This window comes from Lygodium microphyllum, chromosome 3 (genome assembly GCF_053477565.2).
Source record: "Lygodium microphyllum isolate KBCC chromosome 3, Lygodium_microphyllum_v1.1.10, whole genome shotgun sequence".
Lineage (NCBI taxonomy): Eukaryota > Viridiplantae > Streptophyta > Polypodiopsida > Schizaeales > Lygodiaceae > Lygodium > Lygodium microphyllum.
In genome coordinates, this window is record NC_141137.1 from 31,665,454 (window position 1) to 31,737,542 (window position 72,089).

The following is a 72,089-nucleotide window of genomic DNA, read 5'->3' on the forward strand; positions in this document are numbered from 1 at the left end:
GTCAGGGGGTAGGGTGAGCATTGTACTGAATTTTATTGCATATTTGTTTTGTATTAGCTTGATGCTTCCTTTGGTTGTTTATGTGCATATATGTTCGTGGGATTCGACGGGCTAAGTCACCCTATTCCGTGGTCGCCAATGAGAGCGGAATTTAGGTGCCGAGAAGTGCTTAAAAATAGCTACAAATTATGAATATCAAGGGAAAAATATTCAACGTCGAAGGCGGTGGCTCGATTAAGCGTCAAAGTGCTTTAAAGGCGCCCGAGCAACACTTCTTGATTTTTCATAATTTTTCAAACAGTCGTGCGGGTTGACACGAGTTACTCGCCAATGCGGGATGCCAAGCCGGACGCCCAGGATTTTTCAGAGCTCAATTCCGAGTCCGGACGGGGAAATGGCCAAGAAACCGGTCAAGATGCGAAGAGGTGGACAAAATTTGGCCAAAATGGGCAAGTGACCCTTGGGAGCCCAAAATTTAAATGTAGCATGAAACTTTTCATGCATATGAGTGAAAAAACGTGGAGAAAACGTGGAGGAAGATGACGCTCGAATTTTGCGCTTCTTGGATGGAGGAGGCATCATGGCTGTTGCAAACAACCCCCCCAATTGATCATGGGGCTTGAATCCCCCCTGCCTGCTGGTCTTATCGCCGTGCTTCACTCCTCCAATGGCGGTCTCTGTGAAGAATTCTGATTTTAGTCTTTCTCTCTCCTCACTCTCTCTCCCCTAAGGGCAGATTCATGTGGTGAAGAAGAAGAAGAAGAATGGATGATGGATGCTTGTCCAATGAAGATCGGATTGCTCCGTGGTGTAAGAAGATGGAAGATTGCTGATTGTGGACTGTCATTAGCATTAATGGAGGTTGGAAATCAGTCCCAAGATATAGCAAATAAAAACCCGCAACCCGCAAAGAATAGTAATCTCATTTTTACAAAGGAAATTGATGTTTTATGCAATTTGCTTCATGAATACTTGTTCCCATGAGATGATTATGCATTATAATGTTGTTTGCAATGTCTTCCAACTATTTGAAATCAGAAAATCAGAAAATCATAAGTGTTGTGGATGAAATGAATAGTGTAAAACCCATAAAACACGTAAAATATGGGGAAATTTGGTGTTTTTGAGATATAAATGGAAAATATAATAAGACACACCAACTAAATTTGTGTTTTTGCTGCAAATGAACCTAAGGGCCACAGCCCACAACTCACTTTGTATTTTCAGTCATTTAATATTGCCAAAAAAAAAAAAAAGGAAAAATGGAAAAAAATAAGAAAAAATAGATTTTGAGTGTCGAAATTTAAGGAAAAATAAGATTCATGTTTGTGGATGTATGGGGGGTTTAAAGTATGAGGTTTAGCCTCAGTTGAGCCCTACCTTTATGTTTTAGTGAGTTTTTGTTGCTTTTCATACAATAAAACCATGGAAATGAACCCTAAACCAATCAATAATGCACAATCGGGTGAGGGGGTAGAGTGTATAAAAGGTGTTTAAATGCTGAATGAAATGATGAAAAGCTTGCTAGTTTTTTTATGCATACCATTTAGGTTGGTCGATAATTAAAAATTAAGGACCTAGTAGCACGAGGGTTTCTCGGTGCTAGGTTCATGCAACGCTGCATACGAGCGATAGTTAAAATCATTGAAAGAAATGTTTTCCATATGTGCACCAATTCTGATTTTCTTAATTGTTTGAGCACATGGACATTCACAATTTGTATAAATCATAAAGAAATTTAAAAGGTGTCAGACAATACCTCCTGGATGCATGGCAATTGCTTTTTAGAGACATGACCAACGTTGAGTGAGTAAGGTTGTCCAAGCTGTAGGCTAGGCGTTAGGTCTAAGGGAAAAGAAAGTGAGGAAGCATGGTATATCTCCTAGAAATATGCGAATCATAAAAGAGAGAAGTTTGTGTGCGATATTGTGTTATATATGTTTAGCGACGCATCGAGGGGCCAATCCCCAAGGTGTAGGAGAGTCGTAGTGAGGTAGCGGCAGTCAACCTTGGGAGGACCTCCTATGTTTGTGCTTCGTGCTATTTGGCATTGTGCTGGGACTCCCTCTGAGGAGTGTTAATTGGGATAGAGTTGGACTACGAGACGTGATACAAACGCAAGATGTTTAGGAAGATGATGTATGTGTCATCCACGCTCCTGGCCGCGAGGCCGTGGGGTTGTTGAGCACATGATAGAGGTCCGACTAGTGCATGAGCCAGTGCCGGCCCGTTTTAGGTCCCATCATATGTCAACCATCCTGCCCATAAGAAAAAATCCCATTTCGGTCCCCCTAAAAAAAATGCAAGTTGGTTCTACCTAACAACTAGTTGGTCAATTTATCATCTTCTTATTTCTATTGTCGATTTAGAAAAGCTCGCATCTAATCGGGACCACCCTACCATTGGAGGGGCCTGTCAGGGGTCACGTCCACCCGCTTTTCTTTGATGATGGTATTATCTTTAGTTTTCTAATTACCTACAGCACATTCATTGGAACATATATGACCAGCTTCCTTAATTAGTCTATTAAATCACACGTTCCTTCACATAATTTATCTCACAGACACGCATACAATTCAAACAATCCTTGAATAAAACAAACTTCTTTATTATATTAGAAGCTTATTACAATTTCCATCATTTCGACCACCTTGTGAAAGATACACAGAATTCCACGAGGATATTCTACCCACCAAGATTCCACCCTTGTAACTAGTGTTTAGGGTTCGAGGATCTCATCCTAGGTCACAAAGGGGCTCAATCAGACTCTAGGAACAATGCAGGATTTACAGCCAAAGCCCCCTTGGCACCCACATTTCCTATTGTCTGAGACTATCCCTGTGGACCCTTTTGCTAACGAAGCTGGTCTAAGCCTCACGAAGCGATAACCATGACCACCTTGGAGTAGGGTCTCACAGCTAGCTTGGGGGTAGCCTAGTGCGATCCTTCCTTTTATCCTGTTTGTTAATATTTTCAATCAAATATCTACATTCTAGCAAACACAAACAGTCCTTTCAAACGTATATCAAATGATGCAATGACAATCACACCATCGTGCAATTCAGAGCAAGGCATGAATTTCCTATTTGGGCTATCTTACCCAACATAAGCAAAATTCCTTAAAGAATTATATTGTGCCAATAACTTAATGAGATGACTTGCATATCCTTTAAATAGTTTCAACTTTTTAAGCGTTAGTCATCACTTAACCTTGTCGCGTTTGACAATAATTATATCAAGATATTTTACTAATCTCGAGTGTGCATAAAGTTATATGTGCAATAACCTCTTGCAACTATTTGCATCATGATTCCATGATTTAGAATTTCAATTAATCTAACTACAAATCATAGCGATTAATTGTTTATGCGTGTACTAGTATGCTTTCTAGATGAAACTATCAATTCGTGTAAGTGTAAACTAAAAGCTAATATTTTATGTAATTATTTTATATGGAAAAATAATAACCTAGTAATGAATAACCTGGTTTGGCACAACGACATTGGAAATTTCATCTTTGCTCGCACTTGCGTTCGCCACACCCGATGTTCCGTTTTGGTACTGGCAACTTCAGCAACCTTGGGCACTCCCTTATCTCTGGCAATACCCATTTCTTGATCGGTTGAGGTGGTTCATGTGGACTTTCCACCTCGTCGCTTTGGAGCCATCCTTCGCAAAAGTGGATTCGAGAGATAAAGGAGGAATGAATTTGAGATAGGAGAGTGTAAGAGAAGATGGCTTAGTAGAAGACCGAGATAGAGGGAAATTGAGCTAACTCTCTCCCTCGTGGCCTCTCAGGATAATTTCTCTCTCTCTCTCTCTCTCTCTCTCTCTCTCTCTCTCTCTCTCTCTCTCTCTCTCTCTCTCTCTCTCTCTCTCTCTCTCTTGCTCTCTCTCTCTCAAGTTCCTTCTCGTAGCCTCTTGGAGGGGTATCCTTCTACCTCCCTCTCTCTACCTCTCTCTCACAGCCTCTCAAGGTCTCCTTGTGCTTCTCTAACTGCCCGCCATGCCTCATATTTATAGCTAAACAAGAGAAGAAGGGTTGTGGCTGAGAAGAAGAGATCTTTGTGGAGGGGATCTTGGAAAAATCACCAATATGATGCTCAAATCACAAATCTGATAGTTTCGTCGGCTCAGAAAGGGGGGTAAAACCCCAAGACACTTGATTAGAAATCTTCCAGATCACTCCTTCTCCATGTTCGAAGTGATGTTTGATACTATAGACTGCGATTGCCAGGCACATGATTTCGCCAATCATTCTTTTTTTTTCATTAAATCTTCAAAACTAGCTGAAAATAATCACTTGCTTTTCTTAGATGATATCCTATTCTAGAAATTTTCATATCTTTTTTGGATATTTATAATAAATAATATCCAAAATATGCTAGTTTTATCCAAAAATCTAATATTTTTGGACCATCCATACTATACACTTTAACACTAATGACTAATATGGCTCATAACTCTCATTCACATGGTAACTTTCGTGGAGTGGCTCTACAGTCCTTGTTTTTATATTTTAAATTAAATAAAAATTGTTAGTTATTAACGTTAGTTGGTTTTTACTTTAGTTAGTAACCTTACGAACTTATTAATTGACTAACTAACTTTTGAACTAACCAACTAACTTTTAATTGCGTGAAAGTATTACAATGTGCATGCTTAGGATTCATTGTGCATGGTCTTTATGGGAATATTATGAGTCACAATACTCGGATCTATTTCTTTTAGCTCATCTAAACGCATCACAGAATTCCCTTAAGAGATTTTATGAGATTAGTCTCTTCCTCCTTAGTTAGTTTGTCCACTATTTACATGGATCGAGGCTTGTCCCCTTCCCTTGCCAAGTTGACTTCCTTAACTTTGGTTGGTCCTTCAATGGGTTCACTCACTACCCTTTCCACTTGGCTCCTACTAATACCATCATCCAATCACTCTTCTTAAACTTTGTGAAATTCTTAGGCAAATCGTGGGGTTTCTTTTGTCAATTAGCTTATGAAGACTTCAATTGTTTCCTTCTCTCTTCATTTAGCCTCTTGTGCCTTAGGTGGACTAGGAGGTTCCCCCTTGGTGTTTTTGGTCCTGGGTGGTTGAGGAATTTTGGGGTCGCTATCAGAGCTTACCTATGACTCAAACTTATACTCACAATCCTCACTTTGAAGGAGGCTATCTCCCCTAGTGGTCATAGCTCTCAACCTAACTCCACTCCAAATAATGATATGGTGCTAGGCTGTTGGACTAATCCCACTTGCTCATAATCTATTAGCTCCAGGTATTCTGGCCAAGTTTGATTGCAATCTACCTTGGCAACTGCCTTTTTTACTCTAAAAGCATTGACCTCTCTAGGTTTAGAGTCTTCTCTAATTTACTCAATTACTCTTCCATCTATGTTATATTCTATGGTCTCCACTTCCTCTTTGCTTTCCTCACTAATAAAATAGTAGTCATTGTATGCATCATCAGAATCCTCACACTTAGACTGTGTGTTGGTTTCAAGGTTCATGTCCTCAAGTTTTTTCTCACTTGTAATGAGAGCCTAATTGTATAACAGGTTTAAGTAATGCATCTTAGTCCGTCGCCAATCCTCACTCTCCATGAGATTCTTGAGGGGCTTTAGGTTTGTAGCAGCAACAACTCACTTGACGGGTACTCAAGGATTCTATGGAGTTCCAATTTGTTAATTAGGAAATGGTAGGTAATTGGTATTAATAGGCTGATGGAAATCCTAGTCATCATGTATAGGGGCACTGTGGATAGATTAGAAGTTGTGGCTTTGTTGGGCTTGCTAGTAGCTGAGTCTATTGCTTCCCTATATTCATCCTCATCATCCGAGATGGTAGATCAATGGTTACCAATACCTGCATCCACTCATGCTTATCCTCAAGACAACTAATAAACTTAGTTAGAGGTCCATAATTGCTTTTGGCCTTTGAGTCACCCTTCAGTATGGCAAAGATGGCTTCTAGGCTCACTCATGAGGTTTTCCAAGTGTCCATCTCTACTCAGACTACTTCTAACCTATTGCCTAAGAATATCAAGCTATTACTCCAATCCTCTATTGCTCAGGAATTCCTCATCCAAGGTCTTCCTACTAGCAAGATATCATAATCCACTCCCTTTATAACTAAGAAGTTTACGAAGAATTGAATTCTCTCTATCTTTAAAGGCCAATCCTTCAAGACTCTGAAGGGTCTAAGCTTCATCCCATTCACTAGAGTGACATTGAATCGTGCAATTTCTACCTATGGATTTTCCCAAGCTTGTAGGACTACATGGCTAAGTGCACCAACTCTTGCTCCTATATCTACTATCACCTTTTGCACTATATCTCCTAGGGCAATGACAAGTAAGACTGCATGCATCTCAATGCCTTTCCAAAAGGCATTCACTTGTGGGGACTTAAACATTGGGTTCAGTGTTATGTTCGGTATGTGTGTCACAATATCATGGTCAACCAAGTCTTGTAGTTCATGTCTATTGGTTTGTTCTACCCATTGCTTCGACACTTTCCATAATGCAAGGTTTTTCCTTAGCGATTCTCCCAGTGGTAATGTTACAAGAGTTGATATAAGTGTGGGAGAAAATTGCCAACTATCTTTTCCTCCTCTGCTTGATGACCTTCCTACCAATGCTCTTGGGTAGTTCATCTATTCATGGCATCCATGTTCTGCCTATGCAGTTGTGCATGTGGTGATGTTGCCTCTCCTACTCTCAAGTACATGGGAGAGATTGGTGAGCTCATGGTTGAGAGTTCATTGATCTCATCCTCAATGATAGACTCAACATCTTGCAATTGATCTTGTTCTTCTTTTATCTGTTCTTTGATCTTATTTATAGCCTTTAGTTTGCTAGTGGGGTGAGGTTACTCTCCAACCTTAGCACTTCCCTTCTCCCTAGTCTTAGAAGTCGATGTTTCTGCTTCTACATCAGTAACCTACTTTCCCTTTGTTAAAGTGATCACACTCTCCTTTTTAGTGTTATTTTTGCATCAATCCTCTTTCTTCTCCTTTTCCGGCTCTTCTTCCCAATAGAGGTTGCATCTAGTTTGCTAGGTCTAGGTAATGAAATACTGGCTTGCTTCGTTTGGGCTTGTGTCATGAAATTTATGGGGATGGGTGTGGCATTGTTGTCAGGTGACTCGATTACAAAAGAGTCTAATTGGCACAGATAGCATGATTTCCGAACTACTGGAGGATTTTTGCCTAGGGCCATTGGCAAATAGATGTATGCCTCCACATTTGAGACACCTCAACTCAGTCTTCTCTCTATTTGCTTGCTCCTTTTCACGGCAATGGGATAAGATATGTCATGGATGGCCACATGTCCAACATGTCCAACATGTCTTGGATGGCCACATGTCCCTAACATGCTATGGGCTCATGGTTTTGACCTCTTCCTAGGCCTCTACCTCTCCCTCTACCTAAAGCCATGATTGGTGCATGCCTAAATTCCATTAGTATGGGATTACCCTCCTCGTCCTAAGAGATGTAAGGATTCATGTATGACTCTTCCTCTAGTGGTTCCTCTATAAAGTTCATCGACAGAGCATCGCTTGGTGGATGGGTCACTATAGGTCCTGGTGGTCTAGGGATTCCTATTGGGTTGATGTTGATCCTTAGAGTGGTTGGCTTTGAATCTCTAGGTGTGGGTAGAGCCAAAGGGGCTCCTCTTCCAAAGTTAGACTACTGCCTAAATCTTGGATAGTATGGCTAAGCATAGGATTGCTGGTATGGCAATCGTATTGGCAATCGGCAATGCATAGCATCATGCTTGAATCTTCTGTAGTTAGCATAAGGCTAGGACCTAGGATCAGGATACTCAGATGGTAGGTGGTTCCCTCCATAATGCACACACTGCACGTAAGGTTGCATTGGCCTTCACAATGACTCATGTAGTCTGGTCAATTCTAACTTTAGATTGCTATCACTTGGGTTTGGTTGACATTATTTTCTTTATCTTACTCACCAAGGGCTCATTGTTTGCTAAGTGTTGTGATTCTCTCTATATTTCTAAAAATGTTGTTCCCTTATTGTGTAGCCCTAGAGCTTCTCTCTCTAAGTAAGTCATCCACTTATATAGCCTCCTTAGTGACTCTTGCTAGCACATCCCTTTATAGGTTCAAGTTGCTTGCTAAGGCCTTATAGAGTTCTTCATTGTAGATCTCATTGATGAATATGATGAAGAACACTCTCTCATTAGGTTGCTCAGCTATGTAGGTATCCTCTTCTTGAGACTCCTTATATATGTGACATAGTCTCTATGTCCTCTTTGTCTTTTTCGCTGATATTCATCACCTTAACAATGAGGTTGTCAGAGTATCCTACCTTCGAGAATCTCTTGATGAAGAAATCATTTAGATCATTGAAATTATTACGTTTGGCATTATCTAGAACACTAAACTAAGTCCATCCCTTGTCTCCTAACCAAAGATTGAATGCTTGTGCCCGTTGAGCAAGGTCCATGAGGTTAGCCTTGCACACCTGTCAAACTACTTTATGAAGTTGTAGGGGTCATTGCCTAATTGATATTTGTTGAGTTTCTTGGCAACTATGAGTATCTTTGTTTGGCTAATGGGACCTAAAATGGGCCGGCACTGGCTATAGCACTAGCCGAACCTCTGACATGCACAAGACAACCCCACGGCCTGGCGGTCAGGAGTACCTACATGACACATTGCCCTGCCATCATACATACATTTTGCATTTGTATTGTGTTTATAGTCCAACCCTTAACCTTCTCAGACTCCTCAGAGGGAGACCCTACACATTTTGGTGTAATTCACTACGTAGAACAACATAGGAGGCACCCCTCACCTGATTGCCGCATCCCCACTGCGACCCTCCTACACCTTGGGGATTGGCCCCTTGATGCGACGCTAACACATATAACACATACAAAATAGACTCTACTCTTGGTACCAATATTATATCATTCCAGGAATGTACCAGTCCTCACTTACTTGTCCCCTTGGACCCACCATCTAAACCTACAGCTTGGGTGCCTTACTCTCTCCAACGCGTGGGTCATTTATAACTCAACCAATTGCTATGCATACTAGGAATAGATACCATGTGTATATGATTCATGTAATGGTGGATGCTTTATTTTGTGCACAAACAATTATGGTATGAAATCACCCTATGTGTCATGCAATAACAGCCCTTTTAATGAATTTCTGCTACTACGTAATACTGCATTGCAGGAATCTAGCACCAAGGCAAACCTCGTGCTGCTAGATCCATTATTTTCAAATAAACCGTATCCTAAATGTTATGCATAAAGAGAACAATCAGACTTTTTATTATTTCAACATTTAAACTATTGTATAACATCATCCTCCCCCTCACCGTTTAAATTTTGTTGTGATGCATCGGTATAAAGGATTTTGTATGTCATTTTTTGTATGTAAAAGCAATAAATACGCACTTTAACACAAAGGACAAGGGCCAAACTAAGGCTTAACCTCATGCTTCAGCCCCGTCAGACATTCACGTACATAGATCTTATTTTTCCATTTTTTTCCACACAAGAAACCCATTTTTCTCTAATTTTTCCTATTTATTTTTAATAAAAAATAGGTATTTTCTAGTTTTTTTCTGATGACTAATCATTGAAACTAAAACTCAACATTTTTCCTTATTTTATCCCATGTCCACTCATTTTTTCCCACTCAAAATCAAAGAAACTAGCAATTTCCATCAAAATTAGTGTTTTTTTGGGTTTTAAAAATTTATAATTGCTGTAAATCAATACTACGGGTTCTGTATAATAGTGATTACAGACCTCAAACATAATGCAAGAAATATTCAAATAAAATTTCAGCCCATATGCACACCATTTAGACAATGAACGACCAAAAACAAGTAAAATTCTTTCATAAAATAGAGCATACCGCCTTTTTACGTGTTTTGGATTTTTTGAATATTTAATTGGGACTATATATCAACCAACCAACCATGGATTTCAGCATAGATCTTCAGTCTTCAGCCTCCTTAGCCTCTTGGAACAATCCGGTGCCTCTCGGACAAGCATCCATCTCCCGATTATTTTCTTAATTCTTGCCACATTAAGTGCCTCTTAAGGGGAGAGAGAGGGAGGAGAGAGAAATACTGAATTTTGATCTCCACAACCAGGTAGCCATTCCACACACGGTCTAGAGTGATGAGGAGCAAAGATACAATGTAGATCAAGTACCGAGGCAATTGAGGGGGTTGCTTTTAGCCCCCATAACCCATCTCCATCAAGTGTTGAAAAATGGCGCATTCTCCATGCTCACAGTGAAAAAAATAGCCCCCCCCCCCTTTTTTTTTAAGGAGCCCCCAAAAGTCATGTCTTTTGGCCCCCCTAAAGTCTATTCCCACTTGACCTTGGATCTTGGCCTTTCGAGCATCCCCATTTCATCGTCCGGTACCCGAATTGAAGTCCACAAAATCCTGGCCATCCGTCTTGAAGTCCCACAGTGCCAGGCATCTCCCAAGGTCTCATTTGATACGCCAAAAAAATTATGAAAATTCACCAACTGTCGTCTAGTGGGTTTTTAAAGCACTTTTGGGCATTGCCGCTTAAAATCCTACTGATGGCAACCGCCGCCTTCGATGAAGTCTATTTTTTCCCTGAAATTTGGAAATTTTGGCTATTTTTAAGCACTTCTCGGCATCAAAAATCATCTGTCATTGGTGACCATGGAATAGGGCGACTCAGCTCTCGAATCCCACGAACAGATCTGCACATAAACACAACCACAAAGAGCATGAAGCTGATACAAAATTGATACACAACAAAACACATCACAGCTCTCACCCTACCCCTTGACAAAACCAAGGCATGATTCCACGAGGAGTAGGTCTAGCATAATCTAACAGAAAGTCTAAAGCTAGCCACTAACCAACTGCTCCAATATAGGCAAGCTAAAAAGAACTATCAAAGAGGTCATCCTAAGTGGTGGTCTGAACTACCTACCTAACTAAGGACAACTCAACTAGGAGCTGCTACTAGGCGAGAACTCCTATAGCCTAATCAAGAAATAGTTTCTTTTAGTACATTGCTCTTTTAGTCTCTTATTTTCTATACTCGAGCGTGTAAAAAGGAGGGAGCAGAGCGTAGTGACCTAAGGAGAATAGGGCATCGGCCTTAGGTCCTGTCTCAGTATCCAAGAACCTACCAAGCCCTCGCAAGGCGACACTGAATCCTTTTCTAATGCTCACTTTTATTTTTGCTCCAACCTTCTTGTATTCTTTGTTGTTTAGCTAGATGCCACCCCTCGGAAGACAAGGCATCGGCCCCGAGTCTTGTCTCATCCCCAGAAACCTACCAGGCGTTCGCAAGGCGATAAACAACAGCTTAAGGATTTTTCTTTCTTTCCTTTTCTATTTTTATGGGGGTTAGAACCCCTTTTTACACACTCCGTATATTCATATATTGTCATTTTAGATATTGAGGGTTTTGCCTCTTTTCATCATTATTTTAGTAGGCTTCGATAACTGCCTCACAACTAACAGGAACTCCTAGAACGGCCGCCTAGCAGGTCAGCAGAATAGGGTCACTAGAATTGCATTCTAAAACAGGTCTTTCAATGCCTGACAATGCCTTTGCAGGAGGCAATAACTACTCAGACCTCCCCTAGACATATAGAGCCTAAGCCTGGGACTTCATGCCTCGAGTGCTGATCCCCAACAAACAAAAGAAAGTAACCCTTACACTCACATATATCATGAATTGCTTAAGGGAAAAGACTCAGAAAGGGGATGAAACCACTTGGAATGGCCACAAGAAGCTCCTTCACGGCAAAGGCTCCCTCCAGTGACTTCGTCAACCTGTATGATGCAATCACTACAATAAGAAACCATTAATTGTACTTGTACCAAACAGACATAGGGCCCTCTTGGCCTAAAGAAATCAAGCAAACCAGCTCATATAGATCCCTCCTTGGAAGAAGACAGAGATACAAAAATACGCTCCATTCCAAGGGGAAAAATAGGTCTCTCAGCCCTAAACTAAATGCATCAAGTTGTGACCCATACCTCCTGCATATATAGCAAGAGGCATACACATAACATGTCGTCTGATCAACCTATGGGTCCAGGATAATAGTGGTAGATGGGTCTTGGCCACTCTTCGCATTACCCATATCAACCATCATCTGGCATATAACACGTGGTCTAATAACATTCCCCACAAGCAGCCAGGTCCCATCTCATTATCAAGAGCGATATCCGAACTAGGACCATAGTTGAAGAAGAGGTCCTCTTTATAAGCAAAATTAGCTAAGGAATCCGTAAACTTATTCCAATAATGTGGAATGAGCTGAAGAGATACGCTCTCAAATTCATCAAGTAGGGTTATAACAGTTCGATGATACATACGAAGGATGGGATTCCGGATTGTATATGTCCCATTGAGTTGATTTAAGATCAATTGGGAATCCCCCTTTACCAACAACCTCCAAATACCACCTTTCTTGGCAATATTCAATCCCATAATCAAGGCTTTATACTTTTCCATATTGTTAGTGAATCCTATCCCAAGATAAATAGCTAATTTCATTGCAACTCTACATCGGGGATCTCGGATAACTACTCCAACACTCCCTTTTTTATTAGGGCTCCGGGATGCTCTATCAAAGTATAACGTGTACATCCATAATGGGTTTACACAGCCAGCCATCAAGAACTCCCCTATTCGTAATTATGATAGCCAAAATTTAACATATTTAGAGGATGAACTGACGGCTCCATCCCACCTTCTTCATTAAACTCAACAGGGATGCTTGTCAAATTTTGTAAATAGTGATGGTAGAAAACTTTGATCTCCCACACAAAGATACCGTCTTCTTGCTCAATCACTTTGTATCCCTTGCTCCACCAGATAAGCTTCCCGTGATGATATCTTTTCTCAAGATATGGGTGCTCCAAATAAGGGATTAACCACCCCATCAACTAGTTTAAGCTCTCATGTAGGTCTCAAAGCAACCCCAGCATAGACCTGCAATGCATTTAGTGCATTAGCATATTCAGAAATAATAAGGTTTAATCTTATTAAGATTAACCTTATTCTTAAATTCCACTCCCTGTGGATCAGCTAATAAAGCCGTGGACTTAATTTTACCTAATCGAACTATCTTGTAAGGGCAGTCCCATCTAGGTTCTAGCTTTCCTGGAAATAGCTCCCTACGTGCATCATAGTATTGAACTAACTACCCTTTCTTAAAGGTATATTTTTTTGCTTTTAGATTATGAAACTGCTTCTTCATCCGATGCTTAGCCACCTCCTGGTGCAACAGACTCTGCAATTTAAGTTCATCCAACAAGTGGGCTATAGTCATAAACCGCTCAAATAGGGCATCTTCATCACCCAAAGAATGATTGATTGCAAATCTTATGGTCAGAAACTCAATTTCTAAGGGCAAGACACACTCCTCCCCATAAACTAATTTGAATGGGGTGTGGTCAGTGGCTCATTTGAACGTCGTATTATACCCCCATACCGCCACATATAATTTTGCATCCCACTCCCGCTTCTTTTCGAAGACAATTATGGATAGGATACCCACAAGCTGCTTATTGGTACTTTCAACTTGTCCATTGGCTTGCGGATTATAGAGGGTCGTCTTGTTATGTTTCCATACTTCAGTCAGGCTTTTAATCAGCTTGTTCAAAAAATGGGTTCCACGGTCCGATACTATTTCCTTTGGTGGACCAAAATAGCAGATGATCTACTCAAGTAGGAAACTGGCAGTCTCTTTTGCATTGTCTTGCCTCGTCACCCGTGCTTCTGACCACTTTGTAAAGTAATCAGTTGCTACTATAATGTATATTTTCTGAGTAGTAGACAATGGGGTAATAGGTCCCACAAAATCGATGCCCCACTTCTCAAATGGAAGGGTAGCCATAATCGGTGTAAGTGGACGCTTCCTATTCTCTCTACTGCCATGTCTTTGACATGTATCACATCTCTTGACATAGTCAAATGAATCTTGGAAGATGGACAACCACCAATACCTAGCTCTTAAAGCCTTCTATGCCTTAACCACCTAGCAAAGTGCCCTCCACAAGCAGAGTCATGGCACTCTTCCAATATAAATGGAACCTTATCAAGCATCACACATCAACAATAGATATCATCAACACCCTGCCGATATAATGTTCCTGCAATCAATGAAAATTTCAATGCCTGATGTTTAATTTTCCTCTTTTTCGATTTTGATAAAGTAGCTCTTTTTCGATCTCCCGTAGAAAGATAGTGTGCTATAGCAGCATATCAGGAGGGAATTAACGTCGTATCAATCTTGAACAAAGTTTCCATATCACTTCCTTCAATTGAGACCTCCTTTGACTCTCCAAAATCCACAAGACACTCTACAATGCCCTAAAGCTTTGACGGCTTGCTCTTAATCTCATAATCAAATTCCTGCAAAGTGATTAACCACTTTGCTAAACGATCTGGCGGCTGTAACTTATTCAACAACAATCGAAGCCCTTCCGCCTTCATTAAAAAAACCACCTTCTCATAAAGAATGTAGTGCCTGAACTTTTCGGTCGCAAATACCATCGCAAGGCACAACTTCTCCATATAGGTATAGTTAATTTCCGATATGCCCAACTTTCGACTAGCAAAAGCTATCGGATGGTACCACATCTCCTCCCAAATTTGGGATAAGCAACAGCTAATACTATACATGGTTGTTGCTGAAAATATATAGAACATTTTGCCCCTTTTAGGTGCTTTTAAAACAGGTGCTTTGGCAAGCTCCTACTTCACATCGTCAAAATATACTTTGCAAGCATCACTCCATGCAAACTGACAATTGAAGGACAATAGGTTCATCAGTGGCAATGGTCTTTCTCCCAAGGCATTGATAAACCTCCAATAATTGATGGGACCTAAAATGGGCCGGCACTGGCTCATGCACTAGCCGAACCTCTATCATGCACTCAACAACCCCACGGCCTCGTGGCCAGGAGCGTGGATGACACATATATCATCTTCCTAAACATCTTGCGTTTGTATCACGTCTCGTAGTCCAACTCTAACCCAATTAACACTCCTCAGAGGGAGTCCCAGCACATTGCCAAATAGCACGAAGTACAAACATAGGAGGTCCTCCCACGGCTGACTGCCGCTACCTCACTGTGACTCTCCTACACCTTGGGGATTGGCCTCTCGATGCGTCGCTAAACATATATAACATACGAACACAAACTTCTCTCTTTTATGATTTGCATATTTCCAGGAGATATACCATGCTTCCTCATTTTACTTTCCCTTAGACCAACGCCTAGCCTACAGCTTAGACAACCTTACTCACTCAACGTTGGTCATGTTTCTAGCAAGCAATTGCCATGCATCCAGGAGGTATTGTCTGATACTCTTTATCATTCATGCTTCATGCGAATTGTGAATGTCCATGTGCTCAAACAATTAAGAAAATCAGCATTTGTGCACAGGTGGAAAACATTTCTTTCAATGATTTTAACTATCGCTCGTATGCGGCGTTGCATGAACCTAGCACCGAGAAACCCTCGTGCTACTAGGTTCTTAATTTTTAGATATCGACCAACCTAAATGGTATGCATAAAAACCAGCAAGCTTTTCATCATTTCATTCAACATTTAAACACTTTTCATACACTCTACCCCCTCACCCGTTTAGGTTGTGCATGGTGCATAGATTTAGGATTCATTTTCATGTTTTTTCATTGCATAAAAGGCATAGAAACTCACTAAAACATAAAGGTAGGGCTGAACTAGGGCTAAACCTCATACTTCAGACCCCCCATACATCCACAAACATGGTTCTTATTTTTCCTTAATTTTCGGTACTCAAAATCCATTTTTCCCCTATTTTTTTCCATTTTCCCTATTTTTCTTGTATTTTTTGCAAAATCAAATGATTGAAAATTCAAAATGAGTTATGGGTTGTGGCCCTTAGGTTCATTTGCAGCAAAAACACAAATTTAGTTGGTGTGTCTTAGTATATTTTCCATTGATATCTCAAAAAACACCCAATTTCCCCATATTTTCATATTTTACGGGTTTTACACTATTAATTTCATCCACAATACTTATGATTTTCTGATTTTCTGAGCATAAACAGTTGGAAGACATTGCAAACAACATCATAATGCATAATCATCCCATGAGAACAAATATTCTTTGCAGGTTGCGGGTTTTTATTTTCCATATCTCGGGACTGATTTCCAGCCACCATTAATGCTCATGAAAGTCCACAATCAGCAAGCTTCCTTCCTCTTACACCACGGAGCAATCCGGTCTTCATTGGACAAGCATCCATCATCCATTCTTCTTCTTCCTCTTCACCACATGAATCTGCCTTTAGGGGAGAGAGAGGGAGGAGAGAGAAAGACTGAAATCAGAATTCTTCATAGAGACCACCATTTCTCGGGCGAGAGGCGGCGATAGAGTCAGCATCCAGGGGGGATTGAAGCCCCATGATCATTGATGTGGGTTGTATTAAGGCTGAAGATTGCCTCCTCCTCTCCATAGCGCATTTTTCGGCGCCTGTTGTTGATGGCACCTTCTTCTCCTTGATCTCATGTTTTTTTTTCATGCCCTCTTGTCAAATGGCATAAAATGTTGGGCTCCCAAGAGGCACTTGCCCATTTGGCCACTCTAATGTCCACCTCTTCGCATCTTGACCGGTTTCTTGGCTCCTTCCCCGTTCGGACTCGGAATTGAGCTTTGAAAAATCCTGGGCATCCGGCTTGGCATCCCGCATTGGCCAGTAGCTCTTGTCAACCCACACGACTGTCTGAAAAATTATGAAAAATCAACAAGTGTCGCTCGGGCGCATTTAAAGCACTTTGGTGCTTAAAATCGTCCTAGATCGAGCCGTCGCCTTCGATGTTGAATATTTTTCCCTTGATATTCATAATTTTTAGCTATTTTTAAGCACTTCTCGACACCAAAATTCTGCTCTCATTGGCGACCATGGGATAGGCCGACTCAGCCCGTCGAATCCCACACCAGATCTGCACAAAAACAACCAAAGGAAGCGCCAAGCTGATACAAAACAAATATGCAATAAAACGCAGCACAATGCTCATCCTACCTCCTGACAGAACCAAGGCATGACATCCACAAGGAGTAGGCCTAGCATCATTTGATAGAAGATCCGAAGCTAGTCACTAACCAACTGCTCCAACACGGCCAAACTAAAAAGAACTGTCAAAGAGGTTGCCCTAAGTGGTGGTCTGAACTACCTACCTAACTAAGGACAACACAACTAGGAGCTCCTACCAGGCGAGGACTCCTATAGCCTGATCAAGAAGTATTTTCTTTCAGCACATTCCTTCTTTTAGGATTTTATTTTATTGACATACTCGGGCATGTAAAAAGGAGGGAGCTGAGCGTAGTGACCCAAGGAGAACAGGGCATCGGCCTCAGGACCTGTCTCGATACCCAAGAACCTACCAAGCCCTCGCAAGGCGACACTTAATCCTTTTTTTATGCTCACTTTTATTTTCGCTCCAACCTTCCTTAGTTTCTTCTTTTCTAGCAAGATGCCACCCCTAGGAAGACAAGGCATCGGCCCTGGGTCTGATTCGTCCCCAGGAACCTACCTGGCCCTCTCTAGGCAATGATCCACTGCATACACATTTTCATTTCTCTCTTTTCTTTTCTTTGATAGGGGTTAGAACCCCTTTTTACACACCTTCGTATATTTTTATTTTCTTTAAGATATTTCAGGGTTTCTTTTTCTTTATCATCTTTTTCCTTCTGCAGGCTTCCCTAATGGCCTCACAACTAACAAGAGCACCTAGAACGGCTGCCTAGCAGGCTAGCAGAACAGGGTCACTAGAACTCCCTTCTAGAACAAGTCTTTTGATGTCTGACAATGTCTTTACAGGAGGCAATGACTACTCAGACCTCCCTCAAACATCCTAAACTGAAACCTCGGGACTTCATGCCTTGGACGCCGGTCCCCAACAGGAAACGAAAAACCCCTTAACAAGTACACAACCACATATATCATAAAAACCACAGTACTCATAAAGGATAGATATCACCTGGATAGGGCTACAAGAAGCACCGATGCCGCGACAAAGGCTCCCTCTAGCTCCACGGAATTTGTCAAGCACAGGACTCAAACAAGAAACCATTAACCGCACCTGCACTAAACAGACAATGGGCCCTCTTGGCCTAATGAAATAAAATACTACACTACAAAACTGAATCAGCCCTCTTGTCCTAACGAAATAAAACAAAGTAGCACCTACACATCCTTCCCTGGAATTATACAGATATACAATAATAGACTCCTTTCCAAGGAGAAAAAACAGGCTCGTAGCCCTAAACTAAATGCATAAGGTTATGACCCATCCCTCCTGCATAAATAGCAAGAGGCGTACGCATAATATGTTGTCTAATCAACCTATGGGTCCCAGATAATAACGGTAGATTGGTCTCAGCTACTCTTTGCATCACCCATATCAACCATCGTCTGCCATATATTGCATGTTCTGATAACATACCCCATAAGCGACCGGGTCCTGTTTCATCATTGATCACAATATCCAAACTAGGACCACAATTAAAGAAGAGGTCTTCCTCATAAGCAAGATTTGCTAATGAATCCGCAAACTGATTCTAGTAACGTGGAATCAGCTGAAAAGACACTCTCTCAAACTCCTCAAGTAGGGTCATAGCAGTCCGATGATACATACAAAGAATGGGATTCTGCACTGTGTATGTCCCATCTAGCTTATTCAGGATCAATTGGGAATCCCCTTTTACTAACAATCGACGAATACCACCTTGTTTGGCAATATACAGTCCCATAATCAAGGCTTTATACTCCGCCATATTGTTAGTGAATCCTACCCCGAGATAAGTAGCTAACTTCATTGTAACTCTACGTCGGGGATCTCGGATTACTACTCCAACACTTCCTTTTCTATTAGGGCCCCTGGATGCTCCATCAAAATATAATGTATACATCCACAATGGGTTTACACAGCCGGCCATCACAAACCCCTCTATTCGTAATTATGGTAATCAAAGTTTAGCATATTGAGAGGATGAACTGACGGCTCCATCCCACCTTCTTCATTGAAGTCAACAGGGATACTCATCAACAGCCGTAAGCAGTGATGGCAGAAGACTTTGATCTCCCACACAAAGGTTCCGTCTTCTTGCTCAATGACTTTATACCCTTTGCTCCACCAGATAAGTTTCCCCTAATGGTATCTTTGCTCCAGATATGGGTGCTCCAAATATGGGATTAACCGACCCATCCACCGTCTTTTAAACTCTTTCGCAGGTCTCAGATCATCCCCAGCATGGACCTGCAATGCATTTTCTTTGTATTAGTAGACTTAGAAATAATAAGGTTTAATCTTATTAAGATTAACCTTATTCTTAAACTCTACTCCCTGTAGATCAGCTAATAGGGCTGTAGACCTATTCTTCCCTAACCTAACGATTTTGTAGGGTCCATCCCATTTAGGTTCCAACTTTCCTGGGAAAAGCTCCCTACACGCATCATAATATAAAACCAGTTGTCCTTTCTTAAAAGCATACTTCTTCGCTTTTAGATCATGCAACTGTTTCATGCAACGCTTAGCAACCTCTTGATGTAATAGGCTTTGCAACTTGATTTCATCTAGGTGGGCTAAGGTCATAAATCGCTCTAATAGGGCATCTTCACTACCCAAAGAATGGTTTATTGCCAATCTAATGGTCGGCAACTCAATTTCTAAGGGTAAAACACACTCTTCACCATAAACTAGTTTGAACGGCGTGTAGCCAATGGCTTGCTTGAACGTGGTATTATATGCCCATACTGCCACATATAGCTTCTTATCCCAGTCGCATTTCTTTTCAGATACGACTTTTGATAGGATACCCACAAGCTGCTTGTTGGTACTTTCAACCTGCCCATTTGCCTGCAGATTATAAGGAGTCGTTTTGTTGTGCTTGATTTGCCAAGTCTCAGTCAAGCTTTTGATCACCTTATTCAGGAAATGGGTTCCACGGTCCGACACTAATTCTTTCGCTGGACCAAAACGGCATATTATCTGCTCTAAAAGGAAACTAGCAGTTTCTTTAGCATCATCTTTCCTTGTTGCACGTGCTTCTGACCACTTTGTGAAGTAGTTAGTTGCTACAATGATATACCTCTTTTGCGCAGTCGACGATGGAGTAATAGGACCCACAAAGTCTATTCCCCACTTCTCAAATGGAAGTATCACCATAATAGGGGTGAGTGGTCTTTTCCTATTCTCTTGACTATCATGTCGTTGACAAATATCGCATCTCTTAACATACGCAAACGCATCCTGGAAAATGGCAGGCCACCAGTAACCTGCTCTTAAAACCTTTTGTGCTGTAAGCCGTCCAGCAAAATGGCCTCCGCAAGCGGAATCATGGCACTCTTCCAAAATGAATGGCACCTCATCAGGCATCACACATCGGCGATAGATGTCATCAACCCCTTGCCGATATAATGTACCTGTGATCAAGGCAAACTTTAATGCCTGCTACTTAATTTTCCTTCTCTCAGCTTTAGATAGTTCAAATCCAGCCTCTCCTGTCGATAAATAATGCATTATTGCAGCATACCAGGAGGGAATAGACGCCGTATCTATTTAAGGTAACAACTCTATGTCACTACCTTCAACCACAGATTCTTTCGGCTCCCCAAAGTCCACAAGACATTCCACGATGCCTTGCAACCTTGGTGGCTTACTCCTGATTTCATAATCAAACTCCTACAAAGTGATTAACCACTTCGCTAGACGATCAGGCGACTGCAGCTTATTCATCAATAATCGAAGCCCCTCCGCCTTCGTATAAAGCACAACTTTCTCATAGAGAATATAATGCCTGAATTTCTTGGTCCCAAAGACCATCGCAAGACACAATTTCTCCATGTAGGTATAATTGATCTCTTAAATGCCCAATTTTCGACTAGCAAAGGCTATCGGATGATACCATCTTTCTTCCCAAATTTGGGCTAAACAGCAGCTGATACTATGCATGGTGGCTGCTGAAAATATATAAAATACCTCACCTCTTTTAGGTGCTTTTAAAACGGGAGCTTTTACTAGCTCCTGCTTCACATCCTCGAATGCTACCTTACAAGGGTCACCCCATACAAACAAACAGCTAAAGGACAATAGATTTGTAAGCGGCAACGTTCTTTCTGCCAAGGCGTTTATGAATCTACAATAATAACCAACCGAAGACAGAAAGCTGTGAACTTCTTTCGGAGTGCGTGGTGGACCCATGGAAACTATGACTTTGACCTTCTCGGGATCTGTCGCAATTCCTACCGAACTGACCACATGGCCCAGCAATAGCCCATAAGGTACACCGAAAACACACTTCCGTGGATTAAGAGCGATGCAAAATTGTTTGCAACACTCAAAGCATTTTCTTAAAATAATCAACTGCCTTTCCCTCACGGTGGCGGCCCCTAAGTCATCAATAAACACCTTCAACTCTTCAAGGGATATGTCACCGAATGTCTTATATGCTGTTCGTTGCCACAAACCAGGTGCATTGCATAAACCAAAGGCCATCACATGGTACGCAAAAGTACCAAAGACAGTAATAAAAGTTGTTTTCAACTTGTCCTCTCCTGCAACTGCCATCTGGTTGTATCCTGCAAAGCAATCCATAAACGAATATATTTCCCTACCTACTAATTGATCCAAAATCTGGTCAATGAAGGGCAACGGGTAGTAGTCCTTAACCGTCTGCTTATTCAGCTCTCTAAAATCTACACATAATCGGATTTGATTATTTTTCTTCTTTCTGATCACAACTGGCAAACACCATTCTGTGTGTTGTACAGAAAAAATCAAACCCGCTTTCTGAAGCTTCTGTAACTCTTCAAACAGCCTGTCCCTCAGTTCAAAAGGCATACGCCTTACCTTCTGTCGTACAGGGCGGCTTCCTTCCTTCAACGGAATTGTATGAACAGCCAAGCTGGGAGGAATACCTCTCAGCTCGTCATAACTCCAAGCAAAGATATCGCGGAATTCTTGAATTAGGGACACATAGTCCTCCCTTTCTGCTGAACTGAGCATAGAACCTAATTTAATTGGCCGTGAATCATTTGGTGTGCCAAGGTCTAACTCAATTACATCCACGTCTCTTATACAATCTTGGGCCTCTATCGGCTCGTTCAAAGTGATCTGATAGATGTCTTCTGTGGTGGATCCCTCTTTGGACTCATCACTTGATGATGTCTCACTGGCGGATAAATCCTCTAATGTCTCCAATTCTGTGGAAGATAGAGGAGCTCTCTCACTTTGCGGAGACTCAGGATAAGCATCAATCACCATGTGCTGGGCACCTCTGCTGAATATTAGTCGACCGATGGGTATATCCACTTGACAGTCTGCTTGCAAGATCCAAGGTCGTCCAAGTAATACTTGGTAACTTGGACGCCCTGCAAAACGAATTACCCTAAAGTCCAGAAGACATTCTACATTTGCAACAGTGACATGGATCTTAGTAATGCAGCCTTTCGGCTGTCTCAAACTATCATCCGCCATTCTGAGAATTGTGGAGGTATCTTTCTGGATCGCAAGACCCAACCTTTCCATCAGTTCAGAACTCATAATGTTAACAGATGATCCTGTGTCGATAATGGCATAATCTACTAATATCCCATCGACATAGGCTGCAACCCTTGGGCAATGCTTCTCAGCATGCTCGAACCAGTCATCACCAACTCGCGCAATACCCAAAGGTTCTACGATATACCCGGTATGCAGGATCTTTCTAAATTCCTTGCGTACTCTTGGGGAAAGCTTAATAAGCTGTAGAAGGTTCACATCCGGCCTGACTTCGCAAAGAGAGCTCGCCAAATCGAATTCATGATAGTTCGATAGAGTTCGCTTTTCACGCCAAACCATCCGCTCTTTAGGTCGCTGAACTGGCTTTATTGCCTCTTTTTTAACTTTCACCTTCTTCCTCGGTGGTTCCTTATCCTTCTTAGCATCGGCTTTACTCTCTATGGGCTTTAGAGGTCCCCCTTCCATGGCAGGATCCAGAACTTGCGTTCCTTTGTTGCCTTGTTTAGGGTTTCCATCGACAGGCTTATCCTTGTCGGCCTCTCTACCCTTTTGACCACTTGTAAGGACAGCTCGCAGATTAGAGGTTTCAGCGTCATTAACGCGCACAGCCTCAATCAAACTAACCCCACTACCACTAGGCAGCTCTTCCGATGTAGTCTTTGGTCGTTGGAGTATTTGTTTAGGCCCGTCTTCTTGCTGGGAATCATTTCCTTGCGCACGATGATTAACAGGCCCTGGTTGTCGACTACCTCGCTGGAGAGCACTAATCTTACTCCAGCAAGTGGCTGCTAAATGGCCGGATTTTCCACAGATGTCGCACTTGACATTTGGGCAATTTTGTGGATAATGTTGCCCACCACACCATTTGTAGCTAAACCTCGAAGGTGCACCCTCATCTGGGTATCTACTTCCTATCAAATTTTGTTGTTTTTTAAGGAAGTTAACATCAACGGCTATTTGTCGATGCTGCTTCGTAATCATATCGGTATAATGCTTCATCATATCCTTAACCTCGCCAAGAACATTGGAAGCACTCGACTCGTAGCCTTCATCATTACCCTGTCGTTCCATCGGCCTGACGATCCGATTAGGCACTGGTTGTTGAACCACAGGCATGGTATTAGAATTAACTGCCTAGCCTCCACCATTTGGAGCCATTTAACTGCCGTAGACATCGACATGCTAGGGGGAGCTGGTAATAAAGGCACATTCTGCATCATGTTCCCTCTCCCATTAGGATTAGCCATCGCTATCCCTTGGCTACCACTGCCATTGGCAGTCACCATATTATTTCCCAATGCTAGACCCATATTCGAATTGCCTCAAGAGGCATAGGCTGCTTGTAGTCGGGATTCCACTTCTTGTGCTCGTGTAATGGCAGTATCTATATCCCCCAAAGGGACACTACTCAACTGCAACTGGATATTAAAGTCCAAACCATGCAGAAAATATTACAATTGGGCAGCTACGGGGATAGGAATAGAGGTGTCCAACTTACGGAAAACCTCTTTTATTTTCTTCGCATAAGCACGAATATCCTCGTGTGGTTGTTGGTAGGTCACGTTAAGTACACGCAATCAATATTGACCACCCCTTTCAGGGGCAAACTCCCTTCGAAAAGCTCCATAAAATGCATCAATATTCAATATGGTTCTGGCTTCTAAACCATGATATCATATGGCAGCTCTTCCTTTGAGAGTCATATTGAAGAACATCATTAAATGTCCTTCTTCTTGGATGCGACAGTTGAACATCAACTTTTGAAACTCCCTGATGTGGAGTTCCGCATCTTCCTCAACTAACCCATTAAAGATGGGTAGCGGGTAACCTAAAGCCGGAAAATCCGTCGTTCCTGCAGGAATTGCAATAGGTTGCACCATGACGGAAATTGGATTTGCACTAGGAATAGGGGACGATGGGGTTGCACCTCCCGCACTTGATGTAGACTGGCTTATGGAAGAAAGGGGAGCACTAGAGCTTCCACCTTCTCCTAACTTACTGCTTGTGGCACCAAGACCACTAGATCCACTCCCTCGTAAGGGTTCAGCACCGCTACGCTTAGGCGAATGTCTCCTAAAAATTTCAGCACGTCGCCTAGCTCTTTCGTCTCTCTCTTGCTTTTGGATTTTGGCTAGACGATGCTTATCGATGAATAACGGGTCAATCTCAGTATCCTTTGGCATAAACTGCTAATTGATCCCAAGACAACCAAGATTCGAGGACCGCCACTTCTAAGTGGATCCCAGCAAACGCACCACTGATGGGACCTAAAACGGGCTGGCATTGGCTCATGCACTAGCCGGACCTCTATCATGCACTCAACAAACCCACGGCCTCGCGGCCAGGAGCGTGGATGACACATACATCATCTTCCTAAACATCTTGCGTTTGTATCACGTCTCGTAGTCCAACTCTAACCCAATTAACACTCCTCAGAGGGAGTCCCAGCACATTGCCAAATAGCACGAAGTACAAACATAGGAGGTCCTCCTACGGCTGACTGCCGCTACCTCACTGCGACTCTCCTACACCTTGGGGATTGGCCCCTCGATGCTTCGCTAAACATATATAACATACGAACACAAACTTCTCTCTTTTATGATTTGCATATTTCCAGGAGATATACCATGCTTCCTCACTTTACTTTCCCTTAGACCCAACGCCTAGCCTACAGCTTGGACAACCTTACTCACTCAACGTTGGTCATGTTTCTAGCAAGCAATTGCCATGCATCTAGGAGGTATTGTCTGATACTCTTTATCATTCATGCTTCATGCGAATTGTGAATGTCCATGTGCTCAAACAATTAAGAAAAGCAGCATTTGTGCACAGGTGAAAAACATTTCTTTCAATGATTTTAACTATCGCTCGTATGCGGTGTTGCATGAACCTAGCACCGAGAAATCCTCGTGCTACTAGGTTCTTAATTTTTAGATATCGACCAACCTAAATGGTATGCATAAAAACCAGCAAGCTTTTCATCATTTCATTCAGCATTTAAACACTTTTCATACACTCTACCCCCTCATCCGTTTAGGTTGTGCATGGTGCATAGGTTTAGGGTTCATTTTCATGTTTTTTCATTACATAAAAGGAAATAGAAACTCACTAAAACATAAAGGTAGGGCTGAATTGAGGCTAAACCTCATACTTCAGACCCCCCATACATCCACAAACATGGTTCTTATTTTTCCTTAATTTTTGACACTCAAAATCTATTTTTTCCCTATTTTTTTCCATTTTTCCTATTTTTCTTGTATTTTTTGCAATATTAAATGACTAAAAATTCAAAATGGTTATGGGCTGTGGCCCTTAGGTTCATTTGCAGCAAAAACACAAATGTAGTTGGTGTGTCTTAGTATATTTTTCATTGATATCTCAAAAAACACCCAATTTTCCTATATTTTCATGTTTTACGGGTTTTACACTGTTAATTTCATCCACAACACTTATGATTTTCTGATTTTCTGAGCATAAACAGTTGGAAGACATTGCAAACAACATCATAATGCATAATCATCCCATGGGAACAAATATTCATGAAGCAAATTACATAAAACATCAATTTCCTTTGTAAAAATGAGATTACCATTCTTTGCGGGTTGCGGGTTTTTATTTGCCATATCTCGGGACTGATTTCCAACCACCATTAATGCTCATGAAAGTCCACAATCAGCAAGCTTCCTTCCTCTTACACCATGGAGCAATCCGGTTTTCATTGGACAAGCATCCATCATCCATTCTTCTTCTTCCTCTTCACCACATGAATCTGCCTTTAGGGGAGAGAGAGGGAGGAGAGAGAAATACTGAAATCAGAATTCTTCACAGAGACCACCATTTCTCGGGCGAGAGGTGGCGATAGAGTCAGCATCCAGGGGGGATTGAAGCCCCATGATCATTGATGTGGGTTGTATTGAGGCTGAAGATTGCCTCCTCCTCTTCATAGCGCATTTTTCGGCGCGTGTTGATGGCGCCTTCTTCTCCTTCATCTCACATTTTTTTTTCATGCCCTCTTGTCAAATGGCATAAAATGTTGGGCTCCCAAGAGGCACTTGCCCATTTGGCCACTCTAATGTCCACCTCTTCGCATCTTGACCGGTTTCTTGACTCCTTCCCTGTCCAGACTCGGAATTGAGCTTTGAAAAATCCTGGGTATCCAGCTTGGCATCCCGCATTGGCCAGTAGCTCTTGTCAACCCGCACGACTGTCTAAAAAATTATGAAAAATCAATGAGTGTCGCTCGGGCGCCTTTAAAGCACTTTGGTGCTTAAAATCATCCTAGATCGAGCCGCCGCCTTCGACGTTGAATATTTTTCCCTTGATATTCATAATTTTTAGCTATTTTTAAGCACTTCTCGGCACCAAAATTCCGCTCTCAATAATGCTCTACTAATGACAGAAAGCTATGCACTTCCTTTGGAGCATGCGGCAGACTCATGGAAACTATGACCTTGATTTTTTTAGGGTTAGCCACAATCCCTACGGAACTGACCACGTGGCCTAACAATAGCCCATAAGACACTCCAAAGATGCACTTCCGCGGGTTGAGGGCCATGCAAAATTGTTTGCAATGCTCAAAACACTTCTGCAAAATAATCAATTGCCTTTCTCTTATGGTGGCTACCCCCAGGTCATCAATGAATACTTTCAAATCCTCTGTGGAGATGTCACCAAAGGTCTTATTGGCTATTCTTTGCCACAAACCAGGTGCATTACATAACCCAAAAGCCATCACATGGTATGCAAAGGTACCGAAGACAGTGATAAATGTCGTTTTCAGCTTGTATTGCTCAGCAATCGACATTTGGTTATACCTTGCAAAGCAATCCATGAATGAATATATTTCCCTACCCACCAATTGATCCAAAATTTGGTCAATAAATGGCAATGGGTAGTAATCTTTAACTGTCTGTTTATTTAGCTCTCTAAAGTATACACAAAGATGGATTTGATTATTCTTCTTCTTTCTAATCACAACTGGCAAACATCATTCAGTATGCTGAACTGGGAAGATCAAATCTGCCTTCCACAACTTTTGAAGCTCTTCAAAAAGCCAGTCCCTTAGTTCAAAAGGCATACATCTTTTTTCTGACATATAGGGCGGGCACCTTCCTTTACAAGAATGGTATGCACAGCCAGACTTGGAGGAATACCCCTAAGTTCCAAGCAAAGATGTCGTGAAACTCTTGAATCAAGGACACATTGTCCTCTCTCTCTTCCGAACTGAGCATGGAATCTAATTTGATTGGCCGTGAATCATTAGGCGTGCCAAGGTCCAACTCAATAACGTACGCATCTTTTATTCGATCTTGAGACTCTATCAGCTCATTCAAGGTTATCTGATAAATATCCTCCATAGTGGACCCTTCTTTAGATCCATTGCTCGATGACGTCTCACTACCAGATGGATCATCTATTGTTTCTAGTTTTGGAGGATAATGGAGTTCTCTCACTCTAAGGAGACTCATGATAAGCATCCACTATTACACGATGAGCTCCTCAATCTAGAATCACTCAACCAGTGGGTATATCGACTTGATAGTCTGTCCGTAGAATCCATGGCCTGCCTAGCAAAACTCAATAGCTAGGATGTCCTGCAAACCTTATCACCCTAAAGTCCAAATATTATTCCACACTCACAACTATAACGTGGACCTTAGTGATGCAACCTTCCAGCCATCTTAGACTATCATCAGCCATCCTAAGAAGTGTGGAGCCGTCTTTTTAGATCTCTAGACCTAACCTCTCCATCAAATCTGAACTCATGATATTGACGAAGGATCCAGTGTCCATGATAGCGTGCTCCACTAATATTCCATCCACATACGCTGGAACCCTAGGCCAATGCTTTTCAGTATGATCGAACCAATCTTCTTCCACTCTAGCTATGCCCAAAGGTTCTACAATATACCCTATACGTAGGATTTTCTTGAATTCCTAGAGAAATTTTAATCAATTGTAGGAGATTTACGTCTGGTTTAACTTCACAAAGAGAACTTGCTAGGTCAAAGTTGTGGTAGTTAGCCAAAGTTCTCTTCTCGCACCAAACCATCCTCTCCTTTGGTCTTTCAATAGGCTTTGGTGCCTCTTTTTTAGCCTTTACCTTCTTTCTTGGCAATCCCTTATCCTTCTCGGGATCAACTTTACTAGCAACAGGTCTTAAAGGTCCACCTTCCATATCAGGATTCAGGAATCACTTTTTCCTAGCATCTTGCTTAGGGTTTCCCTCGACAGGTTTTACAATTCCTTTGTCACCCTCTTTGATCTTTTGACCTCTTGTTACGGCTCGTGGATTAGAAGTTTCAGCATCATTGACACATACGACCTCAAAAAGGTTGACTCCACTGCCATGAGGCAACTCTTCTACAGTAGCCTTTCCTCATTGTAGTATTTGTCTTGGTCCCTCATCTTGCTGGAGATTATTCCCTAGTGCACGATGGTTAACTGGACTTGGTTGTTTACTCCCTTGTTGGAGAGAACTGATATTACTCCAACAAGTAGCAGCTAAGTGGCTAGGCTTTCCGCAAATATCGCATTTGACATTCGGGCAATTCCTAGGGAAATGTTGGCCACCACACCACTTACAACTGAATCTTGAGGGGGCACCCTCCTCAGGGTGTGGACTCCCTATCAAATTCTGCTGCTTCTTAAGAAAATTGACGTCCACAGCTATTTGTTTGTATTGTTCAGAAATCATATCGATATAGTGCTTCATCATGTCCTTAACTTCACCAAGGATATTAGAGGCACTCAACTCATAGTCGAGATCATCTATCTGTCGTCCCATCGGCCTAACTACTTGATTAGGAATTGGTTGTTGACCTTCTAGGACAACATTAGGATTCATTGTTTGGCTTCCACCACTATTTAGTGAGGCCGCTTGACTAGCCATGGGCATAGTCATACTAGGAGGGGCTGGTAACATAGGCAAATTCAACATGATACTCCCTCTCCCATTCGCGTTTGACATGGGGTCCCCTTGACTCCCATTGGTTAAGGCCAAATTATTACCATTCCAATTTATCCTTGCTGCATAAGCCACTTGCAAGCGTGACTCTACTCCTGCTTGGGTAATAGCAATGTCAATGTCGGCCAGAGCGACACTACTAAGCTACACTTGGATATTGAAATCCAATCCATGTAGGAAAATATTGCAACTGTGCAACACTGGAATGGGAATATAAGTATTAAGCTTGCGAAGAACTTGCTTTAGTTTCTTAGCATAGGCCTGGACATTCTCATTTGGCTCTTAGCGTATTACATTCAAGACACCCAACCAATACTATCCACCCTTCTCAAGAGCAAACTCTCTATGGAAAGCTGTAAAGAATTGGGCACTGCTAGTTATGGTTTTGGCTTCTAGACTGTGATACCACACTGCCACTCTTCCTTTTAACGTCATGTTGAAGAACATCATTAGGTGTCCTTCGTCTTGGATCCGATAGTTGAACATGAGCGTTTGAAACTCCTTAATATGGAGTTCTCAATCTTCTTCTACTAACCCATGGAAAATGGGAAATGGTGCTCCTAATGCTGGTAAATCTGGTTTACATGCTGGAATTGCGATGGGTTGTGCCATGGCTACAAGTTGATTGACAATGGGAGTTTGTAGGTACAACTACACCCCCATTTGTTGTGGGTTGATTAACTGGAAGTAGGGAAGTACTAAGACTTCTACTTACACTCGAAGAGCTACTCGTAACACTTAGGTTACTAGAACCACTGCCACTTATGCATAACGAGCTGCTCCTTTGAGGAGAATAGCGTCTTACAATCTCCAACTACCATCTAGCCCTCTCAACACGTTCTGCTTTTTGTATTTCGGCTTGACACAGTCCTTGTCAGAGGACATAAATCAACTATTTGGTCCCTAAAAACCCTAGATTTGAGAACCACCACTTGTTGGTAGCTCCCGACAGATCCATCACTTATGGGACCTAAAATGGGCGAGCAATGGCTATAGCACTAGCCGGACCTCTGACATGCACAAGAGAACCCCATGGCCTCATGGTCAGGAGCATCTATAGGACACATTGCCCTGCCATCATACATACATTTTGTCTTTGTATCTTGTTTATAGTCCAACACTAACCTTCTCAGACTCCTTAGAGGGAGACCCTGCAAATTTTGGTGTAATTCACCACATAGAACAACATAGGAGGCACCCCTCGGCCGATTGCCGTGTCCCCACTGTGACCCTCCTACACCTTAGGGATTGGCCCCTCGATGCATCGCTAACACATATAACACATACAAAACAAACTCCGCTCTTGGCACCAATATTATGTCGTTCTAAGAATGTACCATATCTCACTTACTTGTCCCCTTGGACCCACCGTCTAAACCTACAGCTTGGATGCCTTACTCTCTCCAATGTGGGTCATTTATAACTCAACCAATTTCTTTGCATACCAAGAATAGATACCAAGTGTATATGATTCATACAATGGTGGATGCTTTATTTTGTCCACAAACAATTATGGTATGAAATCACCCTATGTGTCGTGCAAAAACAACCATTTTAATGAATTTTCGCTAATACGCAATGCTGCATTGCAGGAACCTAGCACCAAGATGAACCTCGTACTGCTAGATCCATTATTTTCATATAAACCACATCCTAAATGTTATGCATAAAGAGAACAATAAGATTTTTTATTATTTCAATGTTTAAACTATTGTATAACATCATCCTCCCCCTCACTGTTTAAATTTTGTTGCAATGCATAGGTGTAAAGGGTTTTATATGTTATTTTTTGTATGTAAAAGCAATAAATACTCACTTTAACACAAAGGAAAAGGGCCAAACTAAGGCTTAACCTCATGCTTCAGCCCCATCAGACATTCACATACATAGATCTTATTTTTCCATTTTTTTAAAATGCAAGGAACCTATTTTTCCCTATTTATTTTTAATAGAAAATATGTATTTTCTAATTTTTTTCTTATTACTGATCATTGGAACTGAAACTCAATATTTTTCTTTATTTTATCCCATGTCCACTCATTTTTCCCCACTCAAAATCAAAGAAACTATCAATTTCCATCAAATTTAGTGTTTTTTCGAGTTTTGAAAATTTATAATTGCCGTAAATCAATACGGGTTCTACATAAAAGAGATTGCATCCCTCAAACATAATGCAAGGAATATTCAAATAAAATTTCAGCCCATATGCACACTATTTAGACCATGAACGATAAAAAACAAGCAAAATTCTTTCATAAAATAGAGCATACCGCCTTTTTCCGTGTTTCAGGTTTTTTGAATATTTAATTGGGACTATGTATCGACCAAGCAACCATGGATTTCAGCATAGATCTTCAACCTTCAGCCTCCTCAACCTCTTGGAACAATCCAGTGCCTCCTAGACAAGCATCCATCTCCCGATTCTTTTCTTAATTCTTGCCACATGAAGTGCCTCTTAAGGGGAGAGGGAGGAAGTTCCAAATATGAAGCATGTTGCCAAGAAGATTCTTCCATAGGCAAACCCTTCCACTTAATAAGATACTCCACAAGAACTTGATTCCTTAGGACTTTCTCCCACTTACCAATAAACTTTTCAAGTTCATAAATGATCAAACCATCTTTGTCAAGGGGAGGTAGTTATTTAAGAACTTAAATTTTAGGGCCAACATACTTCTTGAGCTAAGATACATGAAAGGCATTGTGGATGCATGTAGTTGAAGGTAAATCAAGTTGATAGGCAAGATCCCCAACTCTCTTAACTATTTGGTATGGACCATAATACCTATGAGTGAGTTTATTGTGTCCTTCCTTAAGAGAAGCATAATAGGATTTTTGAACCTTCAAGAAAACCCATTCACCTTTATCAAGCTCCACATCTTCTTTTCTCATCCACAGAGGCCTTCATTGTCTCTTGAGCTTTTCCAATGTTGGCCTTGCATTTCTTCATAAGAGCCTCCATCTTCTCTAACTCTTCACGAGCATTAGGATTTACATAGTCATGAAACAATGCAGAAGGCACTTGAACCTTGTAACCATATAATGCTTCAAAAGGAGACATTCCAATACTCATGTGATGAGTATTATTATAACAAAATTTTGCAAGATGAAGCTAATGGTCCCATGCATTTTGTGTGTCATGGCAAAAATAATGCAAATAAACTTCTATCTATTTGTTGACCCTTTGAGTTTGCCCGTCCGTTTGTGGATGATAAGTTGTCCATAAACTTAGTGTCACGATTGGACATAATCTTCATTAGAATTCCATGAAGCTTAAAGACACATTCCATAAACCGATCAACCACTTGCTTTGCTGTAAATTGAGCCTTTATTGGAATGAAATGGGTTGATTTATTCAACCATTCTACCACCACATAAATGCTATTCCACCCGTGCTTTGTTGTAGGCGATCCCATTATGAAATCCATGCTAATATCAGTCCACTTCCCATGAGGAATAGGTAGTCGTTGAAACAAACCACTGGGTAGAAGTGTGGAATCCTTATTTCATTGACACGAAAGACAACTCATGACATAGTGTTTAACATCTCTCCAAATCCCTTTCCAATAAAATCTCTTATGAACATTATCAAATGTTTTGAACAAACCATGATGTCTTGCTAAAGGTGAAGAGTGTATCTCTTGCAAAATGCAGTCTTTGAAAGATGATTGAGGAGTCAAGAAAACTAATCCTTGACACCTTAAAAGACTGTTATGCAATTTATAATTTGGATACTCTTCTCCTTTGCCTTGTTGAAATTCCTTCATCATTTTGGATGCTTACTCATCAAGCAAATATTCTTTAATGTCATGGATCCAATCTCTATGCACAATTGAAATGGTAGAGATAGAACATGTCCACATTCTTGATATAAGTCATCTGCCACCACATTATCTTTTCCTTCATATCCTTGAAGAGTAGCTAACCATATTCATTGCTTGGGAGATAAACTTGGTTGTGAAAGGAATTATTTCAACACACGATGATTGCTTTTGACCTTGAAATGGCTGCCATAGATGTAATGATTCCACTTTTTAAAAGCATGCAATATTGCCAACATCTCTTTCTCATAAAAATGTAATTGATGCTCATGTCATCAAGATTTTGACTTTCATCATCTATAACTCCATGGTCTTGACATAAAATAGCCCCAATTCCTCTTCCACTAGCATCCACACATATGATAAACTCCATAGAGAAATCCAAACATACAAGGATAGGTGCTGAAATTAAGAGAGATTTTAGCTTGTGATTGGTGATTGAGTCCCAAAAGAAAGCCTTCTTTTTGAGTCTATCCTTCAATAAAGCCACCACATGAGCATAATTCTTGATGAATTATCACCCAAGGAATCCTCTCAAAGAGGTTGCATTCATAGGAGTAGACCATTCTTTAACACATTTCACCTTGTTGGGATCCACTCTAATGCCTTGCTCTCCCAAAAACATGACCTAAGTATTCAACTTCATCTTCCATGAAATAACACTTGGTCATCCTGGCAAAGAGTGTGTGTCTTTGTAATGTGTCAAAGACCTCTCGTATATGCTTCAAATGCTCATCCTTGGATTTGCTATAGATAATGATATCATCAAATATAACAAGGACTATTTTGAACAAGAAAAACTGCAATATTTTGTTCATGAGGGCTTGAAAAGTAGTCCAAATGACATAACCAAGAAGTGGTATAACCCTCTTTCAATCCTGAAAGTTGTTTTGAACTCATCTCCTTCATTCGAATTTGATAATAATTTGATCAAATATCTATTTTGATGAAGACCTTTGCATCTTTAAGCTCATCTAAAAGATCATCAATTCGGGGAATATGATATCTATTCTTGACCGTTGACTTATTTAAATCTTGATAATCAATGCACGTGCAAAATGATCCATCCTTTTTCTTAACCAAGAGTATGGGAGAGGCAAACGGTGATTGACTTTACTGAATTAAACCCGTTTGCAACAATTATTTGACTTATCGCTCCACTTTTTCCCTTTCAAACTTAGACAAGTGATAGGGAGTTTTGTTGATGGACTTTGTGTTGGGCAACAAATCAATAGGATGGTCAACCTCTTGCTTTGGAGATAAAGATGATGGTGGCTGAAATAAATCCTTGTATTCCTCCAATAGCTCTTCCAATCTTGGATCCCTTTTGTTTGTGGAAGAAGATGGCTTATTTGATGATTACTCTTCATCTACTTTCGCAAGCACAAAAGAGTGAAGATGCATGACTTGGCATTGATTTATTTTTGCAATTTCTTCATGGAGATGAGTTCTATATATTTGTGGTCTATGCCTTTCAATTCTATGCACTATCCTTGCCAATAAAATTCCATTTGCATTTTCTCCAAGTTTAAAGTGAATTTGCCAAGTGTCTTTAGCCAATTACATCCAATAACAATGTCAATAGACCTCATATCCAAAGTGATCAAGTCTATTTGTATTATGCAAGAGGGCAATAGCTCAATTGAAGTACATGGATACACTTCTTTACTAGACTCATATGCACCATTTGCAACTTATATTTGCAAGGACTCCATATCAATGAGTAGCAACTCCAGCCCATTCAAAGATTTGGTGTTGACGAAGCTATGAGTTCTACCGATATCGACTAAAATATATGCAACATTGCCATTAATGATACTTTGAGTTTAAGTGTACTTTTTCCTTTTTACAACCGGTCCATGCATCATGTGAAATGATACACAAGGAAACATAGGGTAGGGTCAAGAGCTTAGCAAAATCTGAAATGCCTTCAACATACATGAAGAGATTCAAGTAGGTGTTGGAATAGTCTCTAATGCATATTCCTCTTTGAGCATATGCATGCCATCTTCTTTGGATCTTTTCGTTTTCCAAAGGAGAAACAAAAACATCAATCATTGCTTGCTTCAAGCGAGAAATTTTTACCCAATTGTGCATCTAACGCCACCAAGTATGGGTGTAACCTTCAATATGAAGAGCTGTGAAATAAATCTTGGCTTCTTCACTTCTAGGATAAAGGGTGAAGTACAATTCAAGCTTATTAATCCACTCCTCCCATTCCAAAGGTGAAGCATTATCCCCTTTGAAATTAGTGATATTGATTTTTTTTCTTATACTCTTTTTCATTGTAAGATGGCTACCCATAAGACTGTTGCCTCCATGAATCTTTGTTTTATGAATTTTGCCTAAAATTAGGTGGCCCAAAACCATGAGATGAGAGTTGACCATTTGAAACATGCTCTTGGTTTGCGATGTCATGGGCTGATCTTTGCTCATCATACCTTCCACCTTCATGAACTTGATTGTTGACTGTATTTCATTTTGTACATTATTTGAGGGCTAATGATAAAAATTCTTATAGAAGGCATCACATCTATGATCATTATTATCCTATTGAATGTTTTTTTATTCCCCTTCATGTCTATGACGATCTTTTGGGCTGCTACACTAAGGCCTTGGGGTATGAATGCCATGGATTTGTGAAGGGTGATGGTTGTCCCTCACTCTAGATGGTTCCCCCATTTCAAAAGTATGCATAATTAGCTGAGAACTCTCTTTGTTTGGATGGGAAGGATTACCAATAAAGGGGGTTGCATGTGGATCTTCAATAGTTTGATGTTCCCTTTGTGGCTTGCTCCCAATTTCCTTTATGGCTTAGATGAGTTCTTGGAATAAAGATTTGTTGCTTTGCTTGTAGATTAGAGATTCCCTTGTTTACTTGTGCCATCCCTTACAACAAACCTTGATTCATATGTGTTAAGCCTTATTAAATGTCTTCAAATCCTTGGAAATGCCTTCATTGACATGTCCTAACTCTTTTAATAATAAAAGGTAATCATTCACTACATGCACTTCATGTATGTCATCCCATCCTTAGTGTGTGTTGTAAGCAATCCCAATGCTTAAATCTTCATCTATTTATTCAACATTATGGGCTTCATTTGTGTAATTTTGATCCTCTTGAAATTCCATGACACCATCATTCAATGCTTCAATAATGGGGTCATACTTATTATTCCTGGCCATTAGGAGACAGTGCTGTAATAGTAGACAATTTTTCAATAAATCCCCTATTTCTCTCAGAATATAGCACCAATCCCAATGCTTAATATCTCTATGGGAATATTATTATATGGGATATACCATATTTCAAGAGATATGGACTTCGGTTGGATACTCTAGGTGGAACAATGACATACAGTGTCCCCTTATATGTTGTCTAGGTGTTGTCTCACTCTACTTAGTGTTCAGAAAATCAACAATAACTTGAGCTCCCAATATCAGATCACCAAAGTTTTTTATTCAAATTGAATCTTAGGATCCCCTCTTCAAATGTATATATCAATTTTTCAATTTGGATTAGGATAGAATTTTGTGTAATTGAATATTCAAGTCTGAACAGAAGTTTTCTGTACCCTGTCCACCACTTGTAAGTACCTTGTTTGACCCTATAAAAATACCCTGACTGGAAGAAACCCTTGTAAACCATTGTACCAACCAGAAGAGGATTATGGGGCACCTGTGAAGCTCAAGGATAACATGTAGATTGGTAGGTATCTACTGTAAGACCTGTAAAACTGTGACCACCACCTGTAGGTATCCTAAAAATAGGAGATGCCCTACACCTCTTCCAATCTTGTTTCAAATGGAATCTTCAACCGCCTGTGGTACCCTCACTACCATACTACTGCCAAACTCTGACAATCGAAATGTACTTGCACCTAAATTTGAAAATTACATGGGCTCTGAGATAAGAGGAGTGTGTAAAGTTCCTCCTCAAGGGCAGGTTGTACACCCCTTCAAGGTTGTAATCAGGAAGGGAGGGTCACCTCTCTTTTGTCTTCCCGACTCACCTGGCATCCACTTTTACTCATGGGAATCAACACGTCAAGTACATTCTAATGGCTAATCAAACAAGGATGATATGCATTGACTAAAAAAGCCTTTAAATTCTCCAATGAAATGCAAGTGGGTATTGAAAAATGACTAAATTGAAAAGGCTATGGATAGGGCATTACCCTTTTGTAGTGGCTCATTCCTCTTACAATATTCCCACTTACCATTTTCATAATTATTTTAGTCCTATAGCATCAATATTCAGTCATCCAATAAAAATCCAAGTTAAGTAGGCAGTGAATAGCATTTATGCAATCAATTCAACATCAACATTTAAATGGGCAAGAAAGAAATTCATCAAGCAATCATAATCAGTCCTAGGCTAAATTTTATATGCCCTTCAATGGGAATTACAAGGCTCTATTACACTCAATATCTCTTATGAAGAATAGGGTTGGTTCAACAATTGGATGAAAAGAGAGATTAAGCTGAAAGCAATATAATTACCTCTTTAATGTTGATGAAGAGTAGTAAATGAATCCAACCAATCAATATTTAGCATAAACCACCATCACTGGACCAAGATTGAATATTATAAGACTAGCTTCAAGAAAGATTTGTCTAATATGATTGCTCCCATGTAATTTTAGCTCCCAATCAATAAGATTGCTCCAATGCTTCAAGAGAATCCAATGACTTGATAGAAGTCTACAATGGCTTGTTGGAGAAGATCCTTTGAGCTTTAAAGAGTGTGGATTCTTGTTAGAATCAAGGATTCTAAGAATTTTCAAACATTTCCATGTTCAAGAGGCTGAAAATGCCTTCAATCTTAAATAAATTATTCAATGTAAGCCCAATCTTTATGGAATACCTTCAATTCAACCTTCCTGAGGTTGTAGACAACAAAAGCCCCATGAATTGAAACCTCAAGGAAGCAAAATTTGATGAAGATTGATGGTTGCCCTATTTTGCCCCAATCTCTAATGAGAAAAATGCTTCAATCTTTCTTGGAAGCTCCAATGTTTTCCCAATGTCGATTGTAAATGCTTGCTTTCCACTTCTTGAAGCTAAAAGAGACCAAGATTGACTCAAAACTTCAAGAAATTGCTGAAATCTTCATGCTATCTATTTTCAACCATAACTAAGGTTGTGAAGAAATCTTCAGGGCTGAAGGAGAGTGAAAGATCAAGCAATAGAGTGTAGGTACTTCATGTTAGGTCTACCAATGATCCAACAAATGAAGGAGAATCTTAATGATGAAGAAGAATGATGATTTCTAAGACAAGAGTATGCTGAAAAAATCAGTGCAAACTGCCAAACTCCTCCTCTTGCATCATGTGATTATAAACTTGATGAAGATCCATCAAATAGGTAGTCAATAGGTTGCCCAGGGTATCAAGAATTATCTCCTGTAGGTGGCTTGAAGAGAAATGACCATGACAGAGAGAAATGAGAAGATATCTCTATGGAATTTTTTATCAACAAGCTTGAAAAGAGGAAAGAGACGCCACGCTCTAAAAGTAACCATGGTTTAACACTTCTAAACCCAATTTAGACTTCAATTAGGTCCATGATATTTCAAAATAGCCCCAAATTGACCACGAACCACCAAAATGACCATGAATCCACCATTATTTCTTCAAATATTTATCAAGACTATCAAATCTAGTCACGACTTGCTATAGAGACCTTAACTAGTCACGATTTTAACTGACTCAAATCTTGTGACTAATTCTTGTCCTCCAGTTACTATGTGCCTAAACTATAACCAGATTCACCATAAAAATGACATTTCCATTGGATCAAAGATGTGCTCTAATACCAATGTAAAGAAGCTAATTCCCATAGGAAGGCATTAAATTGAAAATACAAAGAAATAGACTATTTAACCAAGAAACCATAGCCAAGGTGGCTAGGCATGAAATGATATTAACATTGTTGGCAAAGAATTAAATGAGAGTCTACAGCATGGTATGCACCCCAAGCTATGGTGGCCAAGAGTATTCACCCTCTTAGATGGTGGGAGGTTGAGACCTCAAACATACAATGTTGTAAAATGGCAAAAAGATACTGGGCTAATTAAAAATTAGCCTTTTATACTTAACCCTAGTAGGCTAAATATTGGTTAAGGCATTTAGGCACTTTTACTCTATTACAGCAAGTCCAGCATGTGATGGGTTCTTGGTTCTGTCTTCCTAGACCTCTACCTCTTCCCTTGCCCAACACCATGACCATGGCATTGTCTAAAATCTATCAATATGGGATTACACTCTTTGTCATATGAGACAAGGATTTACGTATGCTTCATCCTCGTTCGGCTCCTCTACATAATGTATTGGAGCATCGCTTGGTGGGTGGCTCATGGTGGGTGTAGGTGGTCTAGTTATCCCTATGGGATTGATGTCCCATCCTAGGGACAGTTGGCTTTGAATCATTGGGTGCTGGGAGAGTTAGTGGAGCTCCCCTTCTATCATGTGGCAGTCTATTCCCTGTTGAGATATCAAGCTCCACTCATGATATGCCAGGGTGACCGTTGTGCATTTATGTCACCGACTTGTCAGTTGTAGATGCGGTTGGTACACTGCCCATGAATAATAGCTACATGATAGCTATCCTTATCTACTCTAGTTCGTGGCTTAGTTAGTATGCCACCTTAGTTAGTTGAGTTTGGTTTGAGACCCATATATAGGGTTCTTCTATTTCTTTGTACTTGAGTTCTTTTGGCTTACACAAACTAAGAAGAGAAAAATTGTTTTCAGCCTCCACCTCTGTGTGTATTCTCCCATTATGCAAGCAAGAAAGCTACAAGTGAGACTCCTTCCTTCTCTCCCACAATCTTGACATGGTATCAGAGCCTTGTTCATGGTAAGGAGCTCAAGAAAGCAAGCCAAGCTCGCAGTGTTCTGGTAAGAGGAGCAGTGTTTGCTTTCATTTTCTGTTTTGGGAGCAGATCTCTGCAGGTAGCACAGCCGAAAATTGCAAGAGTGCATTGTCTCAGGTTGAGACGCCCTTCGCGGTGAAGCAAGAGGGCAGTATATGCTGCGGGTGAAGGCTTTAGCCCCTGGTGACCGTGCTTTTTTTATTTGAGGCCATTTCGGGGCCTGTTTTGGAGGCGGAAGTTTTCTACACGCACTCAGGAAAAGGCCCAGTTTTATGCTGTGCAGCCACTGTTCTACAGGTCGGTGAAAAGTTACTGTAGAAATTGCATCGTATGCCTGTGCGCAGAGACATTGGGAGTTACAGAATCATCATTGTTGCCTATTGATGCAAAATCGTCACTAGGAAGTGGCTGTGTGGTCAAATACCACTTTCGTTAGTTTTGTAGATTTGCCCTTGTGAGGCTGAAGCTGTGTTCTTTGCAGTGACATAATTTTGTGCAGTGTTCTGTAATGGCGTCTGATTCTCTTTCACAGATTGTCACTGAAAAGCTTGACAAGAAAAACTTCCAAGCATGGAAGTTTAGAATGAAGAATTTCCTTATGGGAAAAGGATATTGGGAATTTGTTGCAGGAAATGAAGAAGAACCAGTTCTTCCTGATGTTCCCAATCAACAGCAAATGTAGGCATTTAAAGCATGGCATGAGAGAGCCAGGAAAGTTATGTACTGGCTGTCTATCAGCATTTCAGACTCTATGATTGTGCATATTCAAGATGCAAGTACGCCAAAGGAGGCATGGGATACTTTGTCAAAAATGTATAGCACAAATACGCAAGCCAGGAAAATGCAGCTCAAGCAAGAGTTGCACAATGTGCAAAGAGAAAATATGAGCATCAATGACTACCACATGAAGGTGAAGAAGATTGCAGATGCACTTGCATCCATTGGGTCGCCAGTGGAAGATGATGATTTAGTTTCTGTGACCTTGAATGGTCTAGGAAAGGATTATGCACAGTTTCGAACATCCATTTCTGTCCGTGAAAGATTTCCTGATTTTGAGGAGTTGATTGCTCTTCTAATTTCTGAGGAGCAGAGAAATGGTGGTGCATCTTCTTCAGGAGGAATTTCAAAAGAAGCTGCCTTCTACTCAAATGCTGGAAGAGGTAGAGGCAGAGGTAGAGGAGACCGATCTGGAGGCCGTGGTAGAAATCAGAATATGCAGCAAACTCAAGAAAACCAGTCCTATGGAGGAGGACGTGGTAACTCTAGAGGTAGGGGGAGCCAAAGAGGTCGTGGTAGATGGCAAAGAGGCCAAAATGCAAATAGCAATGTTGAATGCTACTACTGTGGTAAAATGGGTCATATGGCTAAAGAATGCTATAAAAAGCAAAATGACATCATGAATGGGAAATTGCAACAAGGGAATTATGCATCTTCTAGTAGACAGGGTGATGACAGAAATGAGCATTTGTTTATGGTGCAGCACATGAACAATTCTGTGACAAGTGCAGAAGAAAGCAACGATGTGTGATATGTTGACTCAAGTGCATCAAACCACATGACAGGTCATGCAGAATGGATGGAGGATGCAAGGAAAATGAAAAAACCAGGATTTATGGAGACTAGTGATGATACTGCACATCCTATTGTGCAGATTGGAAAAATTCCTTTGTCTATGCAGGATGGGAAAAAGAAATACCTGTCCGATGTATTTCATGTCCCGAATATCACCAAGAATCTGGTTTTTGTTAGTCAAATGGTTGAGCAGGGCTTGCAGGTCAGATTTAATCCTCATGGATGCTTTGTTGAGGATATGAAAAATAAAGGTCGCTTGATAGTAAAAGGAAAGAAGAAGGGCAGAATGTTTACGTTGGATGCAAACATGTCTGAATTGAGTGCAGCAATATTTGCACATGGGACCAGTGTAGTTGCAGATATTGATATCTGGCATAAACACATTGGTCATGTTAATGTACAGCGATTTAAATCAATGCAGGCCCAAAATATTGTTGCAGGATTGCCTAAATTCAAGGTTGCAGAAATGCATAAGGTATGTGAAGCTTGCCAATTTGGAAAACAGGCAAGGAAACCATTTCCTAGACATGTTCAAGAGAGTGAGAAGCCATTGGAATTAATCCACTCTGATGTGTGGACTACTAAAGCTGCATCTTTTGGAGGCTGTCATTATTTTGTCACTTTTATTGATGACTATAGCAAAAAAGTTTGGGTGTATTTTATGAAAAAGAAAAGTGAAGTTTTTGGGCATTTCAAAACTCTTAAAGCTATGGTTGAAAAAGAAACAGCCCTGCAAATAAAATGCCTAAGGTCAGATGGAGGGGGAGAGTACCTCTCAAATGAGTTTGCAAGGTTCTTGCAGGAGCATGGCATAAAGCAGCAATATTCATGTAGTCATACCCAACAACAAAATGGAATTGCAGAAAGGAAAAACAGGCATATTGGAGAGGTATCTCGTGCCATGCTCAATGAAAAAGACTTGCCAGATTTTTACTGGGCTGAAGCAGTTGCTACAGCAGTCTACATAATGAACAGGACTCCCACTGCAGCAATACATGGGATGACTCCAGAGGAGAGGTATATTGGTAGGAAACCAGATATTTCTCATTTGAAGATTTTTGGTTGCATTGCCTATGTTCATGTGCCAGATGAGTTGAGATCCAAGTTGGATCCAAAAGCTGAGAAGTGGATCTTTATTGGTTACTCTCTGCAGTAGCAGAAAGAGTATAGATGCTATAACCCTTCTACATGTAAGTTTACAGTGAGCAGAGATGTTGTTTTTGATGAGATGAGTAGCTGGTATAAACCAGTAAATGTGATTGATGATGTAGATGCACAAAATGGTAATGCTGCACAGAATTCACAGCAGCAGTCACAAAATATTAGTGGACCTGGAGTGTCCTCTACCAGTGGTTCATATTCTTCGCCATGGACAGGCAGATTGAGATCAGGAGAATCTCCTCAAAACAATGCAGATAGTGGTATGCATGTTTCACGAAAAGGAAAAGAGAAGGTAGATCAGCCCATGTTTGATGTGAATGCAGGTCACTCTTATGTGGATGGTGAATCCAGTGGCTCAGAACAGAGCATTGATGATGAGTTGGGTATTCCTTCTATTGTTACACCTGGAGTAAGGAAGACCATGGATGTTTTGAGAGCACCTGGGAGTGAACCTACTTTGCGCAAGTCTACCAGAGCTAGGTATCCTGTGGATAGGCTGAAATATGATGGATTTACAGCCATTCACTATGCATATATGGTCAAAGCGGTATAGGAACCAGAACCCACTTCTTTTGAGCAAGCCATGGGAAAAGAAAAATGGAAGAAACCCATGGATGAAGAAATGGATGCCTTGGAAGCAACTGCTACATGGGAATTGGTACCTTTGCCTAAAGGTAAGAATGCAATTGGCTGTAAGTGGGTTTATAAGGTGAAGCACAATGCAGATGGTTCTGTGAACAGATACAAGGCAAGATTAGTAGTCAAGGGGTATGCACAAACATATGGCATTGACTATGAAGAAACATTCAGTCCGGTTGCAAGGATGGCAACCGTAAGAGAAGTCATTGCTATGGCTGCATCAAAGGGATGGTCTTCACATCAGATGGATGTAAAGAAAGCCTTGTATGGCTTGAAGCAAGCACCTAGAGCATGGTCTGACAAGATAGGACAGTATCTTGTCACTATTGGCTTTCAGATTTCCAAGGCAGATTTCTCACTTTATGTGAGAAAAACAGAGAAAGGTATTATGCTACTTGTCATTTATGTTGATGATTTGATTATGACAGGTGACAGTGATGAAGATATCCTTTATGTGAAAATGCTATTGAAGCAAAAGTTTGAGATGAAGGATTTGGGAGAGCTGCGTTATTTCTTGGGCACTGAGGTGATTAGATCACCAAGTGGGATACAGCTCTTGCAGAGGCAGTATGGATTGGACATGCTGTCCAAATATGGGATGACAGGCTGTAAGCCTATTTCAGTTCCTTTGGAGCAGAATGTGAAGCTGAGCGCAGATGCAGGTGAGCTTCTAGAAGACCCTACTATGTACAGATGCATAGTAGGAAGCTTGCTTTATATGACTATTACCAGGCCAGATTTGAGCTATGCTGTTGGATTGGTAAGTCAGTTTATGCAGGCTCCAAGGAAACCGCATTTGGATGCGGCTAGACGCATACTTAGATATGTGAAGTCCACATTGCAGTATGGACTATTTTATGAGACCGGGGTTCAGATACAGTTGCATGGATACACTGATGCTGATTGGGCTAGTAGTATTTCTGATAGACGATCTACCAGTGGATATGTGTTCTCTTTTGGGAGTGCTGCAGTCACTTGGAGCAGCAAGAAACAGCCTACAGTTGCCTTATCCAGCACAGAGGCTGAGTACAGGGGCGCAGCAATGGCTGCATGTGAGGTAGCTTGGTTGCATAAGCTACTTTATGATATGCATCAGCCTACAGATGGGCCAGTTGTCATTTATTGTGACAATATGAGTAGTATACACTTGGAAAATAACCCAGTCTATTATGGTAGAACAAAGCACATTGAGGTGCATTATCACTATGTGCGGGAGAGGGTTTTACTAGGTCTTATTGATCTAGTTTATGTCAGCACAGAGGATCAGGTAGCTGACATATTCACGAAGGCATTGGGCGCAGAGAAGCTGCGCAAGTTCAGAGACCTACTTGGTGTGCAGGAATTGGGATTGAGCTCGAGGGGGAGTGTTGAGATATCGAGCTCCACTCGTGATATGCCAGGGTGACCGTTGTGCATTTATGTCACCGACTTGTCAGTTGTTGCAGATGCGGTTGGTACACCGCCCATGAATAATAGCTACATGACAACTATCCTTATCTACTCTAGTTCGTGGCTTAGTTAGTATGCCACCTTAGTTAGTTGAGTTTGGTTTGAGACCCATATATAGGGTTCTTCTATTTCTTTGTACTTGAGTTCTTTTGGCTTACACAAACTAAGAAGAGAAAAACTGTTTTTAGCCTCTACCTCTGTGTGTATTCCCCCATTGTGCAAGCAAGAAAGCTACAAGTGAGACTCCTTCCTTCTCTCCCACAATCTTGACATTCCCTAGGTAGTAAGGTTGATTATATGGTTGTGGGTATGGAAACCACCTCAGCAATTGGCAATGCATTGCATCATGACCAAACCTACCGCAATTGGTACAAGGTTTGGATCTAGGATCCATGCACTCGGTTGGAAGGTGGTTTTCTCTATAATACATGCATTGCACATGAGGTCATGCAGGCCTTCTCATCATCTCTTGAAGCTTAGCAAACTCTAGCTTCACATCCGCTAACTTCTAGCTATGATCGACATTGTTTCCCTTGTCTTGGGTGCTCTAGTTAGATATTTCACCAATGGTCGTAGCCCTTTCTAAAGTTCTAGAGATAGTGTTGTCTTGGGTTGTGGGTCTTGAGCTCCTCTCCCTAAGTAGGTCATCCATTCGTATGGCTTCTTCGAAGAATCTAGCTAGCACATCCCTTTGCAAGCCAAGGCCTTGTAAAGCTCTTCAATTTGGATTCCACTTATGAACACAACTCATTCATTAGGTTTCTATGTGGCGGCTGGGATTCTCTTAAAGAGACTTCGCATGTGGATGACATAGTCTCAAATATCCTCCTTTTCCTTTTGCTGACATTCATCAATCTAACAATAAGGTTATCAAAGTATCCCACCTCAAAGAATCTCTTGATGAAGAGACTCTTAAGGTTATTAAAGTCATTGTGTTCTACATTTTCTAGACTAGTGTACCATGTCCGGTCGTCCTTTTTCTCATAGACAAAGTCATTGCGTGGCATTGTCTAGACTAGTGTACCACGTCTGCCATCCTTTGTCTCCTAGACAAAGTCCCAAAGTTTATGCACATTGAGCAAGGTCCATGAGGCCATTTCCTTGCATACTTTCTCAAACTGCTCCACAAAGTGCTTAGCAACCATGGGTATCTTAGTCCGGCTCTTAGAGTTTGGGGTGATTCCTAGTCCTGCTAGCAACATAGTTGTTAGAGCTGCTCCGTATCTGTGTTGTCTAAGAGTCGCTTCATGAGAAGATTGATTTTTTAAAATGTCGAATCTAGAGCTTGGCAGGAGCTATGGTGGATGGAAGATGAAGGCTAGATTCATGTTGACATAAAATGAAGAGTAGACAACTGCTACACAAGTGAATTATATTCCAAGATGGAAGCTTGGACTCATAAAGACAATCTTGTGTATGAGACTAACAATAACAATGACATTAACAAAAAGAGGAAAGCACCATGATATTGTATTACTCATTGTGAAAGTGATAGTCAAGTACAATGCTTTATGGAAGCTCCATAGGTAGCATTTTGCACCACTGTGCTTATGGGACTTAGGACCTCTTCTTAGACTGCTAGTGATTTCCTTGCCCATTGCTCCATACAAAGAGGCATACAAGCGGGTGTGATTGCCAAATTATCAACACCCCTCCTCAATCACAACTAGAAAGGCACAAAGTGTGTAGAGGCTTTAGTGAGCACCACCTGCAAAGTGTGGCCACAAACATGGTAAACATCCAGAGGCTATCGTACAAAAGGCTAAGGGTGGGTACCAAAAACATGGTGGACATCCAAAGGCTGTAACAAGGGCCTCACAAAGTGTACAGAGGATGTAGTACAAGGTTACATGAGGAGTTTACAAGCTTATGACAGAAGCATCAATGGCAAGTACATATAATAAAAAGTCTAGTAAAAATTTGGGTCAAGGACCGCGGGTCAAGGACCGAAAGGCCCTTGTGGTTTTTAGCCATTTTAGATATGTCATTATAAATCTTCTTGTTCTTCACTTTGCTTGCATCTTTAGGGTCCTCATGGTTGATCTTGTTCTTCTTCTTCTCCGCTTTTCTTGCATTATTATTCATGTCCATGTCCCCCTCAAGCAGAGGTATTATCATCTTTAAGGTATCAGAAATATCTTCAAATGGATTCATTAATTGCTCTTTGATGTAGGCAGCTTCATGTGTTCCTACAAGTAGAATAGACATTTTTCCAATGTAGTATAAATGAGTAACAATAATAATGTTACTTATCATGAATGAGTTTGCATTAGGGTCTTCATAATTCCATTGAGAATCAACTTGAAACTCTGAAATTTTTCAGCAATAGAGTTGAAATCTAGTGTGTCAAAAGACACAAAAAATGGCAGTGAGAAAACACACTATGTAGATACTATGCTTGAACTTGATGTTGAGCTTGAAGATTATTCTTTGATGCTTGTCTTGTAACTTGAGTCCCCTCCTTGCTAGTAAATCAATTGAAGCTTGTTGGAAACTAAGCTAGGGTTCAGCTTATGGAGAGTGAAAAAAATGTAATGGAAAGAGAGCTTGGTGTTGATGTTGCTTGATGGTCTTCCAAATCTTCCATGCCTTCAAGATCTCCCCTCCTTATTGATTTGATGTTCAAATCTGTACTGGTTACTGAGTAAGAACTCTAAACCAAGTGGCAGGAACTCCAATTAATTGAGAAGAGTGAGAAAATGAAGTGGTTTTGAGCTTGCAAGTCAATGGCTATGGTATATGTCTATTAGGGTTTTCTGCAAGTTTGGTTTTTTGATGATTGCAGCTGCTACAATGGATACTATGACACAAGATTTACGTGGAAGTAGCTCATATATGGACCTTCAATTTCCCTAAACTCGCAAGACGAATCATGCTGCGGGAGAGAGATCAAGTCATACAAATAGCATGGGTGCAATTCTGAACACCGCAATGAATTTTAGCAATGCTGAAGCATACAATGGCCAATGTTGCACTTTGAGGTGCCAGGAACCAATGCCTTGAGTAGCAAAACAATCCCCCAAAAGGAAGCACTAAGAAATATGGCCTATAGAGGGAGATATGAAGGCTCCAAGTGTTGCAGATCCTATCTAACTATGGCTGCCAAACAGTGACTGTGAGATTCAAGTGAAGAATGGGAGTCATACACTCAAACTGAGTTGCACTAAGATGAAGAAAAGCTAAGAGGAGTGAAAGGAGAGATGGGCCACGCTCAGTTGAGCTCTAATACCATGTTATAATGTTAGATCTAGAGCATGGAAATAGCTATGGTGGATGGAAGATGAAGGCTAGATTCATCTTGACATAGACTGAAGAGTAGACAACTATTACACAAGTGAATTGGATTCCAAGATGGAAGCTTGGACTCATAAAGACAATCCTGTGTATGAGATTGACAATGACAATGACACTAACTCAAAGGGGAAAGCATCATGATATTGCATTACTCATTGTGAAAGTGATAGTCAAGTACAATGCTATATAGAAGCTCTATAGGTAGCATTCTACACCACTGTGCTTATGGGATTGAAGACCTCTTCCTAGACTACTAGTGATTTCCTTGCCCACTTCTCCATACAAAGAGGCATACAAGTGGGTGTGATTGCCAAATTCTCAACATCGTTAGCATAAGATCAACCTCTAAGGCTCTCTCCCTCTCAACATTTGTTCATGTCTTGGCTCTATTGGCGAGAGCTAAGACACGTTGGTCATGTCTTGACTCTATCATGCATATCTATGTCTTGTGTCAACTTTTGAGCTCATTGCTCTCGGTTGTAAGTGACCATGCTTTGCAACACTTTCCTTGTCGACCTTCTCTCCTCCTCTAGATCAACTAAGATATCTTTGACTGGTCTACCATTATGCTCCATTTTGGTTTGCAGGTCATACTGGGTCATCAATTGCTAGGGAATTCTCCCAAGTCAAGCTCATCATTTTTCTCATTGGTGCTAGTTCTTGACATATTGCTAACTTCATGAGTAACTAGGAAGTCAATTAGATTAATCAAATTGGGTAGAGCTATGTCCCTAATTGTACATGTCATTGTTGCTCCCTAAATAGCTTGATGATTCAAGTCTCTCAATATTTGGTGATTGGGGTCCTTGGCCGTTGTTCAATGTCTGGGGTCTCCTCCTACTAGTGGGTTCATTTAGCTTATCTTATCGTGGGTGAGTTCCTTGTTATTTAAAGCAATCCTCAATGTCACGGGCACTCAGATGCTAGTGGTATGCTCCTCAAGGTGCACTGTGCGAAATCATACTTTCAACTTTTCTATGCACGTCAAATGTTTAATTGATGTAGTGTGTGAATCCAATGAAAACAGTACAGTGCAACACACACTTTCCTAATTCTTTGACGCATTTAACAACCACTCTAACTAGTTTGTTCTGGTCTTTATAGTGTCATAGACATGTGGTCTGAGGGGTAGCAAGTTGTTTGGTCAATTAGTCCATGTCTCTACCAAGACAAGGGACTGAGGGTTAGTGCTGTGGTTGTTTTCTAGACTGTTGGATCTTAGCTCTTGAGTTAAATATCTCTATTGCCCCATTCACTCACCTAGGGATCCCTAGTAGGGTGTCCCACAACTAGGGCTTGGCCTCTACAAGGTTCAATGAGGCCAAAGTTTGTCAAAATTTGATGTTTTGTTCCCTGTCCAATTTGCAGGTTTTTTTTGCCCCATTCCAAGAATTGGACATCCTATCCGATTCGGGGCTATCCAATTCTGGCCATCAAATTTTGGATTGTATGAGTCTGGGTCAAGTGTCCGATTCTGGCCATTTGAGTCTGGAATGTCCAAGTTTGAGTGGTCATCTGATTTTTGAGTCGTCCAATTTTGAGTCCCACCTGAGTCCAAATAGTGAGGGTTGTCTGATCTGATGATCTATTGCACTCGATTTTCAAAATTGGACAACTTCAAGCAGATGGTCTAATTCTCGAACGCAGTGAAAAAAGTCCCAAAATGATGAATCTCACCGAATCTCACACATGCCTGGATAAATCTTTTGATTATGATCTTGGAAGCAATTAACCAACACAAAGGCACACACAAAGCTTACCTACAAGGCTCAAAGGCATGGTGATGAAGATTGCCAAGCAAGAAATGGTTTCCAGCCTTGTAGCTCTCTCTCTCTGTCAACCTCTCTCCCTCAACTCAAAACTAACAAATGAGCTCTCTCTTTGCCCTCTTTGCTTCTTAGACCCTTTCTCTCTTCTACTATTACTTCCCCCTTCTCTCTCTTTGCTATCCTAATGCCTTAAAGCTCTGTTTTCCCTATTTTTTTCGTGTTTTGGGCCTACTACTATAGCAAACACCTTGTTGTGTATTTCTCTATTTTTTCTTATTTTTTCCTCACCTAAATGCATTCAAATCACAAGGAACAACTTACACTACTCCAATCTACCTTCCTAAATCCACAAAATTGGAAAAATTACTTGCAAAGAACATCAAATACCTCTTCAATTCCCTCACTTCCTACCAATCTCAAGCATCGGTTCGGGGCAAGGTTCGGGGCAAAACCCTACTTCAATGCTCGATTCAGAGAGTGCAAGTACTTGAAGCTTGAATCCATTGGTCCCAGTAATGGAACTCAAATGTGGGAGCTTCTCACTTGACTACCAAGACCCACGGACTGCTTATTGTTTCAAGCATTTCAAGCCAAGTCCAATGGCTACCTCTTACATAGCCATATGCACTCTCATACCCACGAGTGTAGTGAGCTTACCTCCATGCTTACCTCCATGCTACTCCATCAAGTTTCCTCCTCCCTCAAGCACTCCAATAGTTCCATGATCCAAGATGCAAGCTCAAGCAAGCTCGATCCTCAAGCTCCAAGCTCACTGCTGGTACTGAGGGAACTCAACACGATGCTGAAGCACAAGTGAAAGTTAACCCCGAATCCATTCAAACCAAAGAACTAGCCATCCGACAACAAATCGAGGTTGCAGCTATTAACCGTAATCAAAAGAAAGAGTTATCTCTTTGTCGTCGATGACATCATCAAAAACGCTAAAAAAGCAGTTACCCGCTCTTTACCCCTCTCCCTCTCATTACTATATAAACAGGGGTAGAGTGTCACATCAAAGACACACAACAATCCATCAGAAGTCTTTCTATTGCTATTGATGCAACGAAGCTCTGCTGGAATCAGCCGAACCTTGCTTTCTCTCTCTCTCTCTCTCTCTCTCTCTCTCTCTCTCTCTCTCTCTCTCTCTCTCTCTCTCTCTCTCTCTCTCTCTCTCTCTCTCTCTCTCTCTCTCTCTCTCTCTCTCTCTCTCTCTCTCTCTCTCTCTCTCTCCAGTCATACGCAGAATCGCTACCCGAATCCATCAAGCTTCTTCCATGGCTCCTAAGAGACGTCAAGATGTTGAGCGAGGTCACACTCAGAGAGCTCCTCAACATGAGGAAGTGGTCGCCCGCTGCTGCTAAGGGAACTCAACACGATGTTGAAGCACAAGCGGAAGTTAATCCCGAATCCATTCAAACCCAAGAACCAGCCATCCCGCAACAAATTGAGGTTGCAACTATAAACCATAATCAAAAGAGAGCGTTCTCTCTTTGTCATCGATGACATCATCAAAAATGCTAAAAAAGAAAGTGCCCTCTCTTTAACCCCCCTCCCCCTCATTACTATATAAACAGGGATAGAGCCTCATGTCAAAGACACACAACCATCCATGCAGAAGTCTTTCTATTGCTATTGATGCATGAAGCTCTGCTACAATCAGTCAGACCTCTCTTTCTCTCCAGTCTTATGCGGAAGTGTCACCCAAACCCATCAAGCTTCTTACATGGCTCCTCAGAGATATCGAGATGCTAAGTGAGGTCACACTCAGAGAGCTCCTCAACACAAGGAAGTGGTCGTAGCTACTGTTGAGGGAACTCAACACGATGCTGAAGCACAAGTGGAAGTTAACCCTGAACCCATTCAAACCACAGAACTAGCCATCCCACAACAAATTGAGGTTGCGGCAATAAACCATAATCACGATGGTTGGCCAAACATAGATAATCAGGTTAGTACATAAGAAAAGGATCACGATTAGTTAAAACTTACTTAGACTTGTAAAAGCATGTTAGTATTATCAAATTCTTTTTAGGAAGGAACACAAAAATTGATAAAGGGGATAGATTCTATGCATCGCATTGACAACTGCATTAAAATGTCTTATGGTTATGATTGCTTTTAGATTTGTGAATGATGAGTTATGGTTCTTATGATTTTTGGGCTTGCACAGTTGGGAAAAGTTATGGATTGTGGTGGTTTGGGACATTGGGGTCCCCAACCCAATGCTCCCTTACACTTTGTGGAGTGTAGAAAAACTCACCTGTGGGTGGGGGTCCTATGCTCCCGAGGGAGGTAAGGTGTTTTTGGTTTTTGATCACTCAAGCACCTGAGAGGGCAAAGGGCCAAGTGCTAAGTGCCCCTGTTATGCAGGATGGCTTAGGAGGCTCAGGGAAGCTTAGAGAGGCTCTGAGATAGTAAATTCCCTATTAACCGTGGATGGAGTGCGATCACATACAGCCCAATCCCTAGAGATTGGAAGGTCCTACCCTAGGCTAGACGGTGCCTTTCTACGGAAAGACGGTTTTGTATCACTTTGCGGAGTGATGCTAAAATAAAGTACCTGATTTATGAATTGTTTTTTTATGTGCTAAAGATTGATTTTAACGAACCCAGCTTAACGGAGTAATGAAAGGAAGCATATTTTATATGTCCAAATAATGTGGTAGTAAACTTTGCTAATTAGAAAACTAAGCAAACCCATCGAGAAAATTGGGAGGCTTTGATCTTGATGATTGGATGCCTATGGCTAGGTGGACCCAATAAGTTGGGTAACTTTCTGACACTAGATATAGCTAATTAAATTGTGACCCTTCCAATATCGAAAGGATTAGTTACCAGGTTTAACACCATTTTAGGGGGATCAGAGTTCAAATTTTACCTTGTGGGTAAGGGGATCGAGTTACACTCTTCCCCGTCTCTCACTCTCTTTAAACCAAGTGTGGTGTTAACCTCACTCATGCCTTTGATTGATTACCAAGTGATCTTTCTTAGGGGGTGTTAGATTGCTATTAGGGGTGACTTGTCTAGGCTTCCCCTGTGAAGCAGAACTGAGATTCCCATGTTCAACTAAGTCTAAGGTTTCCCATGGGGAGACGGGATGGTGATATGCATGGATATGAATTTTAGTCGACTACTAAGAGGACTCCTTCAGGTCTATTGGAAAAGGCACCTCACACGTGGTATCAGAGCCTAGGTTTCAAAAGAGCTTTTAGTGTAAGGTTAATTAGTTAATATATAAAAGGAATTAAAAAAATAACCACACTTATTTGAAGAAAATTGTTGTTGATTATCTTGCACTAACACTAGCATACACATTGTACTCATCAGGAACTTAGCGATGAGGAAGCTACATGTTTGCGGGATATTTTTTCCATCATGTATCAAGTAGCCTTAGGGTCAAATAATTTCTCATATCGCAAGGCTATATTTGAGATAATGAAAATTATCTTTATTCCTTCAATTGTTTTGCAACCTCATCCTAACTCATGGTACATGAGAGATTTCTAGCCAAGGAAAAGGTCACATATGGAGATATATTAAGGGTGTAACATCCTTCTTCATTACAAACTATGGAGGGTTTAATGGACTGAACAACTAAGGATAGTAAAGATATATCTTTTGTTCAATGCATTTCCTGAACGATTACTAAACATTGGGGATGAGCCTTTATCTGAAACCTTGTGGGTATATCAAAAAGTGTTACAAACACTACCACCTGATAGAGTTGTTGTAGTACTAAGAAGGCCTTATTTTGGTATGGGATGTTTTGGTTATCCCCAAGAGCCACCACATTATGTTGTTTGCCATGTAGATGAGAATCCCCCAAGATATGAGAATATAGACCCTGATACTTTTCATGAGGAAAGGATCCATGAGATGATGTATTGGTAGATCATAGTATGATCAAATACATCTTTGTAAGTACTTTTCATAAATATAAAGTCTTGTTATTATTTTTTAAGAGCGTGAGTTATGAATGATGATAGTTGAATTGCTTTGACAAGTTAATGATGAATTACACTTTATGCAAGCGAATTTTGAGATCATGTATTCCACTGCTTACCAATCAAACATGTTGGAATTAAGAGAAAGTGTCATGGCTATCTTAGAGAAGACTTGTCTATGGAGTTGTTTAAGCTTATGAAAGGGCTACAACTAGAGCCAACTAGAGCCCAAACCTAGGGAAGGGACAACCCTTACTTTTACTTAGACTCAACTATGTACAAAGATATGAAAGTCCATCTCAAGTTGTTGAAATGGCTTGAGGACCTCAACTTGATAAGACTTTATGAGTATGATACTCTTTGAAGTGATAATGCCAAATATATAGATGGAAAAATTGTAATGAGAAATAAATGGGTGTATGACCATTATACAAAGGTTATTTCTCTCGATACGATAGCCCTTATGCCAGGAGTGTAAAGTCAAAAAATTTTATGACCTTCCAGAGTATCCCAATCTCCCAAAATCTTATCGATTCCTAGTACCCCTCATTTTGTAACAAAGAAGTTACGAAAATAATCAAAATTTCCAAACTAGTGCGAATTGATGAAACATACAAGGAACTCCAAGAAAAGAAGTTTCTTCTCAAGCAAACACAAACACCTAGGTTTAGCAGTGAAGGACCCAAGGAGGAGCAAGATGCAAAAGCATGGATTGAGGCTTTGGATGATTATTTCCTAGCCGCTGAAATTAGTGCTACAAATCATTCTATGACTTCTCATCTTCATCTTACTGGCAAAGCTAATCTTTGGTGGAAACAATTTTGCCAAGATAAAGGGTTAACATAAGCCTCTCAAACTTGGGAGGAGATCAAGGAAGCTGTGAAAGTTATCTTCCCCTATTTTTTGAATCAATCAAGATGAATGAATTCTACAACTTATGACAATTAAGTCTAACCTTGGAAGGATACTATTCTAAGTTCATGAGTGTGCGCAAATATGCACCCCCAATGGCAACGTCTCAACAAATTGCAAGGTTCTGCCAAAGGACTAAATCCACCTTTGGACACTCTCCTTGAATCAATGAGACCAACGATTCTTGAAGATGCTCTTATGCGAGCAAAACCTATGGCCAAAGAAATCACTCAAATTAGCCAAAGGAACCATCCAATAAACAACTATGGAAGGGGCTATCCAAACCCTGGTATCGACATGGCCAATGCCAAAGGAAATGGTAGAGCTAATGCAATCACCCAAGGACCAAATGGGATAGGAATCAAGAAATGCTACCAGTGCAGAAGGATTGGACATGTAAGGGAAAATTGTCCTAACAGTCCTCAAAATTCTAGCCCAAACTAGGTTGGTGGAAAAGGCCGAGGAAACGTCAACAACAATCCAAGCCATGGACGTGGAAGAATAGCAGGTGCTTGAGTAAATACCATGATTGACAGGCAAAGGAATGCACCTTAGGTGAAGAAATTGAAAGAGGATCCATTCATGCTACCATGGAAAGGAAAGGAGCTGACCACCAATGTTCAATAATTCAATCTCCAACTACTTACAAGGGTACATCGTTTATAATCCTAATTGATTGTGGTAGCACTCATTCCTTTCTTGCACCCAAGTCAGTTAAAAGATTGCATCTAGAATCCAAGGGGACAAGGAAAATGATAGTAGAATTAGCTAGTGGGAAGGAAATCGTCTCAAGCGAAACTGTAGGTAAACTTCAATTTGAGCTAGACAGTCATATAACTGAAATAGAATTTTGAATCCTACCACTAGGATGCTACGATTGCATTCTAGTAATGGATTGGTTCAAGAAGAACAAAGCCTAGATTCTATGTGTTGAAGAGAAAATCATCTTTTAAGACTTGGACGGAGAAATTGTAAAGACATATGGGAAAGTTGGAAGAACTAGAGTCTAGAGTCCAACTAGCCAAGACAAGTCAACTCAGGAAGGGATTGAAGAAAGGTCAACCAATCTACATGATCCGGTTGAATAAGGTCGAAAAGACTAATGAAGGCACTCTACCTTCCTAGATCAACGACTTTGAGGATGTCTTCCCAAAAGAATTGACTCAACTGCCTCCAAAGCGTGAGGTTGATCATAAAATAAAATTGATTCCTGGAACTGAGCCAGTGTCAAAATGATCGTACAAAATGTCTATTCATGAAGCTATTGAGCTTAAGGAACTACTGAGGCAATTGATAGAGCAAGGATTTATCCGCCCAAGTAATTCACCTTTGGGAGAAACTGTCCTCTTCTAGAAAAAGAAGGATAGAACACTTAGACTCTGCATTGACTTCAAAGGACTAAACTAGGTTACGATAAAAAACAAGTACTCCATAACCATGATAGATGAACTTTTAGATCGCCTGCACGAAGCCAAGGTTTTTTCCAAGATTGATCTAAGGTCCGAATACTATCAAATTCGAATCAAGGAACAAGATATTCCAAAGGCTTCCTTCAGCACTAGGTATGGTCATTATGAATTTTTAGTCATGACATTTAGGTTGACTAATGCCCCAGCTACATTCAATTGTCTAATGCAAGACATCTTTCGACCATATCTAGATGATTTTGTACTAGTATTCTTTGACGATATACTAGTATACTCCAAATCAATAGAGGAACATGAAGGTCACTTAAAGATCACCCTAGTAACACTCCATGAAAACCAGCTCTGTGCCAAGATGAGTAAATGTATATTTCTCACTGATAGGATTGAATATGTTGGATACATTTTTTCCGCTAATGGAATCTCTTAGACCCTACCAAAGTAAAAGATATCCTAGAATGGCCAATACCTAAGACAATAAAAGAAATCTAAGGATTTTTGGGACTGACAGGATGGTACCGCGTCTTCATCAAGGATTATTCCCTCATTGTTGTACCCTTGGAAAATATTTTGAAGAAAAATACATTAATCCTTTGGACCATTGAGCATCAAGAAAGCTTTGATAAGCTTAAAGAAGTTGTAACCACTGCACCTATATTAAAACTCCCTGACTTAAATCAACCATTTGAAGTGATCATTGATGCAAGTGGACTTGCGACCGGTGGGGTGCTAGTACAAGAAGGAAGACCAGTGGCCTATACTTCCAAAAAATTGAAACCCTACGAGTCCAACTATGCCACTCATGACCTTGAGTTACTCACAGTAATCCATGCCTTGCAATTGTGGAGACACTATCTATTGGGAAGGGAATTCACTTTAGTGACAAATCATAAAAGTCTTAAGTGGATCTTCATCCAAGTTGACCTAAACATGAGGCAAAGAAGATGCATATAGATACTGCAAGAGTTTGATTTTAAAATCAAATATCATCCAGGGAAGGACAATGTTGTTGTAGATACATTAAGCCGAAAAGCCTTTCTTAACAATGTTGTAGAAGTTTGAAGATTAAGAACCGTATCCGTACACCTGATAACCCTGTACTTGAGCTTGTATGCTAAGCTATTTCTCAGGATAAGGAATATGACAGACTCATGGTTAAGGTCCTTCAAGGAGAAAGCTCTAACAAAGAAAGGTCTAAGATTAAGGATTATCATGCTAACAATGGTTTTCTATATTACCATGACCGCCTTTGTGTCCCAAAAAAACCAGAAGTAAAGGCCAATATCTTATGGGAAGCACGTGACATCCCCATTGCAGGACATCTGGGGTATGCCAAGACACTCAATGTAGTTCCTAAGAGCTATCACTAGTCATGGTTAAAAAGGGATGTATTAAAGTATGTAACTCAGTGCTTGACTTGTCAAACAGTCAAGGCAGAAAGGATCAAGATTCCTGGAGAGTTACAACCCTTGGACATTCCACAAATGAAATGGGAGTCAATAAGTATGGACTTTGTTGTTGGATTATCTACTCCTACTAGTGGATATGATTCCATCATGGTAGTGGTTGATAGATTGACAAAAGTTGCACACTTGATCCTAGTCAAAACAACCTATAAGTCATCTGACATTGCTCGAGTCTTTATCAAAGAAGTATTTAGGTTACATGGATTGCCAAAGAGCATAATCAGTGAGACCGAGACTCCAAGTTCACCTCTAAGTTTTGGACTTGCCTATTCCAAGCAATTGGAATGAAGCTATGCTTCATTATTGCTTATCATCCTCAAACTGAGGGCCAAAATGAGAGGGTAAACTAGACCATTGAAGATATTGTAAGGTCTTATTATGGCAAAGAACCGAAACGATGGATTGAACTTTTACCTTTGGTGGAGTTTTCTTATAACACTACCTTTCAACAAACAATCAAGATGTCATCATTACAAGCCTTGTATGGGCAAGAATGTCGTACACCTCTAAACTTCTCAGATCCCACTCTCAAAATAGAGGAATCTAAGGCTATGCTTGAAGAGATGGACCAACAAATCCAATTGATCTAACATGACATCAAAGCTGCTTAAGATTAGCAAAAGTCCTATGCAGATCTTGAAAGATCCATAAGAACATTCAAGGAAGGTGACATGGTGTTTCTAAGGGTAATTATCCTTAGGGAGATACAAAAAGCTTAGTCCAAGGTACTGTGGACCATATGAAGTAATCAAAGTAATGGGAAGGCAAGCCTACAAGCTTAAATTACCATCCCATCTTAAGATTCAGAATGTATTTCATGTAAGCCTACTGAAACCTTATGTACCAAACCATGATCATGTGCTTAATGATGAACAAATAGTCATGCATGCCCAAGGAATTTTGGAAATGCAACCCAAGAAGATTTTAGATACAAAGGAGAAACCTCTAAGAAGCCAAATTCTAAGAGAACACCTAGTACAATGGAAGGATTATCCTAAAGAAGATGCCACTTGGGTCGATGAGGTAATCCTTATGAAAGAATACCCCCAGTTTCTCTCGAGATGAGGACATCTCGATTTCTCTAAGGAGGGAAGAATGTAATGTCCCCATTACTTAGCTTATTTTAATAAACAATGTGCGTATACATTCCAAAGAAAATTAATTTATATTGTACATTTTTTTAATGAAATTGGCTCTACTTATGAAGATAATTGTTATCATTAATAAGGTATTATATGCCAATTCATGGAAGAAAGACTTGGGAAACTCTCCCAAGACTAGCTTATTAAAACGATGTTTGTAGTATAGAACAACAAAAAGAACTAGCCTAGTGGATAGTCACTTGGAAGCTAAGTGCACTTGGGTGACAACACTACTCGAATGGGTGACCTCCCGAGAAGATTTTCCTACAAAGATAGTGGGAGATTCTCATGTGCACCCAACAGCACCAACGAAGCCTTCCTAACCCATTGCCAAGTATGCCAAGGCCAACATACCAAGGTCTATGCCTTGATCGCCACCTTAGTCGCCGCCTTAGTCATGCGCCTTCGAGTGACAGCCATGTGGTGCACAGTGCCTCCTTGCCCATATATTTGTCAATTTTTATATTCACGCTACAAAAATGGAACCCCTCCTTGACATCATCAATGACGTCGTCAAAAGCACTAAAATAAAGTGTTCTCTCTTTGTTGTTGATTATGTCATCAAAAATGCTAAAAAAATAGGTGCCCACCTCTCTTTACCCCCCCCTCATTACTATATAAACAGTGGGTAAAGTGTCATGTCAAAGACACCCAACGATCCATGCAGAAGTCTTTCTGTTGCTATTGATGCGACGAAGCTCTACTATAGTCAGCCGAACCTCTCTCTATCTCTCTCTCTCTCTCTCTCTCTCTCTCCACTCTTATGTGGAAGCGCTGCCCCGACCCATCAAGCTTCTTCCATGGCTCCTAAGAGATGTTGAGATGGTGAGCAAGGTCACGCTCAAAGAGCTCCCCAACACAAGGAAGTGGTTGCCACTGCTAATGAGGGAACTCAACATGATGTTGAAGCACAAGCGGTAGTTAACCCCAAACCCAAACAAAAGAACCATCCATCCGTCAATAAAATCGAGGTTGCAGCTATAAACTATAATCATGATGGATAGCCAAACGGATATAATCAGGTTAGTACATAAGAAAAGGATCATGATTAGTTAGAACTTGCTTAGACTTGTAAAATTATGTTAGTATTATCAAATGCTTTTTAGGAACACGAAAATTGATGAAGGGGATAGATTCTATGCATTGCATTGACAATTGTGTTAAAATGTCTTATGGTTATGACTGCTTTTAAATTTGTGAATGATGAGTTATGGCTCTTATGATTCTAGGCTTGTAGATTGTGGCAGTTCAGGACATTGGGGTCCACAACCCAATGCTCCCTTACACTCTGTGGAGTGTAGAAAAACTCACCTATGGGTGGGGGTCCTACATTCCCAAGGGAGGTAGGTGTTTTTGGTTTTTTATCACTCGAGCATCTAAGAGGGCAAAGGGCCGAGTGGTAAGTGCCCCTGTTATGTAGGATGGCTCTTCGGAGGCTTAGGGAAGCTTAGAGGGGCTCTGAGCTAGTAAATTCTCTATTGACTGCTACGGATAGAGTGCGATCACATTCAGCCCAATCCGGAGGGATTAGAAGGTCCTATCCTAGGTTGGTCTATGTCTTTCTACATAAAGATGGTTTTGTATCACTCTGTGGAGTGCTGCAGAAAGAAAGTACCTGATTTTTGAATTGTTTGTTATGTGCTAAAGATCGATTTTAATGAACCTAGTTTAACAGAGTAATAAAAGGAAGCTTATTTTATATGTCCAAACAGTATGGTAGTATGCTTTGCTAATTAGAAAACTAAGCAAACCCATTGAGGAAAGTGGGAGGCTTTAATCCTAACAATTGGATGCCTATGGCTGGGTGGACCCGATAAGTGGGGTAACTTTCTGACACTAGATAGAGTTAATTAAATCATAACCCTCCCAATATCAAAAGGATTAGTTACCAGGTTTAACACCATTTTAGGGGGCCGGAGCTGAGATTTTACCTTATGGGTAGGGGGATTGAGTTACACTCTCCCTTGTCTCTCACTCTCTTTGAACCAAGTGCGTTGTTAACCTCACTCCTACCTTTGATTGATTACCAAGTGTTATTTCTTAGGTGGGCATTAGATTGTTGTTAAGGGTGACTTGTCCACGCTTTCCCTATGAAGTAGAATTGAGATTCCCATGTTCAACTAAGTCCAAGGTTTCCCATGGGGAGATAGAATGGTGATGTGCATGGATATGAATTTCAGTTGACTACTAAGAGGATTCCTCCGACTCTATTGGAGAGGGCACCTCACAGGTTGTCTCGATTAGCTAATTATTTATTCTACTTAATCATTGAGCTTTCAATTGACATTGCAAGTTTAATCATCACACCATCATACACAAATACAATATGAGACATTTGAGATAGAACAAAAAGAAAAGGTTTTTGTTTACATATCAATGTTTACAAAGTACATTGCATTGCAGTGTGTATGACAAAAACTCTAAGCCCTTGGCATCACTAAGCTCCATCCCCTCTTATCCTTCTAGCTATTTGCATATCTCTCTACATGATGGTCACACACTTGGCATGAATTGTACACAAATATGCATCCTCAAAAGGTCAACAAGGTACACTTATGCAACTTCTTGGATAGCCTCCATTGCAATCCGTTACATGTGGAATTGATATCGATAAGAGTGAAGGATTTCCTTCACTAAGCATGCAAAGGAACTTTCTTGGTTAGCAAGTATGTGCTCTTCTAGTACATGTGGATCTCCCTAAGGGCTACCATGTAATACTTATTTCTCCACTTTAGCCTTTTCCTTGGCACTCATCTAGCTAGACCTCACTATAGTTGTTGTCTATGTGCTTGTTGGGTGGAGGTTGGGACTCACATGAAAGTTACATGGGTGGGGATGGGTTCTAGAGTGGAGAGACAAGATACTATATTTATTGTCTCTGTGCTTGTTCTAGAGTGGAGGTTGGGGCTCATGTGCAAGTTACTTGGGTGGGTGCTGGTTCTGGAGTGGGAAAAAGGGATACTTTTTCCTCCACTTTAGCATTTACCCTGGCACTCATCCAATTAGACCTCACTATAGTTTTCATCTATGTGCTTGTTGGAGTGAGGTTGGGGCTCATGTGCAAGTTACCTGGGTAGAGACTGGTTCTAGAGTTGGGAGAAGGGATACTAGAAGAGGAGGAGAAACTACTCTGGATCACTTTATTAGTGGCTTGGGGCCCTTGCCACCTATTGAGTGCCCCTAAGTTGCATATGCACTAGCCTCTGGTCAATTAATCCCATCATAAAAAAGTTCCTTTTAAAAAATAGATATTTTTAGGAAGTGTAGTGAATTTAGATTATCTTTCAATAGAAAATGACAAGCCACCTTAATGCTTGCACACATCTTTTTCGCATTCTACCATTCAATGATAGTCATAGCATTGGTAGTAATCAACATTTCCTTTCCTTATAACCCATGGGAGTATGCTTGCACATTTATAAATTTGCTTCTATAATGTTCTTATCTTTCTCAATTTTCTCCAAAAGTGATTTTTAGTGAAGCACTCTCCTCCTCCAAGGTTGAATTTCTTTGTTTATCCTTGCCATCTCTTGTCCCTTATCATAGATTGCATCAATTCTTCTCCAAGCTTCTGTACTTTGATTTCTTGATCTTGCAAGGCTTTTTGCATTACATTTAAAGAACCCTGGGAGTGTAATGAAGATTGATTAGTGCTATATAACATTAATTAATAATATTGATGCATATGGATGTTTCCACCTAAGCATTTACAATAACCCAATATATCAATTTTACCATCCCCAACAAAAGTGAGCAACAAAGAAGTGGAATTGAAAGGTGGATTTAGCCTAGTGCTACGATCATTAGGATACAAGGAGCCATCTACCCAAAGTTCAATATTTTTCTTTCTCTCTAAATGATATTAGGAAGTAGTTGTTGCATCTAGGCCATGCTTGCTATAAGAAGACTACAAAAGCATACTCTTCATCTATACAAATATGTAAATCCACATTCCTCTTACGATTGCTTATGTCCCTAAGTGGTTCCATTATGAAATGCAAAGTAGGAGAGGAAATGGAGTAGATTAAGCTTTCTATATAATATTAATTTAGAAGGGTTAGAGGACAAAAGAAAGCATGAAACATGATTAGATGCATACATATAATATGGCTTGACATCACCAGAAATGGAAAAGACCATGTTTTGAGAGGGGAAGAAAAATCACTTTTTGTGGTCATAATTAGTTTGCTCTGCTAATGTGGGACTTAGGGGGAGTAGTGGATTATAAAGTGGGTATCTAACTACCTCTGTAGGGCCTCAAGTACCACATATATGGGTATTAAAAAATATAAAATGATTTGGAGGGTCTTTAATGCTAGAAAGTGTATAGAAGATGATATTTTAAGTTTGAGACATACCTAGGCTATTTAAACTTCCACCTAGCAAGAAAAGCTAGCTACATTCCTTATCCTCCACAACATGAGTTACTTAACCATCAACATAACTACTGCTCCTCCATCAAACTTCAACACCCAAGTATTGGAATTCATCTAGGAGTAGGTAAATATTTGGCTCCAGTAAATGCCAAACATTGCAAATAAAATTGCTAAGAATAGTAGCTATTATGAAGCTCAATAGCTAGAAATATCAAGAAGAGACCAAGAGACCAAGGAAGGGGCCAAAAAAATAGCATAGTAATTTTTGAAGATCTTTTAAGGCTCTACCATCTCTTAAATCACTTCACTATTTATTTTTTAGTCTCACAACTAGTCCGCAGCCTTTCAAACTTAGCATTCTAGATACTTGCATGTGAGGTGCAACAAACCCGGAGGAGTCCTCTTAGTAATCGACTAAAATTCATATCAGTGCACATCACCATCCCTTCTCCCCATGGGAAACCTTGGACTTAGTTGAACATGGGAATCTTAGTTCTACTTCATAGGGGAAGTGTGGACAAGTCACCCTTAACAGCAATTTAATGCCCACCTAAGAATGACCACTTTGTAATCAATCAAAGGCAGGAGTGAGGTTAACACCGCACTTGGTTCAAAGAGAGTGAGAGATGAGGGAGAGTGTAACTCAATCCCCCTACCCATAAGGTAAAATCTTAGCTCCGGCCCCTAAAACAGTGTTAAACCTGGTAACTAATCCTATCAATATTGGGAGGGTCACGATTTAATCAACTCTCTCTAGTGTTGGAAAGTTACCCAACTTATCAAGTCCACCCATCCATAAGCGTCCAGTCGTCAGGATCGAAGCCTCCCACTTTCCTCAATGGGGTTTGCTTAGTTTTCAAATTAGCAAGCATACTACCACTCTGTTTGGACATATAAAATCAACTTCCTTTTATTACTCTGTTAAATTGGGTTCGTTAAATTCAACCTTTAGCACATAACAAACAATTCGAAAATCATATACTTTATTTCATAATAACATCCAGAATCATCACTCCATAGAGTGGTACAAAAATGTCTTTCCACAGAAAGACACCATTTAGTCTAAGATAGGACCTTTTAATCCCTCACGATTGGGTTGTATGTGATCGCACTCCATCCACGGTCAATAGGGAAGTTACTGGTTCAAAGCCCCTCTAAGCTTCCCTAAGCCTCCGAAGTGGTCCTACATAACAGGGGCACTTACCACTTGGCCATTTTTCCTCTCAAGTGCTTGAGTGATCAAAAAGTAAAAACTCCTACCTCCCTTAGGAGCATAGGACCCCCACCCCACAGGTGAGATATTCCACACTCCGCAGAGTATTAAGGAGCATTGGGTTGGGGACCCCAACGTCCTAAACCACCACAATCCTCAACTCGTTTGCCATCTTTGCAAGCATTGAATCATAAGAACCATAATTCATCATTCACAAATCCAAAAGCAATCATAACCATAAGACATTTTAACACAGTTGTCAATGCAATGCATGGAATTTATCCCCTCCATCAATTTCTATGTTCCTTTCTAAAAAGCAAATGATATTACTGACATGTTTTTGTAAATTTAAGTACATTTTAACTTATCATAATCTATGTAACGGACCAGCTTATCCCTCATTAGGAAATTATAGAATTAATAGCTTAAAAAGTAATCCTTCTTTTATGTACTAAACCTAATTATCTTTATTTGGTCGTCCATCATGATTACGGTTTATGGCCACATCCTTGATTTGTTGTGGGACGACTAGTTCTTCGATTTGAATGGGTTCGGGGTTAACATTCACTTGTGCTTCAATATTGTGTTGATTTCCCTCAGTAGCGGCCACTTCTTCGCGTTGGGGAGCTCTTTGAGCATGACCTCACTCAACATCTCGACATCTCTTGGGAGCCATGGAAGAAGATGATGGATTTGAGCAACGCTCCCGCATAGGTGTGGGGAGAGAGGGAGAGGTTCAACTAGTTGCAACAAAGCTTCATCGCATTAACTAGCGAAGAGACTTCTACACAGGTTGTTGTGTTTGTGTGTGGTCCTGACGTGATGCTCTACCCCTATTTATATAGTAATCGGGGGGTAAAATTCATTTAGCATTTTTTGACGACATCAAGGAGGGGCTCCATTTTTGTAGTGCGAGGATACCAATTTAACGAATATATGGGTGAGCACCGCATGTCTAATCGTCGAGCAGACTCACTCCAAGGCTCATGACCAAGGCGGCCACTAAGGCGGCGACAAAGGCTTTGTTGGCACCATTGGCTGTGCGTGAGAAGCTCCTACTAGCTTGTAGGAAAATCTTCCCGGGAGGTTACCCATCTGGCAGTGCCGTCACCCAAGTATACTTAACTGCCAAGTGACTATCCACTAGGCTAGTTCTTTTTTTTATTCTATACTACAAACATAGTCTTAATAAGCTAGTCTTGGGAGGGTCTCCCGAGTCTTCCTTCCATGAACTGGCATATAATACCTCATTAATAATGACAATTATCTTCATAATGAGAGTTTGTTTCATAATTAGAGTTAATTTTTAGAAATGTGCAACATAAATCAATTTTCTTTGGAATGTATACGCACATTAAAATAAACTAAGTAATGGGGACATTACATTGCAACACCCAAAGGATGTTTTTTGTAAAACCTTAGCATCAAGCTCCCTTTCATGCAAATTATATAAATCTATGCATAAAGTAGAATGTCTAGCAAGCTTGTATGCAATAAAATATCCCAAATCCTAAATAAAAGAACCTCTTGCATGCATGTTTAAATTCCATAGGTTAAGTCATAAGGTCCTAGTCTAAACATCAAACATTGTAAGTGGACAAGAGGGTGACAAAAATGGTTGAGCTTACCCATGCAAAAAGAAACTCATTTTTCATAGTTTGTAAAACTAAACAAAGAGCCCATTCTTGTGTATGCAAACTTGAAAGTTGTTTCTTCTATCTTTTTCATTTCTTGCCTTCATCATATCCAAAGCTTGAGACAATTCCTGAGAGAGTGAGAAAGAACTTAAAAGAGACTTCTTCTCTCGATTTTCTTGCTTCCTATCTTCTCTTCCTTCCTACCATGCCCATGTGGTCTGCTTGAGGTGGCCAGAGCCATAGCTTGAATATGAGTGAGATAGATAGATAGATAGATGGATGGATGGATGGATGGATGGATGGATGGATGGATGGATCAATGGAGAGAGAGAGAGAGAGAGAGAGAGAGAGAGAGAGAGTGTGTGTGTGTGTGTGTGTGTGTGTGTGTGCACGCATGAGAGAACCTTCCCTTCTTGCTTTCGTTCTTCTTCTTCTTCCTTCTTTACTTAACGCAGCATTCTAGGTGAATGGAGGATGGAATAGGAAGCTAGAAGAATATCAAGAAAGTAAGAAGAAGATAAGAGAAATATAAGAAAAAAAATTCCACATCATATTTTCATAATTATCAATAATGGATGTAAAGTTGGCAAAAGAGAATGACTTAGAAAATTCACCTTATTCGTTGCAACTTTACCTGTATGCATTTTAGCTAGAACCCACTTTAATTGGGGTTGAAATATGTACAATAAAGTGGGAATATAGAGAATTACCTATAGCCTAGTGCTCAAGAAGATTGTAGCCATTCAACTTTTTCATAAATCAATTGACTCAAATAACTAGAGGTCGCTTGGTGATCCTATATGGTCATCAAAGGTGTTGATTGCTAGAAACATATCTTCTTTGGGACCTCTATAATGAGTGGTCACAACAATCTAATTTTTAGCATTCCTATTGTACTTATTACAACTCTACATAGTATAATGGAAACTACTTGTTTAAAAAAATGTTTTGGTTTTTTTTTTTGGAATACATGATCATACTCTATAATGACCATAACAATTAGAAATGTTTTGTGGAGCACTCAATCACATATATTGCCAACATATAGTTGTCATGTTTCAATCACACCTAAATGCAATCAAGGCAACTTGCCATGTTTCAATTACACTCACACACCATTAAGGACTCTTTCCACTTTTCAAGAGGGGATGTGTCACAAGAAGGTGATTTATCTTTGGTATTCTCTTAGATGGAGAGTCAAAGACATTGCATGAGTTGTGCTAGGGCATGGGCAAGTCCTTTTTTTAAAAAAATAAACAATATGTAAGTTTATTCACACATTAATTTAAGTTAATCAATAATTAAGGTTATTTTAGTAAAGTGCACATATTAACTAATTTAGCTAATTGGAGCCAACCTTTATATTTTTTTCTATTTGATTTATTAAACTTGGATGTAGGCCAAAGCTTTGGATTGGGATAGCTAAATATAATGGATTAAATATTGAAACATTAATTTATGATATTTAATTATACTATTACTTTGAAAGGCTCACCAAATGCAGGGAAAATAAGGAAAATGCAATAAAAGATATAAAACACAACTTTTTACATGCAAGGCTATCTAGGATCATCCATCACCAAAGGTTATTATTACCAAAGAAGGACTATCATTGATAATGCTTTTTGGCATATTGATGGAGCTAATCTAAAGCTAGGAAACATTATCTAATGTAGGGCAAAGTTTTCTAAAGATTGGGGTAGAGCTATCCATGGTTACATGCAAAGTTGTCCAGGGCTAGATGATGGCTACTCGATGTTGGGAAATGGTTGTTCTATCCAAAGTGGAGCTAGCTATAGTAAAGAAATGCTCTTCTAATGCCCTTTAGGTGGTCTTGTGGTTGTTTTGCATAGATCTATTTAGTGTTGAGCCTTTTTGAAGAGATTTATCATGACAAACTTTGTCAAAATTGCATATTTATGGTGAGACTCAACAACAGGCATTTTGTGGTGCACAGATCGGATGCCATAAGTGCCCGTAGTGAGCGTCAAAAGGTCCCCAAGAACAAAAGAACTCTACTTTTTGCACACAAATCAATGTAGAAGACTTGCACGACATGAACAAGAGACCAATTGGGTTCAATCTCCCCCGATGCCCTTGTGTGAGCGCTCCACAAAGCATGTATTTTATGTATTAATCATCTTCAAGCTCAAATAATAGCCCAAATTACAAAATAGCACACTTTTGGCTTTTGAGTTTGCTTTAGTGCCAAATAGAAATAAAGCTAATGGTCGGGCGCCCAAGAAGTCAGGCATACCCAATACAATGTCCAAATACAAATATCTAAATCGTGCGCCCATGCGCATACAAAAATAATAAATAAATATAAAACGCCTTGATATTAGGCGCGACAAAATATAGACGCCATGCCTAATGTATATGCCCATCAAAATATAGATGATAACTCGAATACACGCTATCCTCCGATACTTTCCACTGCCACTGCTGTATCTCTAAACATCAACTGAAGCATTCACAATCATTAGTAAAATAATACAATTCAATCGACAAAAGTGAATACCTAGCAGTCTTCAGCTACATAAATAAATTAATTGGTTAGAAATCAATCCTAACCTTAATTTATCACGAGTGCGCACTCTAAACTCATAAACGTTTATTAATTTAAATATGTATTTTGTGGAATCACCCGCTATGGAATCACCCATGTACACACTAAATTAACAAAACGCCTGAAAAGGATAGGCGTCCCCATCTACTTCTCGCACAAAGAATCCACTTTGTGTATGAGCCCCGGTAATAAAAGTTTACGGAATCCATCGTAAAACCTCACAAAAGTTTACGAAATCCACCATAAAACCTCACGGAATCCACCGTGAAATATGCCTCCTGGCATCATACCCCCGAGGTGGGATAGCAATTGTCCTCAATTTCTATTAGCTCAATGTGGAGCTAACAGAGTGGGGAAAGCATTTAAGTCTCTAGCGTGCATCCATTGGGCCTCTTCAACAGGATGGTTTTTAAACTTGACCAAATATCAATAGTATCTATGGCTAGTTCTAGTGGTCATAAAGTCAGTATCTATGATAGCTTCAGGCTCAAGGATTTCAATCTCTTCATCTAGCAAAGGTGGGTTTTCATAGATAGGGTGTACAGGTAATTGGTCTCTAAAAGGTCGTAATAAACTGATATGAAAGGTGTTATGAATTTTCCAATGTGGTGGTAGTTCCAGTTTAAATGCATTGTCATTGATTTTGTGTATGATCTTGAATGGTCCATAGAATCTAGGTGCTAATTTCACAACTAGGTGTTTATCTACACTTTGTAATCTACGTTTTTCTATACGTAACTAAACATAATCATCAACTTTGAAATTCATGGCCTGTCTTTTCTTATTTTCTTGCTTTGTATATGATTGCTGGGCTTTGGCAATCATATCTTTAACTTCATCAAAAATAGTAGCGAGCATGTTAGCAATATCATCAACAGTTTGAATTTTATTTGATAATGATGCAATAGGTGTAGACAATCTATAACCATAAATCACTTCAAATGGTGCTTTCTTTGTAGCTGTGTGTGGTGCATTATTATATGCAAACTGAAGTAAATGTAGATATGTATCCCATGTATGTGGTTTAGAAACAGTATAAGCACGTAAAAGATCTAAAATAGTACTGTTAGTAGCTTCTGTTTGTCCATTAGTTTAAATGCAAATGAAAAATCAATCTTTGTTCCTAAGTTAGCAAACAAAGTAATCCAAAAATTATTACAGAATCTAGAATCATGATCAGAAATAATAACTTTTGGTAAACCATGATTAGTAAACATAGTTTTCAAAAACAATTGAGCTACTTGAGATGCAGTTAAAGTTTTCTTGCATGGAATGAAATATGCTTTTTTGCTAAACATGTCAACAATAGTCCAAATCATATCATGGTTAGCTTTAGTGTTAGGTAAACCAGTGATAAAATCCATAGAAATCTGTTCCCATGGTCTTGATGGAATAGATAATGGCATTAGTAAACCATATTGTTTACCATGGTGTCTTTTAACTCGTTGACAAACTAAACATTCAGAAACAAAGTTAGATACATCAGTGTCCATATGTGGCCAATAAAAATCTTCAGTCAATGTACACAAAGTCGATATAATACCTCTATGACCTTGATATGGAGGACAATGAATCTCATTCAAACCAAAAGATCTAAATGGAACTGTAACACATAATCTCTTTTCATAAAACATGAATCCATTATTGTAAGACAGTGAATCAATAGGAATCCAATTATTTGCAACTAATTTATTCCAATCAGATTGAAAAGTAATATCCTGATAATAAGTATCTTTCATAGGAATAAGAGAATCAAATGATATGACAGAAATATTATGAATTTTTGGTCTTCTACTTAAAGCGTCGGCTACTACATTCTCTTTTCCTGGTTGATATTGTATAAGGGGATGAAAACTCTGAATGAAAGCTGCTCATTTAATATATCGGTCAGATATTTGGGATTGACTAAGGAGATGTCTAATACTTTGTTGGTCAGTTTTAATCATAAATTCAGAACCCATTAAGTAATGTTTCCATTGACGTAAGGCTTGTACTACAGCTAGCAATTCTTTATCATACGTAGAATATTTAAGTTCGGATGGTTTCAGTTTACAACTAGAATAGGCTATGGGATGATTATCTTGCATAAGTACGGCTCCTATTCCAAATCCACTAGCATCATTAACTACTAAAAAGAATGGTCTATTGAAATCAGGTAGTTGTAATACAGGAGCATGGGTTAATGCATGTTTCAATAAATCAAAAGATTTTTGTTGATTATCAGTCCAGTGATAAACAATACCCTTCTTTAAAAGTTTAGTCAGAGGTAAAGCAAGGAATGAGAAATTTCGCACAAACTTTCTGTAAAAACTAGCAAGACCTAGAAAAGAACGTAACTCATGCACATTCTTGGGTATGGGCCAATTTAAAATTGCTTCTATCTTTTTAGGGTCAACCTTAATACCTTCTGATGAAACAATATGACCTAGATATTCAATTTCTGTTTGAAAGAATTCACTCTTTTTCGGATTAGCATACAATTGATTATCTTTTAACAACTTGAAAACTAAAGACAGATGTTCATAATGCTCATTCTCATTTTTACTAAATACCAATATATCATCAAAGAATACTATAACACAATGCTGATATTTCAGAAATATGCGATTCATCATTCGACTAAATGTAGCAGGTGCATTAGTTAAACCAAAAGGCATCACTAGAAATTCATAATGTCCAAATTGTGTTCTAAATGCAGTTTTGAATATATCAAATTTATCCAATCTCACTTCATGATAACCAGATTTAAGATCTATTTTACTGAATATGACAGAACCTTGTAGTTTATCCATAAGATCATCTACCTTAGGAATCAGATATCTATTCTTAACAGTAATTTTATTCAGGGCACGATAATCAATGCACATGCGATAAGTATTATTCTTCTTCTTTATTAATAAAACATGTGCGTCAAATGGAGAACTACTAGGTCTAATTAATCCTCTGTTTAGCAATTCGTCTACTTGATTTTGAATTTCTTTCTGTTCAATTTGGTTATGCCTATATGATGCTTTACATGGTGGTTGTGTACCAGGAATTAAATCTATTTTGTGATCTTCAAGACGTGAATGTGGTAGTCCAGGTGGTAAATCATCAGCAAAACAATCTTTAAATTGAGCAAGAAATTGTGTACGCTTAGGATGCATATGTTTTTCTTTAGCTTGAAGTTTATTCACCCATATTAAATAAGATTTACTACTTTTACGTAATGCACGTTTAGCCTGAGTATGAGTAAGCAGTGGAAATTTATTAGAAGCGTGCATACCATGCAATGTAATTTGTTTGTCTTGAAAATAAATTTTAATTGAATGCAT